At 38.5% G+C, this 72,089-nt stretch overlaps 1 protein-coding gene across 1 annotated transcript; it reads left to right on the top strand.

Moving 5' to 3' along the window:
* The first annotated feature begins 58,952 nt into the window (after positions 1–58,952).
* LOC145131309 (uncharacterized) lies at positions 58,953–66,565 on the top strand. The gene is made up of 4 exons (XM_079066021.1): positions 58,953–59,779; positions 65,735–65,918; positions 66,006–66,472; positions 66,559–66,565. Exons 1-4 carry the CDS (start codon positions 58,953–58,955, stop codon positions 66,563–66,565), a joined length of 1,485 nt encoding a protein of 494 aa, XP_078922147.1.
* The last annotated feature ends 5,524 nt before the right edge of the window (positions 66,566–72,089 follow it).

Here is a 72,089-nt window from a genome sequence, read left to right as displayed (position 1 = left end):
TCTTAATGTGGTCTAGTTTGGGTACTTTACCAGTCCACATCTCATGAGGAGTTTTGGCAACTTTCTTTGTGGGAACTAGATTAAGGATCTGGGCGGCAGTCTCTAAGGCATACCCCCAAAATGAGATTGGTAGCGAAGCTCGACTCATCATGGAACGAACCATATCCAACAAGGTTCGATTACGCCTCTCAGCTACACCATTCAACTGCGGTGTCCTGGGAGGTGTCAATTGTGAGACAATCCCACATTCCCTAAGATAGTCGAGGAACTCTGAACTAAGATACTCACCACCTCGATCGGATCGAAGCATCTTAATGTTCCTGCCCAATTGATTCTCGACTTCTTGTTTAAACTCTTTAAACCTCTCAAAAGTCTCTGACTTATGCTTGATTAAGTAGACATATCCATATCTATTGTAATCATCAGTAAAAGTCAAATAATAACGACTAGCATCCCTTGTGGTATGTTTGAAGGGCCCACACACATCCGTGTGTATAAGATCCAACAAACCTTCACCCCTCTCACAAGAACCTGTGAAGGGTGACTTTGTCATTTTTCCAAGTAAGCATGATTCGCAACTATCATCTGACTTTAGGTCAAATGACTCCAATACTCTATCCTTTTGGAGTTGGCCTATGCGTTTCTTGCTTATATGTCCAAGACGACAATGCCATAATGATGCTTTATCCAAGTTATTATCATTAACAGAATCAATACACAATACATTATTTCCTAAGTTATCAACCACAGATACAGTTTCATACACACCATCACAAGGTAATGCTTTAAAATAAAGAACATTATTAAAGAAAGCATTAATCGAACCAACTTCATTATCAAATGAAAAGGTGAAACCTTGTTTATACAATGCATAAAAGGAAATAATATTTCTTGCCATTTCTGGCGAATAACAACATTTATTCAAATCTAAACTAAACCCACTACTTAGCGACAAAGTATAAACTCCAATCTTGGTGACAGGTAAAGCTTTCCTATTCCCCATGATTAAGTTTATTCTTCCATGCTCCACATTCTCATTTCTTCTTAATCCCTGCAAATCAGTACAGATATGAATACCACAACCGGTATCAAGGACCCAAGAGTTAGAATGGGGTGAGTTATTAGATAAGATAGTGTAAATACCTGCATGGTTGGGTTTAAGTTTCCCATCCTTCATATCTTGCACGTACTTTGGGCATTTCCGCTTCCAATGTGACTTTTCATGGCAATAGAAGCATTCAGCCTCTTTAGGGTCAGAAGAAGGAGTGACAAAACCTTTCTTGGTTCCACTTGAAGAAGAGCCATCAAGGGTCCTAGCCTTGGTACCCTTCGAAGAGCTCTTCCTCTTCTTCCCTCTACCTTTCCCGATTGCCAAAACCGGGGCGGAGTTTGGAGTAGGAGTGTTAACAACCGACTTACCCTTAAGACCTGTTTCTGTGGTCTTGAGGAGTCCCTGAAGTTTGCTGAGTGTGACCTCTTCCTTATTCATGTGATATGTCATGCGGAATTGATCATAGCACGATGGTAAGGAGTGCAAAATGATATCTATTGCAAGCTCCTCAGGCAAGTTCACATTAAGCTTCAGTAACCGATCCACATACCTTTGCATTTTCTGCATGTGGCTCGTGATGGATTCCCCGTCCTTCATCATGGTTGTTATGATAGAGCATGTGATTTCATACCTCTCTTGTCGTGCACTTTGATGGTATCTTTCCATCAGATCTTGGTGCATTTCAAAAGGGTAGAAGTCCTCATAGGACTTTTGGAGTTCCGCTGTCATGGTGGCCAACATGATGCATGCCACTTTTGTAGCATCCCTTTCATGTGCCCGGAAGTCAGCGATCTCCTGGGGAGTTGCAGTGGTCTCATCAATCTCCTTAAGCTCCTTGTCAAGGACATATTCTTTGTCCTTGTAGCGGGTAATCATCCTGATGTTTCTGATCCATTCATTGAAGTTGGATCCATCAAAAGTGACTTTCCCACACAAGTTCATAAGGGTAAAGGAGCCATTAGAATTAGAGCCAGAAGCAGCATTGTTTGAAGACATCTGAAAGAAGAGAGCAAGATTGGTTTAGATATTAAGAGAGTCCTTAATAAAACACCCAAATGTAAAATTAAGGCTAGGATCCAATCACAATATATTATAACTTAGAAGAGGTATACCGTAATCCAAGCTATAACAAATTTGAAAGGTAGGTGAATGACGATTCACCAATTTCCACCATGAAAAACGAAATATAAATATTAGGTTTTTAATTGGTTCTTAGAAATTCCTAGATTCTTTTTAGATTCAATGAACTTTTCAAAGGCATGTTTTAATCTCGAGTGTGCCCTCCAAGTTTTGTGACTGGGATACCGAGGATCACAAAACGAGGTGTGAAGTAACCATGCAAATCACTTGGTACCCTCAAGGTTTATCACTCAATCGATGTGCCGGTAAACCACACACGCTCCACCGATGCTATGGTAAAACTTAAGTCACCCTTTACCTACCTTGTTAAGTCCAAGTTAGTGTGCCGGTTAACCACACACGCTCCACCAACGACTTAAACAAAGTGTAAAGTGTAATTTCATGGATTAGCACCTTATTCACATTTTCCTAAAGTAACTAAGATTGGGAATTTAATAAAAGCATTTAGTTACTTTATAATATTCATCATACTTTTAATCAGAATTTATAAGTCCTTGTCTTACCCGTTCGGCTAACGACCCTCCACCGATCAAGGAAGCGGTGGGTGAGAGTGGACACCCATTAAGTTGCCATTTTATAGGCAACAACCTTATACCCCCCTTATAGACCGGCTTCGTGAATGAGGCGTACTAGCGGTAACACGACTTGACGTTATACATATATATATTAGTAACTTATAATATTATAAAGTATAAGGGTTGAATTTTAACTTTTAAAATCCTAAGGGTTGGAACTAAAGTTTTAATCAAGACGTTACATGTTCCAAAACTTGAGGGCAAGTTTTGTAAACTTCCAAAACTTTTCATTTCTTATAACTTATGAATTAATTGAGTAATAAAAATGAAGACTCTTCATTTTTATAACTCTTGTGTTCTTTTAATGGCTTTAATAAAAGTGAGACTTTTGGTTTTCCATAACTTGAGGACAAGTTATGGACTCCATTAAAACACATTATGATCATGAATTAAACTACCATGAAGGTTACAAACAATTCCTATGATCATCTAATCTTCATAAGTTCAAGAACATGAATATGAACACTTTCAAGAATCAAAAATTACACTTAAAAAAAACTTGTAATTTTAATAATTGCCATAGTAAATGGATTAGCATAAACATTAAACCATCTAAAACAAGCTTTAAAACATCAAAACAGTTTAGGGTAATGTTTCTAGTCCATTTCCAGCAACAAATGTGCAAACTTTCATACGAGCAGAAAACAGAAAAACAATTTTTTTTCAAGCTGTTTGCACACAAAAAAAAAACAACAAACAAACCTAGGCTCTGATACCACTGATGGGTTTTAAGCATTCTAACACTTCCTAAGTGTACATGCAACCCTAATAACCTTGGATCTATGTTTGTCTAATAATCATGCAAAGTTGAATTCCATGGTTATATTCCTATCTAGCATACATGGGGAACATTTTTAACTTGAATGAAAGATAGAATTACTTACCTTGTTGTTGATTATGATCCTTGAAACCTTGTGAGCCTAGCACCCCAAGTGTGATGCCTCAAATGCTTCACACAACACCAAATGCAAAGGAGTAAACTTTGAGAGAATCTTACACTTGCAAAATCGGCTCTAGCCCTCTTGTTTCTTAGTGTCACCTATTTTGGTGGAGAATGGGTTTCTTATATAGTGTTGACACATCTAGGGTTACACCATGTAAACCCTAATGTGTCATGACTCTTCATTTCCACGACCCATGGGTTTGTAACTCCCATGGAGCATCCATGGAGCATCCTATGGGTGGAACCCAACTTGATAATCCATGGAGCCTCTTAGCCCACTATATAAGATATGGAAGATTTACATAATCTACCCATATATTTAATTAGTTATCTTTTGATCACTTAATTAATTCTAAATTAATTCTTGATCAAACTAATTAAATAATATTATTAATATATTAGAACTTATAATATATTAATAAACCATAAGTGTTATTTCTCTCATTTTAGTTTATCCAATTGCATGGTGCCATGCAACCCAAATGGACCATGCCAGGTCGGGTCAAGTACATACCAGAAATAGTTATGGACTTAGACACCTTATCCAACAGAACCTTCAGTTCCTGTTGAACAACGTGAACTAAATGATGATCGATCTGAAGAAGGGAACAACAGCAGATCGGTTGGTCATAGTGAACCGCTTGTGGTTGGGAGGAATAACCACGAGGGTAGAGTGGAGAGAAATGGGTGCAAGTATAAGGACTTTATGACTTGCAAGCCATCGACCTTCACTGGAAAAGAAGATTCTGTCGGAGTTATGGACTGGATCTCAGAAATGGAGTTGGCTTTCATGACTTGTGATTTCCAAGGCAAGTTACAAACTACCTTTGCAATACGTCAGTTCAGGGGTAGTGCTGCTCGTTGGTGGAACACATTCGGGAAAACCCTAAGCACTAATGAGCCATTGCAAATGATTTGGGCAGAGTTCTTGGTGCACTTTAAGCGCAAGTTCTGCTCGGCCCAAAACGTACTTGAGTTAGAAAACCAATTTCTAACGTTGAAGAAGGAGAGTATGACCGTTAACGAGTATACGAATAACTTCACAGACAAAATGGATTTTGCTTTGCGTATTGTCCCAGATGAGCTGGCGAAAATTGACAGGTACGCAAAGGGACTTCCATGGGAGTATGCGATGCCAGTACGTCAGGCACTTAGTTTGGAGGCAGCTATCTGGGCTGCCAAGTCTATTGAAGATATGATCAAGGGGAGAGCCACTAGCAAGGTTGAAGTTAGCGAAAAGAGAAAGTTTGAAGGAACGTTAGGTTCCACTAAAAAGAACAAATTCTCGAAGTCTGGTTCGAGAAAATTTGGAGGAGGATCCGAAGCCAAGTGGTGCGACAAGTGTAAGAAGAAACATGCTGGGAAATGCAGCGTGGGAGTCACTTGTTACAAGTGTGGAAAGCCAGGGCATTATGCCAATGAATGCACCTTCACTAATAACATCTGTCATGGGTGCCATGAAGAAGGGCATATTTTGAGGGATTGCCCGAAGAAGAAAGACGCAGCAAAACCCAATCTTCCACCAAAGCCGAAGGCGAGAGCCTTTCAGATGACACTCGAAGCTGCGAAAGAAGAAGCCGATGTCGCTTCAGGTACCTTTCTCGTAAACGAATTGCCTGCCCAAATTTTGTTTGATTCTGGAGCCAATTACTCCTTTATATCGCATGAATTTGGTAGAAAACTAGCTTTGCCTGTTGATAGACTACTTAATGCTTTGTTAGTCGAAATTGCTAGCGGCAAGTTTGTACCTGTTAGCCATCGTATGAAAAACATCATCATTGACTTGGATGGGAATAAGTTGCACGAGGAATTATTTCCTATCGAGTTAAATGGTTTCGACATAGTTTTAGGAATGGATTCGCTTAGCGCCAATGATGCCGAAATAATGTGTAGGAAGAAGATAGTTAAAGTAAACCCACCAGGGAAAGAGTCGTTTATGGTGTATGGAGACAAACGCAAAGTAAATTCTAGAATCATTTCCTTAATGAAAGCCAGAAAGTGTTTGGCCAAGGGGTGTACATCATATCTAGCGTTCGTGATTGATGCTCAGAAGGAAAAGAAGGAGGTGCAGAATATTCTAGTGGTGTGTGATTATCCGGAAGTCTTTCCCGAAGATCTTCCCGGATTGCCCCCTGATCGACAAGTAGAATTTCGTATCGACCTGTTACCAGGAACGACGCCAATAGCCAAAGCACCATATCGATTAGCACCAACCGAAATGAAAGAACTTATGACACAAATTTAGGAGTTATTGGACAAAGGTTTCATTCGACCTAGTTCATCACCCTGGGGTGCCCCTGTGTTATTTGTAAAGAAGAAAGATGGGAGCATGAGAATGTGCATCGATTATAGAGAGCTGAATAAAGCGACGATAAAGAACAAGTACCCGTTGCCGAGGATCGATGACTTGTTCGATCAGTTGCAAGGATCGAGCTATTTTTCGAAGATCGATCTTAGGTCGGGGTACCATCAACTAAAGGTGAGGGAGCAGGATATCGAGAAGACCGCGTTCAGAACAAGATATGGACACTATGAATTTTTGGTTATGTCGTTTGGATTAACCAATGCCCCATCAACTTTCATGGATTTGATGAACAGGGTTTGTAAACCATACCTTGATAAATCCGTGATAGTATTCATAGACGATATCTTGATCTATTCGAAAAGCAAGCACGAGCATGAGAAGCATCTGCGTGAAGTGCTAGAAGTTCTGAAAAAGGAGAAGTTGTACGCAAAGTTCTCCAAATGTGAATTTTGGATTCAAGAAGTCCAATTTTTGGGTCATGTGGTTAACCAAGAAGGGATAATGGTTGACCCAGCAAAGATTGAAGCTGTGATGAAGTGGGAACAACCAAAAAGTCCCATGGAGATTCGAAGCTTTTTAGGATTAGCTGGATATTATCGCCGATTTATCCAAGGCTTTTCTTCGATCGCTACTGCATTAACAGCTTTGACCCACAAAGGAGCTACTTATGCTTGGAATGAGAAGCATAAGGAAGCCTTTGAGAAGTTAAAGAAGAGATTGTGTGAAGCACCGATTCTTTCGTTACCTGAAGGAGTTGATGACTTCGCAGTCTATAGTGATGCCTCTGGAGTTGGGTTAGGATGTGTTCTGACCCAAAGGGATAAAGTGATAGCGTATGCATCGAGGCAGTTGAAAGAACATGAAAAGAACTACCCCACTCATGATCTGGAGTTCGCAGCAGTAGTATTCGCCTTAAAGATATGGAGGCATTATCTTTATGGTACTAAGTGTAAACTTTTCACTGATCATAAGAGTCTTCAATATCTCTTTAATCAGAAGGAATTGAACATGAGGCAGCGGTGCTGGCTGGAACTACTCAAGGACTACGACTGTGAGATACTTTACCACCCTGGTAAAGCAAATATTGTTGCTGATGCTCTCAGTCGGAAGGTAAATCTTGAAAAGAGAAGGCCAAGAGCGCTGAAGATTGAAGTTGTCTCTACAATTGTGGAAAGTATAAAGAAAGCTCAGGAGGAAGCTTTGGAGAAAAATGACCGGAAGGAGGAACGTTTGGGTAAAACGTTGGTGTTTGATACAAACGGTCAAGGATTGAAGGTATTCAAAGATAGGATTTGGGTACCTAAGACGGGAGGAGTAAGAGGTCTTCTGATGGAAGAAGCTCACAAAACCATGTACTCGATTCATCTCGGCAGTACGAAAATGTATAGGGACCTAAAACCCTATTACTGGTGGCCGACGATGAAGCTCGATGTTGCTAAGTATGTGGCTGAGTGTGTAACTTGTGCTAGGGTTAAGGCACTACATCAGAAACTGTATGGGAGTTTAGAACCTTTACCAGTACCCATGGGTAAATGGGAGGACATTACCATGGATTTTGTGACTAAGCTGCCCAGAACAAGGAACGGTCACGACATGATTTGGGTGGTCGTTGATCGCTTCACTAAGAGTGCGCATTTCATAGCCGCTAACGAGAAATGAACTATGGATAAACTTGCGAATTCTTACGTGAAGGAAATTGTTAGGCTACACGGTGTTCCGTTAACGATTGTATCCGATCGTGACAGCCGTTTTACCTCAAGGTTTTGGAGGAGTCTACAAGAGGAATTGGGTACCAAGTTGTGTTTCAGTACAACTTACCATCCACAAACCGATGGTTAGAGCGAACGAACGATTCAAACATTGGAGGATATGCTGAGAGCATGTACCCTAGAATTCCAAGGTAACTGGGATGAACACTTACCTCTAGTACAATTTTCCTATAATAATTGTTTCCACTCAAGCATTAAGATGGCACCTTATCACGCTTTGTATGGGGAAAAGTGTCGAACGCCATCATGTTGGCTGGAAGCTGGGGAAAAGCAGTTTATGGGACCTGAAATAGTCCATCAGACTGCTGAAAAGTTGAAAGTGATAAGGGAGAGGATGTTAGCTGCTCAAGATCGACAAAAGAGCTATGCTGACAAGAAAAAGACAACCGATATCCTTCGAAGTTGGAGATTCGGTTTTAATTAAAGTCTCACCGTGGAAGGGACTTATAAGATTTGGTAAAAGGGGAAAGTTGAGTCCAAGGTTTATTGGACCATTTAAAGTTCTTCAGAGGATCGGGAATCAAGCTTACAAGCTAGAATTACCGGAAGAACTGGAGGGTATTCATAACACATTTCATGTGTGTTATTTGAGGAAGTTCACGGGAGATGTGCCCGACATAATTCTGATTTCTGAGTTAAGGTTGGATGAAAACAAGAGGTTGATTGAAGAACCTGAGGCAATCGTTGACCGTAAGACTATGAAGTTGCGACGCAAGATGGTTGATTTAGTGCTTGTGCGCTGGAAACATACGAATGGACCAAATCTCACCTGGGAAACGGAGAGTGACATGATGAGTCGCTACCCGCAGTTGTTTGGTGATGTGTGATTCCGGGGACGGAATCATCCTAATGGGGAGAGAATTGTAACACTCGTGTTTCTAGCCTAGGCATTAATATTAAGGTGATAGTCTAGGTTAACCTTTGTAACTCATTTTGAAGAAATGAAAAAGGAATTATGTGAATTCTATGTGTTTTATGTGTTTTATGCTTAATTACTAGGAGTTAATTAATTAAGAATAAAAATGAGCGTCAAAAATTAAATTTTAGATATAGCCGATATCTATTAAGAAAGTTGTAGTGGTCGTGACAAGGATTACGGATATATAAAGAATGCCGAAATCCGAGTTATAACGAAGAAGTTATGACCTGTCGAAGTTTCACGACAAAACCGGCACGGTGTTGAATGTCGTAAAAAGTAAGTTTTCGATAAATTAATTTTTAGCCTTAGTGATCTAAACGAAACTCGTAGTGTTCGTTAAACCAAGAAGTTCGATAAAAAGAACGCCCAAATCTGACTTCGTATCAGGAAGTTATGATTTTTCGAAGTTTCAGCTTAGTAGTAGACAACTAAAAAACTCGAATTTTAGATCGAGTGATTTTTAGCCGACACAACCTAAACGAGAATCGAAGGTCTCGTCATTAGTAGCAAAACGGTAAAAAGTCTGACGAAAACGGACGTCGGATGAAGAAGTTATGAATTTTTAACGGATTTCCTGTCCCGGTCTGTTAAAAATAATAATATAAAAATTAAATTCAAAATTAGCCGACGAAGTCTAAACGAAAGTTGTAGAGCGTAATATTACCTACGCGTGCATATAAAGAACGTCAAAAACGGAGCTCGTATGCGAAAGTTATGGATTTTAGAAGTTTTTGCACAAAAACCGAGAAAATTCGCATAGTCACGATTTGCCACGTCACCCTCGCTTAGAAGGTGCCACGTGTCCGAAATAGTGAGTCAGGCGAGCCACGTGTCCGAGCTGCTGAGTCAGCACCTGATCTGTCTGAAGTGGTCCAATAGCGGTGCGACACGTACTCTCTTCCCTCGTGTCCGAAACCTCGCAAGAATGCCACGGATCCCCTCTACTTCGGACTAGACCTCGGTCCAATCAGGAGAGGACAGTGAGGCCTTCGCACATGCAGCCACCTGCGCACCCTCGCCTGCGGACCCCACCACCAGAACCAACTTCGGACCGAGGCTTCGGTCCAATCACAAGAAGCCAGCAGCCACTTCGCACGTGCAACCCTCGTGCGAGCCGTCACCTGCGAGCTTCGGATCTGCGACGCGTGGCTTCTTCTCAGCGGTTGGATCAGGAGGCTCGCCCCCGAAGCCCCGGTATCAATTATAAGCCCCGGAATACGCCACGAAGTGCCCGTGAAGCCCGAAAAATTTATCTTTTCGGTTTCGAAGCCCGACTTTTGCAGATCCCGGTTTCTCAATAAAACTCCCGGTTTTATTAGAAACGAACGTTTTAGGAAACGAATTGCTGCCCGATTATCATCAAATCAAGTGAGTGTGTAGTTACTTTCAATTTACACATAGATATGAAGTATTTACCTTAAAATACGTGTTATGTGTAAATATGTTAATTGTTTATTTGAGGTGACTGTTGAATTGATGTTTTATACAAGTTTTAAACTGTATATGTATTTTATCTACAAATATGTTGGGTAGAACATGGGTAGACAAAATAGTCGGTGGGTGTTAAAAATGATGAGAGGCCTCGGTGTCGGTGTTGTTGTTGGTGTTATCGTTGTAGTCGTCTAGCGGAGTATAGATGACGATCACGGACCTTTCTAGACAGTCCAGTGGTACACTAGCAAGTTCGCAACTTGTAGGTGTTGATGAACTAAATGTTCATTGGTGTACTCCAATCCCCCTCATGGTTGCCTTTAGGACATGTATGGCTGAGGAGTCCCCTTAGCAGTAGTGTCCAACCCGATGATATTCCTTAGGTTACGTCCCTTGTGTTAGGTGTTTAGGGACGTAAAGTGAGGACAACGGGAATGGGTAATCAGGGTTATTGTTGATTGGTGAACTTAATATGTTATTATTATTGTGGGTTGAAAACCCTATATGCTCACCAGGCTCCCAAACCTGACCCACTCAGTTTTTTTATGATTACAGGCAGTGGACCCCGAGCATAGTCGGAGGACGATGAGAGATTTTTGATTATAGGCCAGTAGTTGTAAATAACTGTTGAAAGGCTTATAATGTCTTGTTTATGCTTGTGATTTGTATCAGAACATGACATCCCGAGGTTTTGATATATATGGAAAATATATACTTTCTTAAAGAAGGGTTTTGATAAACATTATCATGTTTTATATTGGGGACCTATTCCGCAACATCTTTTGAAAAGATTTCTCTGATTTTATTTTAAAAAGCATAAATTAAATCGGTCTTTTCTGGCCGAGAAATTAGGGGATGTCACAGTATCTTTCAACCGATAAACTATTTTACCCCCTACCACTATCACATAATAACATATCATAAGCATACTGATCACTTTATAACATATCATGCATGGGTTCTGTCTACCCCTTCAGTATCTTTCAACCGGTAACTGCCTTCGGTATCTTTCAACCGGTAACCGGGGACTACTTCACCCCCTACCACTATCACATAATAACATATCATAATCATAATGGTAGGCATGCATGGGTACTATCTTCCCCTTTGTTATCTTTCAACCGGTAACTAGGGGTTATATCACCCCTACCACTACTAACACATATATCATAGCATCCTAGCACATAAAGCATATCAGATAGCAACACATCAGATAATTATCATAAAGACAATCATCTAACAAACAATTCCTACTAGTAAGTCGGCATTGTGGCCGTAGAGCCACTCCTACTGGAAGGTAACTCACCTCACACTGCTGAAGTCCCGTAGACACAATCCCACACTGCTGAAGTCCCGTAGACTCAACCCCAGCTACTGGATGACAGATTCCCGAACTGTCAACACCAAAATAACACCCAATTAATAATTGGGTTCCACTACATAACCATGAGTACATACTTTGGATAACTACTACATTACCCCAAGCTTGGATTTATGCAAGCCCCAAGGCCCAATCCAAAGGCCCAAAGTCAACTAGGAAATCAAAGCCCAACATATGGCCCAATTTTCCAAATTGGGCCCAAACCTTTATATGGTCTTATTCAAAGGCCCAACCAAAAAGTCCAGTCCAACATTTAGTAGTCTAATGGCCCAATATCTCATAATCATAAAGGCCCAAACTATGGCCCATCTATGGCCCAATTTTCCAAATTGGGCCCAACTCCTCATATGGGCCTTACCACAAAGCCCATTAATTATTCTAGTCCATTTGCTTGATCTTAGATGGCCCATTAATAACCTAATCATCAAGGCCCAAGAGAAAGGCCCAACAATAAACCCAAGTGAAATTAGGGTTTCTCATAAAATGATGATTAGGGTTAAGTTTCCTACTTAACCCATTAAGAACTTAATCCACTAAGGACTTAATCCATTAAGTCCAATATTGCTTAGATTAATTTTTGCCAATGATTATTATTTAATATTTCAAGTTACCAAATAATTCTCGTATGTCCCGCTAATTCCCCAAATTAGGGTTTCATTGCATTAGGGTTTTCCAAACCCTGATTAGGGTTTCCAACCCAAATACTAGCCCATTTATCAGTGTATTGGGCTTTTAGGTCAATTAGGGATTTATTGGGCCTATTAGGCCCACTAGAATATCATTAAACCCATATGTCACATGATTGGGCTTTTAGGTCCATTAAGCTTCATTGGGTCCATTAGGGCTTACAAGGCCCATTAGGGTTTCAAGTACCCCAAATGAATCAAACTCAACGAGGCAAGCACACCGCTACCCGACATGGTGGCCAGTGGTGGTTTGATTTTTCCTTTCATTATTCCAATTTTCATAATTACAATGAACTCATGAATTAAACACACACACACACACACTATACTAAATAAACATACACCCGCAACCACCCTTGTGGTGGCCGACGGTGGCACGTGGTGGCAGTGGCTATTCTCGACTTCCGTCTAGACAAAACACACACAAAACCCAAATAAAAGCAAAATCACACACCCACACAACTCACAGCCACCTCCCATGGTGGCTGATGGTGACGAGCCAAGGCAGCGACGAAAAGAAGTAGAAGGAAATGGCGGCAGGCGGTGGTTGTCATCGACGAACACAGCAGTGACGACAGTTAGTCGTCGACGAATACGGGCAGCGGCACCAACGGTGTACCAGTGTCTCCGACAGCAGCGACAGAGGGACGAAGCCCGCCGGTAGTCTTCGTCGTCACTCGCAAAGGAACGTTGACGGTGTTGGGTGACGGTTCGGCAGCGTTTGTCGACGAGGCAGCGACGAAACTGGCCTGTCGGACACAGCGCTGCAAGGGTTCCAAAGGCGATGGCAGCAGTCGTAAGTGAAAATGGAGAGGGTGGCGGCCGATGAGGGAGGTATAAGGTGGCGGCTGATGGGAGAGTTAGGGTTAGGGTTTGTGGCCGGTAGTGTTATGCTTATATACCCTGCCCCATAAATCTTGTCCCCATAATGACGCCTTTAGTCCCTGCCTTCCCATTCCCTTCAAAAGAAGTCCAATAGTTACCCTTTGAACCCTGCCTCTTTAAACCTTTACAAATCAAGTCCAACTTTTACCTTTTCTACCCCAGCTTCAGAAAATCCCTTCAAATTCGATACCTGATTTACCAAACAGCCCCTTAGCCTCGAAAATCTCTTCAAATGAACTCCCAGAAATTACCATTTAGTTCCTGCCTCCAATAATATTTATGAAACCAATCCGGAACTTACACTTTTAGCCCCCGGCTTCTAAAAATGTGGCAATTTACTCCTCGAACCCAACACCCTGCATATATAATTATTTATTTTAGGATATCGTTCGTTCATTAATTTATTTATTTAACTAATAAATAAATGGGTGTTACAACTCTCCCCCACTTAAATTAGATTTCGTCCTCGAAATCACTCCTTACTATTTCTTATATGCCAAACCACTTCTAGTAACATGATCACCGTCTTGGGCACACCCTAGCCTTCCCAGGGTAGCTGTGACCAATCTTCGCAAAGCCCTAATATCCTCATATGAACGAATTTCTCGCAATAAGATCACATCTATTCCGTCAAAAATCTGTTGTCTTGAGACGGTCTGAATCCCTGACAGACCGCTCATAAAGGATCATTATTATTGAATCTAGTCTGTTTATCCATCAACTGACTACTTAACTTCTGATAACTCGAGGTTTCCTCTATAGACATGATCACAGACCTAATTATCTCTGCAGATCACTTGTACCTAGCCAAGGCTGAGATACTCATGTTGTGAGTGACTTGTCATTCCCCAATCATCTAGTTATTCCATCCGTACTGGCAACCTGGAGCACAAATGCTAACACTACCCAAACGCTGAAACTGCTCGAACACCGAACTGCCTGAAGCAGTATGCTGCTACATATTTGCTTCCCAAAATCTATCGAGACCTTCCTGGTCTCGATTTATCCATCAGTCCTCTGAAATATCGGGTTCCAATCAGACTACGGAGCCGAAAGACTCATACACAGTCGCTCTACACGACTTCTGAACGAAATCCTTCTATGAAACTAGTTGTCACTAGTTATCATGCCATTGTGGCTCCAACAACCTTCCGATCCAACCGATCGGGTCCATGCGTCGAATCCTGAAGTTACCGATTCCAAGGGTAAAGGTGATTGCTACCTGACCAATGGTTACCCTATCTCACACGTCCTTAAGCAGTCCATTACTTCTCGGATCTCATAACTATAGTGACGTTCCAACGGTCGTATCGTTGGCTCAACCAGATCTAATCCATTTGGGTAATTCCGTAAACCGATACTTGGACTTACCACGTCATCACTGCTACACCCGAACTGGTGGGTACTACTGTTCCTTCCGCGTCCTAACAACGCACTCAAGCTATCTACCAACCTAGTGAATGCTACGGCTACACCCACAGACTTACAACACTCTATCACTATCAGACTGCTAGTGAATGTTACGGCTACCCCCGCAGTCTTACAACACTTTCCAAACTATATGACTGCTAGTGAATGCTACGGCTACCCCCGTAGTCTTATAACACTTTCCAAACTATCTGACTGCTAGTGAATGCTACGGCTACCCCCGTAGTCTTACAACACTTTTGAAACTGGGTCGAAAACGCACTCGACCTAACACACCACTGAACTTAAGTCCTAATCAAAACTCTAACCTGATTCCCGAAACCTGCTATCACATGACCCCACTGTATCAGTACCGCACCCATGCCCGTGATCAAAGCATCACAATAAACCACGAAATCATCTACACCCTCTGGCAGGGTGAGAATCGGTGCCTCGCACAACCGCTGTCTGAGAGGCTCGAAGGCTGCCTGCTGCTCAGGCCCCCAGCGAAGGGCCACCGACTTCTTGGTCAGTCGGGTCAAAGGAACCTCAATCTCGGAGAAGCCCCGTATAAATCTCCGGTAATAATCCGCTAGACCCAGGAAACTTCGAATCTCGGTTGTAGACCTCAGAATCTCCCACTGCATCAAGGCCTCTATCTTGGCCGGATCGACCAGAATATCCTTCTGGTTGACAAGGTGCCCAAAAGATTGCACCTCGCGCAACCAGAACTAACAGTTAGGGAACTTAATAAAAAGTCTCTGCCCCACTTAGATCCGACTAAGTCTTCACGGCACGCGAGAATTGAAGGATTCCCAATCCTTCTCGCTTTCTACTATCCCATTGATGACAACCTGTGCTTACCAATGCTGGTGATCAATCACCAGTTACACCCTAAGATCTCCCATCCTTTGAAATCTTGAAGAGTACTCTTGAAATCAGGTCCAATCTGACACCTCAATCCATGTCCATGGTAACAACTAGAGGCCTTAGCCTTTAATCTAAGTAACGAATCCTCATTCCTAATTCAAATCTTGCAGCACCACGAAACTCTGACCGAACACAACTCATGTGAAAGTGCATTTCTCTTGAACATCCAATGTCCGAACACTTATACCTCTAACACCCGCAACTGTCACTACCCTCTTCATGTTACCAGTCATATCCTAGCAACGGTAGTGCCTTGAACTCCAAAGTTCATTCATAGACAATTGTCGATCATACCTGAACAATGCTAGAACTCCTGAACGCTGACTTCACTGGAGAACTATCACTCCAACCCTGATCGAGTATCCTCTAAATAATACTCCTGCATAGATCCCGACAAAGATCTGGAATGATAACGGTACACACGGAACCCACTCCGCAAGATGCGTCCCTCTGTGGGTTCATCAGGGACGTTTTGGCATGCAGGATGGCATATATGATCCTTGATAACCCAAACATCTAGCAGCAGTAGAAGACGACATACCCACAACATCTGGAGGAATACTGATCACCCTCAACTGTCATGATCAACCCTGCCACACCTGTAGCAGCCTAAACCCTTGGAGTCACAAACTCCCTCGTGCACTTTCTTGTACCCGTTGCACTGACTTCGGCCCTGCTGGCCTTTCACCCGATGATCAGAAGTCATGGGTCTCTTCCCAGGAACCTTTACCATACTCACCTAGCACAAACCTTTCTTCTCAAAGTGCTCCAAATCGATCTCCCATCTGCAACCTCTTGGAAATCACGTCCTTCAGGGTCTGAAACCCTGTCATGCTCACTAGCTCACTTGCCCAAGGCTAAGCTGCAACAAACTGGAACATCCTCTGTCCCCAAACCGGGTCACTAACTCTTCTCAGAAGCTTCTTAGATTCTCCAAGACTCTCACCGATTCGAGTATGGATCCTGTGCTTTCAGTAGTATGGGCCTAATACTACCTTCCACACCTATCCATACTTTCCTCAGCAATCCTCCCGAATGTTGGATTAGATGTCTAAGCCCATAACTATTATTGGTATGTACTTGACCCGAGAGTAGCATGGTCCATTTGGGTTGCATATCATCAGGACAATTTGTTAGGATGGACTTTTGAGAGAAGGTTATTTATGGTTTATTAATATATTATAAGTTATAATATATTAATATGAAATCATATGTTTTAATTAGTATCGACCAAGAATTAATTTGGAATTAATTTAGTGATCAAAAGAGACTAATTAAATCTATGGGGACTAATTATGATAATTAGTTATATTTATATGTGTTGGGCTTATGATCCATGTTGGACCAAGTTTATGCATGGATACATAAAGAGTTGGGCCACATGAACCATGGATCATAAAACCCATGGGTATGGATTATGGGTTATACCCATGACCCTTGGAATCCTACATATAAATAGGTTACTCCATAGCCAAAATCACCACTTCTTTTCTTAGAGAAATATGGAGGTGTTTTGGTGCATGGAATTCTCTCTCAAGAGCCACCTTTGTCCTAGGTGTGTTGTGATTCCATTTGAGGCATTTCATACTATTGGTGCTAAGCTCTTAAGGCCAAATACATCAAGACTTCAAGCCACATAAAAGGTATGTTTCCCTAACTAGTATATTATATGGTTTATGTCAAATGCATGCTAGTTATAGTTTTAATGCCTTGGAAACCATTTGCATGTATAATTAGTGAAAACATAGATCCAAGGTATTTAGGGTTGTATGTGCACCATAGGATGTTGTATTATACCAAAATCCAAGACCGAATCCTCCAAGTCACTTCCTTAAACGGGTACACCCAAGTCTCACTGAGCCTCACTACCAACCTACTGAATCATATCCTAGGTTCCCCTAGGTTCCCGTACCCACCCAGTCCTCAGCTGCTGAAAGATTCCCAATAATGTCAACTAGCTACCTCATGAATATAGCCACATGCAACAGAGATCAGATAATCCTTCGAGTAATAGACCCATCCCTAGAACGGTTGGACTCAGACAAGAGCTGCGTAATAGGGTCAGATCTATCACTCTGAGATTATCCAGCCTATGCCGCATGTGACTTAGCATATTCACTTAATAGCTAACTCACATTACTAAAAGTCCCACAAAGCACAAAGCAAGCAGCATTCAGACAATGGAAACTCTAACCATCATATTCCAATCAAATCATTCTATCTTCTAATCAGGAATCTGTACATGCAATTCAAAGGCTCATACAATCAGGCATAACCTAAACAGGCTACCCTATCACTGACTGATCAGTACTAGCATGCAAGTCTACAAGCACATACAATTGGCATATAAGGCATCCTCCTAGATCCTTAGCCCTAATATAGCATGCAATTCTCATAATCATATCATATCATATCATGTATGGGTATCTTGGGGAAAACTTACTTGAGCTCGGCTGATTACACGCATCACACACCTTGTTCTTTTCAAAGTTTTTTTCTCTTTCAATTTCTTTTCAAACTTCTTTTTATAAAATGATTTTACTTTTGAAAATTTTTCATGCCAAGTCCTTAGTTTGAGTTCCGACACACCCGGGAGTGTGGCCGAATCCCTCAAACCAAGGCTCTGGTACCAACTTGTAACATCCCAATAATCAAGACCAAAAATTCTGTTTTAATTAAGTTATTACGTAAAACCATCAGTATAAAAACATTCAAAATAATATCTCATGTCAAAAACCAAAGTAGAAATAATCAAAACATGTTATAATAAAACAATATCAGAGTGTAATCCCAAAGATCTCATGTGCGGAAAACCATAGTGTGATGCGCTGCGATCAAGCCGACTCCTTTCCTTTGAAAACGAGGTACCTGAAACCAAAACTGAAAACCGTAAGCACGAAGCTTAGTGAGTTCCCCCATCATACCACATACCACATAATGCCTATCCCTCGGTATCTTTCAACCGATATCTGTCTGGCATAACTGGGAGCTGGGCTCCCCTTCAGTATCTTTCAACCGGTAACCGGGAACTAACCTCCCCTTCGGTATCTTTCAACCGGTAACCGGGAGCTAACCTCCCCTTCGGTATCTTTCAACCAGTAACCGGAAGCTAACCTCCCCTTCGGTATCTTTCAACAGGTAACCGGGAACTAACCTCCCCTTCGGTATCTTTCAACCGGTAACCGGGAGCTAACCTCCCATTCGGTATCTTTCAACCAGTAACCGGGAGCTAACCTCCCCTTCGGTATCTTTCAACCGGTAAACAGGGACTATTTCACCCCCTACCACTATCACATAATAACATATCATAAACATATTGATCACTTTATAACATATCATGCATGGGTTCTGTCTACCCCTTCGGTATCTTTCAACCGGTAACTGCCTTCGGTATCTTTCAACCGGTAACCGGGGACTACTTCACCCCCCCTACCACTATCACATACTAACATATCATAATCATACTGCTAGGCATGCATGGGTACTATCTACCCCTTCGGTATCTTTCAACCGGTAACTAGGGGTTATATCACCCCTACCACTACTAACACATATATCATAGCATCCTAGCACATAAAGCATATCAGATAGCATCACATCAAATAATTATCACAAAGACAATCATCTAACAAACAATTCCTACTAGTGGGTCAGCATTGTGGCCGTAGACCCACTCCTACTGGAAGGTAACTCACCTCACACTGCTGAAGTCCCGTAGACACAATCCCACACTGGTGAAGTCCCGCAGACTCAACCCCGGCTGCTGGATGACAGATTCACGAACTGTCAACACCAAAATAATACCCAATTAATAATTGGGTTCCACTACATAACCATGAGTACATACTTTGGATAACTACTACATTACCCCAAGCTTGGCTTTATGCAAGCCCCAAGGCCCAATCCATAGGCCCAAAGTCAACTAGGAAATCAAAGCCTAACATATGGCCCAATTTTCCAAATTGGGCCCAAACCTTTACAAGGTCTTATTCAATGGCCCAACCAAAAAGTCCTGTCCAACATTTGGTATTCTAATGGCCCAATATCTCATAATCATAAAGGCCAAAACTATAGCCCATCTATGGGCCAATTTTCGAAATTGGGCCCAACTCCTCATATGGGCCTTACCACAAAGCCCATTAGTTATTCTAGTCCATTTGTTTGATCTTGGATGGCCCATTAATAACCCAATCATCAAGGCCCAATAGAAAGGCCCAACAATAAACCCAAGTGAAATTAGGGTTTCTCATAAAATGATGATTAGGGTTAAGTTTCCTACTTAACCCATTAAGGATTTAATCCATTAAGTCCAATATTGCTTAGATTAATTTTTTTGCAATGATTATTATTTAATATTTCAAGTTATCAAATAATTCTCGTGTGTCCCGCTAATTCCCCAAATTAGGGTTTCATTGCATTAGGGTTTTCCAAACCCAAATTAGGATTTCCAACCCAAATACTAGCCCATTTATCAGTTTATTGGGCTTTTAGGTCAATTAGGGCTTTATTGGGCCTATTAGGCCCACTAGAATATCATTAAGCCCATAAGTCACATGCTTGGGCTTTTAGGTCCATTAAGCTTCATTGGTTCCATTAGGGCTTACAAGGCCCATTAGGGTTTCAAGAACCCCAAACGAATCAAACTCAACGAGGCAAGCACACCGCCACCCGACACGGCTGCCGGTGGCGGCAGGAGGCGGCAGCCACCACATAACGGTGGTGGTTTGATTTTCCTTTCATTATTCCAATTTTTACAATTACAATGAACTCACGAATTAAACACACACACACACACACACACTATACAAAATAAACATACACCCGTAACCACCCTTGTGGTGCCCAGCGGTGGCACGTGGTGGCAGTGGCTATTCCCGACTTCCGGCTAGACAAAACACATACTACACCCAAATAAAAGCAAAATCACACACCCACACAACTCACAGCCACCTACCACTGTGGCTGATGGTGACGAGCCAAGGCAGCGACGGAAAGAAGTAGAAGGAAATGGCGGCAGGCGGTGGTTGTCGTCGACGAACACAGCAGCGGCGACAGTTATTCATCGACAAACATGGGCAGCGGCTCCAACGGCGCACCAGCGTCTCTGGCAGTAGCGACAGAGGGACAAAGCTCACCGGTGGTCTTCGTCGTCACTAGCAAAGGAACGTCAACGGTGATGGGTGACGGTTCGGCAGTGTTTGTCGACGAGGCAGCGACGGAACCGGGTTGTCGGACACGGCACTGCAAGGGTTCCAAAGGCAATGGCTGCAGTCAGAAGTGAAAATGGAGAGGGTGGCGGTCGGTGAGGGAGGTATAACATGGCAGCTGATGGGAGAGTCAGGGTTAGGGTTTGTGGCCGGTGGTCTTATGCTTATATACCCGACCCCATAAATCTTGTCCCCATAATGACGCCTTTAGTCCCTCCCTTCCCATTCTCTTCAAAACAAGTCCAATAGTTACCCTTTGAACCCTGCCTCTTTAAACCTTTACAAATCAAGTCCAACTTTTACCTTTTCTACCCCAGCTTCGGAAAATCCCTTCAAATTCGATACCTGATTTACCAAACAGCCCCTTAGCCTCCAAAATCTCATCAAATGAAGTCCCAGAAATTACCATTTAGTCCCTGCCTCCAATAATATTTATGAAACCAATCCGGAACTTACACTTTTAGCCCCCGACTTCTAAATATGGGGCAATTAACTCCTCTAACCCAACACCCTGCATATATAATTATTTATTTTAGGATACCATTCGTTCATTAATTTATTTATTTAACTAATAAATAATCGGGTGTTACACTCTGGGGTAACCATCTCGGAGCATAGTATTGTTACATGACTAAGTCTATTAGTGTAGGCTACCATATCTGAACCTGTCATGGTAAGCTCCCACAGTGCTTGCTCCAGTTTTTGTACTTCGCCCCTCGGGCAGTTCTCCTATAGCATCATTGTTTTTAGGCTTTCCCAGACCATTGAGTTTGCCACTGGTAGGGTCAGTGACTTAACATGGCCATAACACCATGTCAGGGCCCTGTCGGAGAAAGTGCTGATGGGTTTTGAGCACTACAACAATCTTATGGTGTACATGCAAAACCCTAAAGCTTTTGGATCTAGTTTGTCTAATGAACACGCAATAATCATCCAAAGCTTATAAACCCTAGATCTAGCATACAATAATCGAATTAACATATGAATTAGGGTTTAAATCTTACCTTTCAATGGTTACAAGAGTTCTTTGATCTTCAAGAAGCTTAGTGTCACAAGTGTCACACCTCTAATGGCTCAGAAAGACCAAGAGCAAGAGAATGATGAAGAGGAGAGGGGATGAGAGGCACCAAAACGTCTAAGAACCCTTAGGGATTCCTTCACCATGTTTTTGGGAGCCTTAGGGGTCTATATATACTTGTGTGGGCTGCTAGGGTTTTAGGAAAAACCCTAATTCTCTGCTTAGGCCTTAAGCAACCCATGGAGTTCCCTTGGAAATCCCTTGGACGAAAATCATATGGGCTTCCCATAGATTTCGTCCAATCCCCTTTCCATTGGGAATACATAGCCCAATTTACAACTATCATATAATTGCAATATCAGTCCCCTTTATTTAATTAATCTCTTTTAGCCACATAATTAATTCTTAATTAATTCTTGTCTAATATTAATTAAACAATATGATTTCTCCTTTAATATATTATTCTTATAATATATTAATAAATCATAATAACCTTTCTCTTCATAATTCATCCTATCAAGTTGCTTTGGTGAAGGCAACCCAAAAGGATCATGCACAACCGGGTCAAGTACATACCAAAATAGTTACAGGCTTAGACACCAATCCAACAGTCTCGCACTTAGATAAGTCTAGTAACTATAGTGCAAGTACAATCCGATTAGCAATCGTAGCTTCTCAAAGACGTTGTCGAACTCTGATCTTATCAGTAACCTGTCCTTTAGATAAGGGATCATATATTCCTCCATTCTAGGTATCGCATGAAGTGAGACATGGATTTAAATCATACTCTCTGTTCATGTGTTGTTTCCCGATTTCCGATTTATAACGACTGACAACATACTACAATTGAACACATCAACTTAGTCCCCGCTTGGCCAAGTGTCACACCCCGCTAAAGCGGAAACGCAAGGTATGACAGCGACAAAGGTTTCATTGCAAAAGATAAAGATACATCACCATAGCAATATTTAAAAGTTTACAACCCATAGTTTAAACAAAACAAAGTACAAGTTTTCCAAAATGACATTGTTCAAAATATAACTTCATAAAATAACTTCCACACGATGCAGCATGCTCTATGATGATGAATCTCTATATCCACTTACTAATTATTTCCTGAAAAAGCATGTAAAATGAGCGTCAACTATGAAAATAGTTGGTGAGTTCACAGGTTTATAAAATCAAGATTTGGTATAAGACTTTTCATAAATACAAGTACATTGCTTTAATGAGAACAAAGTTCATTGCTATAATGAGAAACAAAGTTGATTGCTAAAATTGATAAACGAGTTTATTGCCATAATAGATAACAAGTTTATTACTATAATGTGTAACGAGTTTGTATGTGTATGAGCAAACAATGAGTCTCAACCAAACCTATGACTGAAGCCCTATCAAGATCTATGCTTATCGTTCCATAGATAAATATGGTATCATGCACTCCAGCAATAGGGCGAGTGAGGAGTTGTCAATTCCTAATAGCGCTATCCATAATGACCATTGGCTCAAAGAGTTAATGGTTAGAGATAAGGGAAGGGCCTTAGTAAGATAAGTTCTCATGTTCCGTGTTGCATAGACATACATAGAGAGATATAGCAATAAAATAGCAATCATGTTTGATACAAATCAATTTAAATACAACATTAAAATAATAGTTTTTCGGGACATGCTTTTCCACCCCAAAACATAAAAACTGAAAATAGGGGGAGTGCGTGAATACTCACAACGTTTCGAGTAGTACAAGTGGTACTTCGGAATGCACCAACGTCTTACTACCGGGATCCTACGACATCAAACACACTAGTGAGTTTCCATGTCGAAATCTAATGCTAATATACTAAATTCTACATATAGTGAAATGCCAATTTATGTTTTAGTATTTGATTTTATATTAATTGGTTACACTTTTTCTGAAATAATGAAATTCTATAAATCGTGCGATTAATTACAACATTGGAATATAAATTTTCCAAATTTTTAAGTCCTTATTACAACATAAATTCACGGAAATAGCATTCAAAGGATAAAAATTCTCAAACTTTTTATTTAACTGTTATTACACAATACTAAGCTGGGAAAATTATAAAAATGGATTTCCAAGCTGTTTAATTATATTTTATGATTTTTGAGCATTTATTCCAATAAAAATTGAAATAAATAGAAAACAGTTTCCAAAATTACCTAAACTTTTTATTTAACTGTTATTATACATAAATAGGCTGGGAAAAGTATAAAAGATATTTTTCAGTGGGTATTTCTATTTTCCTTGTTTTATTCCTTTAAATAATCTTTAATTGAAGAAATAATATCAAACAGTTAAAATAAATTACCAAAAATTTTTGTAACGTCACTTACAGTATAAATAACCTGAGAAAAATATCAAAAGTGGTCTTCATATTATATAATCTAGTTTTGGGTATTTATGTGTATTTAAGTGTAATTAACTTTAGAAATTATGAGAAAAATAGTTTACAGTGGAGAAAAATCCTTAAAATTTTTATGTAACCTCCTACTTTAAAACATGATGGTCTAGTAAATTTTCATGAATTTTGGATAATCAGAACTATTTTTCCTATTTTTAAACCATTATAATTACCAAAATTTGGGAAAAATATCAACGCATGATGAAAAATGTTGAAATTATTTTTCTGAGCCATCCATCACAGGTAAGGTATGCGAAAATTATTAGATAAAATTTTCACACTCTCCAAAGTGGTTTTGTGATTCATTATATCCTAACAAAAAGAAAATTGGAAATCATACCAAACAGCAACAAAAATTGATGAAATTTAGTGAGGGGTCATTATTCATCATAAGGGTCATTCATGAATTTGTTCCGGATTTATTGACCTCTGGAAGTATTTTATGTGATTGATGCCCTTGGTTTCTAGCAATAATTTTAATAAATCAAAGAAATAATAAAAGCTTTTGGTATTTTACAGATTATCACATGCATGTGAGGGCTTTCAAAAGGAAAAATGTTCGAAATTTATTCAGAAGGGAAATAGGGGTATTGAACCCAAACAAGATAAGAAATGTTGCATGCAATGGTGCATGAGATGTAAATGTGGCTGAAGTTTATGAATTTATGTAGCCCATTCAGTGGGGTTTTAAGCCACGAAATTTCAACCATCATTCACTGCATATGTTAAGTTTCTAAAGTATTTTTCCCCAGATTTATGGTTGGGTTTAAGGCCATTGATCATGCAAGGCAAAAATGGTGATCATAGAAAAAGAGCTGTTTGCGCAACCATTTTGTAAAAATTGCCAAAAATCGGATATTTAATATTTTACAGTAAGACTAGTTGAGTTTGAAAGTAAACTCATGGAGCTATCCAATGCAAAAAGAATATCATGATTTGGTTAAGTAATGACCGAGATATGGTCGTTCATAACTGAATAAAGTAATCTGGCAGATTGCATGTTTGCTTTGAGTGCATCCTTAGGACATTTTGACAAGAACATCATGCATGCCTTTGATAAGGTCCAATTTCTAGCACATGCATGGAGTGAATGAGCATCCAAGATGTACTAGAAATGGTTTAAATGCTTTTGACCATGCAAGAACACAAAAGAAATGGAGAAGAAGATGTAATACTTGTTTTTGAAGTCACATGAACATATGTGCATCATTTTCACTCCTTGCATGGGTTTGATCCCGGATTTTCACCATTTCAAACACATGCATTGTGTTATGGTGAGAATCTACAAACCACAAGGGAAAAATAAAGATTTCTAGCCATGGAAAGGCATAGAATCCGAAAAGAAGAGAAAACTAAGAAGAAGAGGTAGTAGAATCATGAAATTATGGAAGAAGATGTTGTTGTTTACCTTGGTTTTGATCTTGAGGGAAGTAAGAACACTTCAAGGTCTTCTAAATCTCGAAATTTGGCAGAGGAATGGGGAGAATTTCGTGAGTTAGAGAGAGAGAGGAAGAGAGTTTGTGTGTTAGGAGGGTGGAGTGTGAGAGAGTGAAGAGAGAAGAGGTAGAGTGAGGGAGAAGTTCTAATGATTGAGTTTTGGGAAGAGAGAGTGCATGGGGAGGGGAGAATGGCTGGCTCTATCATGCATTAGGCCTCCTCTCTCCTAATTTCAAATTTTATAAAATTCCCTCGAATAATTTTATAAAAACCCTAATTTTTATAAAAATATTTATTAAGCAATTCTTGATTTATTTGTAAAAATCTTGTTTTTAACTAATAAATTATGATTATTGCATGATAATTTAATTTCTATTTCAATGATTATAATCCATAATTTGATTAATAAAAATTTGATATTAGAAAGTTTATAGTCAAATTTTATAAAGTTTTTAAGCTTTATGATTTATAAATTTGGATTTTTAGCTCTCTTAGGGTTTTTGGAATATTGTTTGATATTCATCATCATAATGAAGTATAATTAGAATATTTTAATTTATTTTTAGGGTTTTATACCCTTTTTCAATTATAACAAAGCTTGAAAGTTTCATTCAAATTATAGCATTGGCATTTCCTATTGTAGTTAAGTAACTTACTAGAATCGTAAGTGTCAAGTATATTAGTCCTAGGTCTTAGATGGATCCTAGTTTATGTAAGATTTTGACCTAATTTATACTACTAGGCCATGGCATGATGTGCATGAATGGTTATTATAAAGATGCATGAGTCCGAGAATGACCTGAATTGACAGTTGTCACAGTATCCCCCACTTAAAAAGAATTTCATCCCGAAATTCATTCTATGTCATCGCTTGTCATCGTATGGGAAAAGTTGTGGATACTTTTCCTTCATGAAGTCCTCACGCTCCCAGGTGTACTCCGATCCGCGTTTTGAGTTCCATCGAACTTTCACAATCGGGATCTTACTCCGCTTAAGTTGTTTTACCTCCCTGCCAAGGATTTCTATCGGTTCCTCAACGAAGTTTAGCTTATCATTGATCTTAATTTCCTCCAGGGGTACTATCAATGCTTCGTCGGCTAAACATTTCTTAAGATTGGAGACGTGGAATGTGTCGTGAATGGCGCTTAACTCCTGGGGAAACTGGAGTTTATAAGCTACCGGACCAATCCTTTCAATGACTTGAAAGGGTCCAACATATCTCGGGCTTAGTTTTCCTTTCTTACCAAAACGCACAAGCCCTTTCCAAGGCGACACTTTTAAAAGTACCTTGTCTCCTACTTGGAATTCTAATGCTTTTCGACGATTATCCGCATAACTTTTCTGGCGATCTCTAGCAGCTTTAAGCCTATCCTTGATGATAGCAATCTTGTCAGATGTTTCCTGGATAAGTTCGACTTTAGTCAACTGTCTATCTCCGATTTATGTCCAGCATAAGGGCGGACGACACTTGCGTCCATACAATGCTTCATATGGAGCACATTGGATACTCGTGTGGTAACTGTTATTGTAGGAAAACTCAATTAGAGGCAAATGAGTATCCCAATTTCCTTTGAACTCAATGACACACGCCCGTAGCATGTCTTCCAATGTTTGTATTGTTCTCTCTGTTTGCCCATCTGTCTGAGGGTGGTAAGCTGTGCTCAAATCTGTCTTGGTTCTTAGTGCCTTATGTAACATCCACCAAAATCGAGATGTAAAACGACTATCTCTATCAGAAATGATAGATAGGGGGTAGACCGGGTAATTCCTTCGGAAACACTTCGGGATAGTTTTGAACCACTGGAATCTCCTTGAGTTGCTTAGCTTCGGGTTCTCTTTCTAGCACGTGGGCCATGAATGCAATACAATTCTTCTTCAGGTACTTGTGAATCTTCATGCTTGATACAATGTTTAAACTTCTTCCTGGCTTCTCACCGTGTATGATAAGGGTTTCTCCATTGGGGAGAGGTACCCTAATGACTTTCTCGTAAGAACCAATGTCCGCTCTATTTTTGGATAACCAATCCATTCCTACTATTACATCAAAACTACCTAGCTCTATAGGAATTAGGTCAATGCTAAAGAGTTTATCAGCTAAATTCAGAGTACAACCAGGAATTATTTCATTAGCCCTAATTTCATACCCATCAGCAAGTTCAATAGTATAAGTATTCCTCATCTTTCTTGATTTCAAGTCAATTAACGGTCTAAATGCTAAAGAAACGAAACTCCTATCTGCTCCCGCATCGAATATTACTGATGCAAAATGATTGTTCAGGAGAAACGTACCTGTTATCACTTTAGGGTTCTGACGAGCTTCTTCTGCACCAATCACAAAGGCTACACCTCTTGGCCGTCCAACTTGATTTCCTTGAAAGTTTTGCCTGGCTTGGCCTTGTCCATTGTTACCAGGTCCATTGTTCAGTTTGGGACATGCTCTACGGAGATGATCAGTACTCCCGCACTCGTAACATGTCCTTTTTCCCTCCTTATTCACCTTACAATACTTCGAGTAGTGGCCTGTTTGCTTACAGTTTTGGCACACTAGGCAAGCTCCCTTGTGATGGAAGTTACACTTATTGCACTTCGGAAGCGGCCCTGAGTACTGCTTTCGTTCCTGCACTTCCCGTTCTTGAGTTTTCATTGATTCTTGCTCCTCGGCTCTTACCATAAAGTTTCTTGAGACTTTCTGCTTCCTCCCTGACTTGCCTCCATACTTCTTCTCTCCCTGATCTGCTGGCTTCCTCTTGCTACTAGAGTTTTCCTTTGTTGATGCTCCCATCCTTATCACATCATTGGTTAGTCGATTTGCTAGGCTTACTGCACTTTGAATAGTAGTTGGGTTTGCTAAGGTAACCATTCCCCGAATCTCTGGTGCCAGAACCCAGATGTAACGATCTATCCGTTTCTCCTCAGGAGTAATCATGTGAGGTACCAGTTTTGCTAGTTCATGAAATCGGACTGTGTACTTCTCTATTTGTGTTCCAACCATAGAATGGTTCCAGAATTCAGATTCAAGCTTCTAAAGTTCATCCTTGGGACAATACTCCTCTATCAGCAGCTTCTTTAGGTCTTCCCAAGTTAGCTGATATGTCGCTGCACGACCTCGGGTTTGCACTAAAGTATTCCACCAGGTCAATGCCCTATCTTGGAGTAGACAAGTTGCATACTCAACTTTGTTGCACTCGAGGCATTTGCTAATGTGAAGGACCGACTCCATGCTGTCAATCCATTTCAGCAACCCGACCGCACCTTCCTTTCTGTGGAACTCCTTAGGTTTACAGGCCATAAAGGACTTGTAGTTGCATTCTCTTTCATTGTTTCCCCGGTTTCCTCCACTACTTCCTTGGTTAGCATTAAGTCCCGCAGTTACTTGAGTAACAATGTTTGGGATTGCTTCCAAGAGCTGTTGTGCTACAATTTGAGCAACATCGGGTGTTTCGTTCTGTGGGCGCCCGCGATTAGGCCTTCCTGACATGGTTCTAAGACACAAGAGAAGAAATACGTATAAATACATAAAATAATATATAATATTTAGTTCACTGCTATTTTGAAAACCGTTTGCATTAATACTAGTCATATAGATTTTAGAAAGGAAAGAAAAGAAAAATCTTTTTATTCGACCATTGACTAAGAAAATTCTAGGGTTTGACCTCATAGTAAAAGTTTTCAAACATAAAATAAACTTCTCATCACCATTTGAAATAGTCTTAAAACCAAAGCAATACATCAATTCCCAAAATAAAGTTTTAAATGTTTTTCCCCAAAAGACACCCAACAGGGGTTTTCGTTTCATGACAAAATAAAATAAAATACTGAAATCAAAACCAAATACTAATCGCTATCCCAACAAGAAACATCAACACCACAATCAGTAACAGCCCTCCAAACACATAACATGCGGTCATCGCACGACCTGCCACTCGTCTAGCCGCACTAGCAGTGTCAGCAGTCTCCATCGAATGCTGAAACAGGATTTCCATCCTTGTCAACACTTCGTCCAAAACTTCACGATGCTCAGCTATCATAGCAAGACTGTGATGTAGGCCCGCTGCCATCGAATGCATCCTCCGGGACTCCTCCGGGGTCATACCTGACTGCCTGACAGGTATCCCTATAACTCGCTAAGGTGGGGGTGCTCTCGGTCCTGCCATGCTGGGTCCTACCTGACTGGTTCCTGCCGTGCCAAGTCCTGCTGTACTGGTTGCTATCCTTCCCGGGATAGGGACACTCTTCCTTGCTGTCCTCCGAATACGAAGCCCATAAAGTGGTGGCTGTGGCAACACTGATGTAGGCGATGCCTCGCGTCGCTGACTCGGGGCGTTGTCATTGCTGATCTCCACCGAGTTCCCTGTATCTTCCGTATCCTCTGATGGGTCTTCTTCCACCGAGGCGGGGGGATTACGTCGAGGGATAATAGTGACGTAGCTGGACTCATCGGCTGAGGCGGTAGCGTGAGAAGATGACGATGTCGACATAGTGGACTGAGACATAGATTCAATGAGATATGAAATAAATGACAATGCATGGCTATAATATGCAATGCTTACACACACCAAAATTAACCTTTTTGAATTTTTGAAATAAAGTTTTCTCAAGAATTTTGTTGAACATATTCCCATTATAATTAGCTCAAGCTTTGTATAAATCTTTCCTTAATTAAACATAGGTGATCAGGCTTTGTTTAATCGAGGTCCAATAATACAACTCCCGACCTAATTATACTAGTAATATGTTTGATGTAAAAAGAATTTCTTTGTAAGTTTTAGTTATAGGTTGTGTTTTCTTAAAAAAACCGATGTTCTCTATAACTTTAGCCCTGATACCATTTCTGTCACACCCCGCTAAAGCGGAAACGCAAGGTATGACAGCGACAAAGGTTTCATTGCAAAAGATAAAGATACATCACCATAGCAATATTTAAAAGTTTACAACCCATAGTTTAAACAAAACAAAGTACAAGTTTTCCAAAATGACATTGTTCAAAATATAACTTCATAAAATAACTTCCACACGATGCAGCATGTTCTATGATGATGAATCTCTATATCCACTTACTAATTATTTCCTGAAAAAGCATGTAAAACGAGCGTCAACTATGAAAATAGTTGGTGAGTTCACAGGTTTATAAAATCAAGATTTGGTATAAGACTTTTCATAAATACAAGTACATTCCTTTAATGAGAACAAAGTTCATTGCTATAATGAGAAACAAAGTTGATTGCTAAAATTGATAAACGAGTTTATTGCCATAATAGATAACAAGTTTATTGCTATAATGTGTAACGAGTTTGTATGTGTATGAGCAAACAATGAGTCTCAACCAAACCTATGACTGAAGCCCTATCAAGATCTATGCTTATCGTTCCATAGATGAATATGGTATCATGCACTCCAGCAATAGGGCGAGTGAGGAGTTGTCAATTCCTAATAGCGCTATCCATAATGACCATTGGCTCAAAGAGTTAATGGTTAGAGATAAGGGAAGGGCCTTAGTACGATAAGTTCTCATGTTCCGTGTTGCATAGACATACATAGAAAGATATAGCAATAAAATAGCAATCATGTTTGATACAAATCAATTTAAATACAACATTAAAATAATAGTTTTTCGGGACATGCTTTTCCACCCCAAAACATAAAAACTGAAAATAGGGGGAGTGCGTGAATACTCACAACGTTTCGAGTTGGTACAAGTGGTACTTCGGAATGCACCAACGTCTTACTACCGGGATCCTACGACATCAAACACACACTAGTGAGTTTCCATGTCGAAATCTAATGCTAATATACTAAATTGTACATATAGTGAAATGCCAATTTATGTTTTAGTATTTGATTTTATATTAATTGGTTACACTTTTTCTGAGATAATGAAATTCTATAAATCGTGCGATTAATTACAACATTGGAATATAAATTTTCCAAATTTTTAAGTCCTTATTACAACATAAATTCACGGAAATAGCATTCAAAGGATAAAAATTCTCAAACTTTTTATTTAACTGTTATTACACAATACTAAGCTGGGAAAATTATAAAAATGGATTTCCAAGCTGTTTAATTATATTTTATGATTTTTGAGCATTTATTCCAATAAAAATTGAAATAAATAGAAAACAGTTTCCAAAATTACCCAAACTTTTTATTTAACTGTTATTATACATAAATAGGCTGGGAAAAATATAAAAGATATTTTTCAGTGGGTATTTCTATTTTTCCTTGTTTTATTCCTTTAAATAATCTTTAATTGAAGAAATAATATCAAACAGTTAAAATAAATTACCAAAAATTTTTGTAACATCACTTACAGTATAAATAACCTGAGAAAAATATCAAAAGTGGTCTTCATATTATATAATCCGGTTTTGGGTATTTATGTGTATTTAAGTGTAATTAACTTTAGAAATTAAGAGAAAAATAGTTTACAGTGGAGAAAAATCCTTAAAATTTTTATGTAACCTCCTACTATAAAACATGATGTTCTGGTAAATTTTCATGAATTTTGGATAATCAGAACTATTTTTCCTATTTTTAAACCATTAAAATTACCAAAAATTGGGAAAAATAGCAAGGCATGATGAAAAATGTTGAAATTATTTTTTTGAGTCATCCATCACAGGTAAGGTATGCGAAAATTGTTAGATAAAATTTTCACACTCTCCAAAGTGGTTTTGTGATTTATTATATCCTAACAAAAAGAAAATTGGAAATCATACCAAACAGCAACAAAAATTGATGAAATTTAGTGAGGGGTCATTATCCATCATAAGGGTCATTCATGAATTTGTTCCGGATTTATTGACCTCTAGAAGTATTTTATGTGATTTATACCCTTGGTTTCTAGCAATAATTTTAATAAATCAAAGAAATAATAAAAGCTTTTGGTATTTTACAGATTATCACATGCATGTGAGGGCTTTCAAAAGGAAAAATGTTCGAAATTTATTCAGAAGGGAAATAGGGGTATTGAACCCAAACAAGATAAGAAATGTTGCATGCAATGGTGCATGAGATGTAAATGTGGCTGAAGTTTATGAATTTATGTAGCCCACTAAGTGGGGTTTTAAGCCACGAAATTTCAACCATCATTCACTGCATATGTTAAGTTTCTAAAGTATTTTTCCCCAGATTTATGGTTGGGTTTAAGGCCATTGATCATGCAAGGCAAAAATGGTGATCATAGAAAAAGTGCTGTTTGCGCAACCATTTTGTAAAAATTGCCAAAAATCGGATATTTAATATTTTACAGTAAGACCAGTTGGGTTTGAAAGTTAACTCATGGAGCTATCCAATGCAAAAAGAATATCATGATTTGGTTAAGGAATGACCGAGATATGGTCGTTCAAAGCTGAATAAAGTAATCTGGCAGATTGCATGTTTGCTTTGAGTGCATCCTTAGGACATTTTGACAAGAACATCATGCATGCCTTTGATAAGGTCCGATTTCTAGCACATGCATGGAGTGAATGAGCATCCAAGATGTACTAGAAATGGTTTAAATGCTTTTGACCATGCAAGAACACAAAAGAAATGGAGAAGAAGATGTAATACTTGTTTTTGAAGTCACATGAACATATGTGCATCATTTTCACTCCTTGCATGGGTTTGATCCCGGATTTTCACCATTTCAAACACATGCATTGTGTTATGGTGAGAATCTACAAACCACAAGGGAAAAATAAAGATTTCTAGCCATGGAAAGGCATAGAATCCGAAAAGAAGAGAAAACTAAGAAGAAGAGGTAGTAGAATCATGAAATTATGGAAGAAGATGTTGTTGTTTACCTTGGTTTTGATCTTGAGGGAAGTAAGAACACTTCAAGGTCTTCTAAATCTCGAAATTTGGCAGAGGAATGGGGAGAATTTCGTGAGTTAGAGAGAGAGAGGAAGAGAGTTTGTGTGTTAGGAGGGTGGAGTGTGAGAGAGTGAAGAGAGAAGAGGTAGAGTGAGGGAGAAGTTCTAATGATTGAGTTTTGGGAAGAGAGAGTGCATGGGGAGGGGAGAATGGCTGGCTCTATCATGCATTAGGCCTCCTCTCTCCTAATTTCAAATTTTATAAAATTCCCTCCAATAATTTTATAAAAAACCCTAATTTTTATAAAAATATTTATTAAGCAATTCTTGATTTATTTGTAAAAATCTTGTTTTTAACTAATAAATTATGATTATTGCATGATAATTTAATTTCTATTTCAATGATTATAATCCATAATTTGATTAATAAAAATTTGATATTAGAAAGTTTATAGCCAAATTTTATAAAGTTTTTAAGCTTTATGATTTATAAATTTGGATTTTTAGCTCTCTTAGGGTTTTTGGAATATTGTTTGATATTTATCATCATAATGAAGTATAATTAGAATATTTTAATTTAGGGTTTTATACCCTTTTTCAATTATAACAAAGCTTGAAAGTTTCATTCAAATTATAGCATTGGCATTTCCTATTGTAGTTAAGCAACTTACTAGAATCGTAAGTGTCAAGTATATTAGTCCTAGGTCTTAGATGGATCCTAGTTTATGTAAGATTTTGACCTAATTTATACTACTAGGCCATGGCATGATGTGCATGAATGGTTATTATAAAGATGCATGAGTCCGAGAATGACCTAAATTGACAGTTGTCACACCAAGCGCTTAGGGTGTCATCACTAAATCATTGAAGGGCCCACAAATATCGCTTTTATCCCACTTTGGGTAAAAGGAACGGATAAACTTCGACTCAAATGCTCGCTTGTACCTACTCATCAAATCACACACAACAATATGTTTTATAACACCAAGTTACTAGTGCGTTTACATATTATCAATGTGCAACCGACTTGCAGAATACAACTCACACATCATAGTTTCAAGAATATAAGATATTATCGTCTCACCAATCACTCGTGATAAAATCCATGAAGCGATCCAAGTGAGCGTGGGTTTAATCCAATGCTCAAATCTTAATTCATAAGCACTCATGAATGTTGTAGTAGACTTTTGCTATGTCTAATACACTTTAGACGATCTACAAGCCAGTTCATGACAGTCTTCTTTCATACCTACTTCCAAAGTATGAGCAACTGTGGATGGTTTGAATAATCTTATTATTCGGGAAGTCAAAACATGCAAAGTGAAACACAATAATAATTGAATCCAATATGGCCCCAAACTTTTGAGTATAAATAAAACCCCTTTTATTTAGTCACCATATTGAGTACACATTATTCATTGTATAATGTTTCGGATAATCAACTTATTACTTGAATTATAACAACAGTTGTCCCATGCACCAAGCATGCACACTCTGTTTACCTATGGTCCATACTTTGTGAAATAGATCAATTGAAAACATTTCCAATGATGCTCATTTCACAACTCCTAATCCTAATCGTTAGTGTAAGAACATAAAATTCTCGCCAATACTAGAATATGTTAGATTCTAACATTTTATGCAATGATCCTTTTGTAATCTTATTGCACAAAAGTCACCAAGACTTTGCCAACGATATGACAAAGTGCTCTATTGGAGATTGTTACAAGACAATTCCATAAAAATGAAGTCTCTCATTCAAAGTACATTCCTTTGAACATCCTTCTTGCATAAAATTTTCGAATCTAGACATAAATTCTTAGCGTCCAACTCCCAATATGGAAACATTTCCATATTTTCCATATGACAACTCATTATTAATAAAATCATATCTAATCATAATAATGTCATTATGGTCCATTCATTACTATACTTCCAACTGCTCACAACCGATCAATCCTTAGCGAACCTTAGATTGTCCTTGACAGTTGTTTAATTATTCTAGTCAAATCCGGTTCTAGTCCTTTTCCCTCTTAATGCGCTAGGCATTTGGAAATTTTAGAACGTTCGAATATTACAACATATGCGATCGATCCTATACCCGAAGCGTATGGGACACGATTCATAATGAAAAACCTGATACTTTACCAGTCTCCTGCTATAATATTTCCATATATAGAATTTCTTTATGTTGAATCTTTTCAACATAACATCCCTGTATGTCCTTTGACTAAATTTGATTAAAAATTCTCGATCCAAGCTCTTAGATTTCGAAATGAAGTTTAATATTCTCTCCCGTAATTATAGCAAAACAACTTTTCAATCCCTACAACTTTGCAAAGTGAAACTGTTGTTTTCTATAATTAACATTGCTAACTTGAAATTGTTAAAATAATAATCATGCTCCCACTAACATGATGATTATATCCTTACCAGCATAACACTTATGCTCCTACTAGCTTCGACATTTATTCAAAAATCTGCTTCCAGAAAACAACTCATACACCTTTCCTTAGATAGCTCACATGTGTGTCTAAACAATTCTAGAACTTATAATAATAAGTCTCGAATGTTCAAACTAATTGCCAAATCTCACAATTCGAACTATGAAGAGGGATGTCGTAGTCATAATCGAATTTGAGAATGCAATTTACATAATCACTATCTCCTTAAAATCTTCCTATTGAAAGCGTTTCCTCACAATCATTTTCATGAAGGAGAGAAACCTTATGACCCTTAGATTTTATGGTGTATGTGTTCCTATCCATGTGCATTTGTCATAACCATAATCATAAGATAATGTTTATGACAAATCCAAACTCTTATGGACAGAACTTGTTCATTCTTTATTTCTTGCCATCAAGGGTCCCACCATTGCTTCAGAGTCTTTGAGAAGCTCACGCCTACCTATCAATGTAGTTTCCATTGATAAAGATGCCTTGCCTCTATGCAATCAATTGAGAATTCATAGAACTCATATGTATAGTTGACTTAAACTGGAATTGCACAGAAACAAAAAAATATGTCAACACGATAGGTTACAAACCTCAAGTCGTGTGCTAGTGTTTAACAATAGTTTTACCCATGATAAGTTCTTGAAACTTTTCAATATCATTTAGACTCCCACTGACCTCTTGACATATAAGACACTCTTGTCAAGAAAAATTTCTTAACAAAACAAATATTCGAGAGTTAGTGTAGGTCCTTATCAAGGCAAATACTACACACAATTGGTCTTAGTTGGTCTTTGTCTTATCCACGATACCACAACTTACTAATTTCAAACGTGCAAGATTAAGAAAAACATTTTCTTCTACTCCAAATTTGATGAGTGTGTTAAAACTTTTTAAGATGTGTCACTCAATTCATAATCTTGGAGTATGACTCTAAGACTTGATTTTGGAACGAAGTATGATTCACCTTTTGATTTAACCATTTCAACAATTTATGATTCCTCTTCTTAGCCATACTAGTGTACTAAGGTGTCCTTAGAGGATCAATATGTGACACGATTATATAATCACTAAGTTAATCGTAAAACAGATACTTAAGTACTCTCCCATTTTTTCAGATTGGAGAAACTTTTATCTTTCAGCTTAATTGATTCTTCTTATTCGTTCTGCTATTCATTGAAACTTTTCCAATGATTCATAATCATACTTAATCTTTTAAGTATAACCACATTTACTAATCTTTTAGCAAATCATGACAAATATTTTATCATTCTTTGTGGTGGACTCGACCAGTGCACAACATTGTATACCAGATCTCCTAGTCCTTCACTTGACGCACATTCTTATGTGAACAAGGAATTAGTCCCAATTTCTCAAATATGAAGGTTCTCATTCATCACACAATACCAGTTGCATGATTCCAACTTTATGTCCAATTGAAACTTGGGCGATGAGAATCTTTCCTTATTTGGTAAATTTCTGACATTACCACAAATAACACAACTAAGAATCAAATCCATTCACAATATTGCTAAAAAAAGAAACATTCAAACACCAATTTTCATAAAATACATCGCAAGGAAACCTAAATAAGACAAAATCAAAATTTATTTTATTGCGGAAAATCTTGTCCTTACAATGCGATTACAAATGAAAACTATGTAAATATTATTTAGCAATATGTCCTAACTCTAAAGTAGCATCTAAAAAATCCGATCTTTGAATCATGCAATCGAATTCCATTTCTTCATGACCAGATTCAGCTCACTTTTTTCTTTTAAGCTTCCTTTTTCTTCGATCCTACAAAACACCAAATGTAATCTTATCACATCATGTATTAAGAATATAAAAGGAACTTAATAGAGTTAGATGGTGGATTTTTTTACCTGAAGTAGAGTCATACGTCTTGACTCTCCCATCTCTTAGAGGTAGTCAGGGCAGCTTCGCAACCAATGCTCCTTCTCTTGGCAGTAAAACACATAGATTCTTTGGGAATGGCACAAGGGACTATCTCAGACTTAGCTTTTCTCTTGCGTAGATAAAACTTTCTGGACTTCCAATGTTGCCATTGTCCATAGAAGGTTCAGACATTGATTTACCAGACAAATTTGCTTGACCAGTCCACCAGATCATTTCTGATTCAGCAGCAACAAGCAAATAACTCAAATCACTGAGGGTCACGTCTCGGTCCATCATATAGTACTCTCTAATGAACTCACTATATGAGTCAGGAAGTGATTGAAAAACCAAGTCAACAACCATCTTCCTAGAGACTTCGACACCTAACATTCCCAATCTGTCAATATGCAACTTCATATCCAAGACATGAGCAAATACAGACTTTCCATCTTCATGTTTGCTTGCCAATAGGGCTTGAATGACCTTGAAAATTTCAAGTCTTCGAACACGTGGGTCAGGGAGAATTATTGGAGGAGGTGGAGGAAGTGAAGCATGATTTCCATTTCCACAATTCAATCGTGGAACATCATCTTCATGTGAAAAATGTTTTCCAAAGGATTCGGGAAGACCATAGTTGTCAGAATTTCACATCTACAAAATTGGAGAAATTCAAGTTAGTTGATTGAGTCCTTAATAAAACACCCAAATGAGATATTAAGGCTAGGACCCAACACAATATTCTACGACTTGGAAGAGGGATGTCGTAATCCAAATTGCAGAACATTTGAAGGTAGGTAAATGACGATTTACCAATTTCCACCATATAAAACGAAAATTGAAAGTTTAAGTTTTAAAAGAATTGAAACTCCTACATCTTTTGAGATTCATTGAACTTTTCAATGGCATGTTTAATCTCGATTATGCCCTTCATTTGTGACTGGGATGCCGAGGATCACAAATAAGGTGTGAATAACCATGTGAATGTACGTGGTGCCCTCAAGGTTAGAGTCACCTAATCGACGTGCCGGTTAACCACACACGCTCCATCGATCTATGAAAAACATTGAGTCACCCTTTTCCACCAATGACAATCCCAACTTAGTGTACCGGTTAACCACACACGCTCCAATAATTGTCTCAGCAAGGGTACAAAGTGTAATTCCATGGAATTGCATGAAATTTACTTTTTCCTAAAGTAACTAAGATTTGGGAATTATAAATACGTTTAGTTACTTCGTATTTCATTATACTTATAATGGAAGGTTGTATCCTATCCTACCCGTTCGGCTAACGACCCTCCACTAGTCAAGAGTGTGGTGGGTAAGAGTGGATACCCATTCAATCGCCATTTTATAGGCAATTTCCTTAAACTCCCCTTAGAGACCAGCTTCATGAATGAGGCCTACTAACAGTAACACTGACTCTTTACTCATACATATATAATATTAGACCTTTAATTTCATATATAGTATAAGGGTGTATTTTACACTTTTAAAATACTAGGTGGTCTAATTTAATAAATTATACTTCTAATTTAATTAAATATAAACCAAATTATTATGGATTTATTAACTCTCTTTTAATTATACACTTAATTAACTTAATAAAACCATAAGGGTGTAATTTGAACTTTTCAAAACTAGGGTTTCAGAATTTACTATTTCAAAATTAAACTTTTATTCAAAATTTTAAATTCCAAAACTTGAGGGAAAGTTTTGAACTTTTCAAAACATTAGGGTTTAGAATTTAAATATTTTGAAATTAAACTTTTTAAGAAAAATTTAAATTCCAAAACTTGAGGGCAAGTTTTGAAACTTTTTAAAACATTATCAAGAACATTCTATATCAAATTAGAAATAATAACAATTAAACAATTAATTGGTGGTTATCTAAATTTGACCTAATCCAATTTCTTGCAAGACAATTCATCAAATAATTCAAATAATTCAAATAATCAAATTTTATCATATAAGGAAATAATAATTCAATTAAATGACAATTATCTTCTATTTTGGCAAGGATAATCACATAATATCAATAAAAGTCAGATTTTATCAATAAAAAACGTTTATGGTAATTATCTATCATCAAAATCAGCCAAAATCCGAAAAAAAACTCGAAATATCCTCTGTCTGACCCCTGGACTCGCCGAGTCAGGGACTGGACTCGCCGAGTCAGGCTGACTCGCCGAGTTCATCCACTGACTCGCCCATTCAGTCAGTCAGGCAGAGGGCACAAAACTTCGATTTTCAGGCAAAGAATGAACAATTAAGCATCAAATACATCAAACAAACAACCTAGGATCTGATACCACTGATGGGTTTTGAGAACCACAACAATCCTATGGTGTACATGAAAAACCCTAAAGCTTTTGGATCTATTTTGTCTAATGAACATGCAATAATCATCCAAAGCTTATAAACCCTAGATCTAGCATACAATAATCAAAGTAACATATGAATTAGGGTTTAGATCTTACCTTTCAATGGTTACAAGAGTTCTTTGATCTTCAAGAAGCTTAGTGTCACAAGTGTCACACCTCTAATGGCTCACAAACACCAAGAGCAAGAGAATGATGAAGAGGAGAGAGGATGAGAGGCACCAAAACGTCTAAGAACCCTTAGGGATTCCTTCACCACGTTTTTGGGAGCCTTAGGGTCTATATATACTTGTGTGGTCTGCTAGGGTTTCAGGAGAAACCCTAATTCCCTGCTTAGGCCTTAAGCAACCCATGAAGTTCCCTTGGAAAGCCCTTGGTCGAAAATCATATGGGCTTCCATAGATTTCGTCCAATCCTTTTTCCATTAGGAATCCATAGCCCAACTTACAACTATCATATAATTGCAATATCAGTCCCGTTTATTTAATTAATCTCTGTTAGCCACAGAATTAAATCTTGTCTAATATTAATTAAACAATATGATTTCTCCTTTAATATATTATTCTTATAATATATTAATAAATCTTAATAACCCTTCTCTTCATAAATCATCCTATCAAGTTGCTTTGGTGAAGGCAACCCAAAAGGACCATGCACAACCGGGTGAAGTACATACCAAAATAGTTACGGGCTTAGACACCAATCCAACAAGTGCAGACAGCAAACTTGATTTTGCTTCTTTCTGGGCACGTGCAAATTTTGAAAACTGATTCTGTTTTCTCGAACCATTACATTAGAGAAATGACTCCTCCATTTCCACTAAAGGATTTGGGTTTGCAATTCATGAAGTCTTTATATGTACACTCCCTAGGGTATCCATGGCTATTTCCGTGGTTAGATGGGTTAGCACCACTTCCCGTCCCATTTGTACTACTTGCTTGGATATGAGACATGGCGGCTGTAACGGCGGCAGTCACGGTAGCCTGGAACATAGCGGGGTCATATTGTGGAGGTGACGGTGGTGGATTTGTTGTCGTGTTGTTATTCCCCCTGATATATCTACAAGGCGACATCTTTCTGTCATAAATTTTAAAGATAAAAGGTTGGTAAGATATCGGGAGTGGTTATAAATCGAATGTCATATGAACTAGGTTATTGTAGTTTGAGTGTATCATGCTCCGAAAGTGTTTTGTAAGCGATTCATAATAGAAGTTTATGTGAAAAATAAACTTATGAATTTTCAATAATGACCACCCTCACTGGAATTTTGTGATTTGATTTGCAGTTATTAGTTGCGATGAAAGACGTGATAAACTTAACACATAGTGTGAGTAGTGTAGTCACTGACTCACTAGGTTATATTAGTTTCTTAGTTATTAGTATGTTGTATAAGGTGCTCTCTAGTTTGTTTCTAATAGGGTAAGGTTTGTTAACGATGTATCTAGTGTCTTTCTCTTCGTCTGATTCTTTCTTAGAATCCTCCTTGTGAACCCTCTTTTGGTTCTGCCTCGACTCTTCTATTGGCTGTTTGTGATGTCTAGGTGTATCGGTTGTGCGAGAATGTAAGTGTCTAAAGAATCTACGAGATTAATAACATATTTTTGTTAAAATAAGTTTTTACAAACATGATCCTTACCGGGTCTTTCTATAATCACGTAGTGTATACTGATTATATATAATCCAGATCAAATAGATCTTCGAATAAGTGATCCTACTCTAAAACCACAACCAGACAAGGAACAGGAAGTAGAGTGAAAATCACCAATTCTAAGTCTATAAAATCTCAATTATATATAACCTTGATGTATACACTCGGTAATTATAGCCTTACCAGTAAAAGTCTTTTAGTTTTCACATAAGTTAGTTATAGTACTTAAAATACTCATATAGTATTTTAACTTTATGTTTTGTTCTATCATTTTTTGTATATAGGGTTGGTGAGTTTTAGACTTGTTGCAACACCACTATCACTCCCAAACACATGTTGGTCGTATCTCAAATAAATATAGTTGATCAGGCTATATTTATTCCATATATGATTACATAACTGTCCAGGTTTGACTGTAGTGTCCAACATCTACATACTTTTATTTTGTTATTTTTGTGATACTTATTCTAGTATATATATATATATATATATATATATATATATATATATATATATATATATGCATGTATGTATACTTTTATAAAAATATTGTCATATTTTAAAGTATAATTCTTGGTCAGAGTGTTTTAGTCCCATTGTGTGTATAGTTGTATATCTTTTATAGGTTGATATACTTAGTTCACTATAAACAATGCTCTGATACCAATCTGTCACACCCCTAAACCGGAACGGCGGAAACGTTCATGGGCGGAGGACGTCATGTTAAGTATCACAACACATGCATCATAGTAATCAAAGTAACAACAACCATTGTATTAATAATATAGAGTTTACATTATGTTGAAAACATTTCATGATTTACATTATAACAAAAGATAAGACGTAACGCTCCGTCTTTGCAACACCTAAGAAGGTTCCTGTCTACTATCGATCCTGAGAATACAAGTGGTTTGAAAAAATGTCAACATTAAAGTTGGTGAGTTCATAAGTATTTTTGTTATAAAAAGTATACTCTTTGTTCTTTGGAAAAGTTTGCATGTTCCTCCAGAAAATCCTATATTTTCTTAATAAGTAATATGAATGTAGTTATTCCTTCTATGATCATCTAGTGAATACAGATTATCTATAATACATATCAATTAGACAGTTGAATGGGTGAATCTACCCTAAGCCCACAACCAAACAAGGAACAGGAAGTAAGGCGGAAATCAGACATTCCACTGTCTACCGGATCTTTATTATATATAATCCTAATGTATTCACCAAGTAATCAAAGAATTAACATTAATGATTCTCTGTCACACCCCAAAACCGAGAATGGCGGAAAACGTTCTGGGGTGGAGGACGTCATGTACAGTATCATAACAATGCATAATAGTAACGACAAGCAACAACATCCATTGCATTAGTATAATAATTATAATACAAGCGTGTTCTGTATAGTTTGTAAGACACCAAAAGTATAATCAAAATAAAAGATGAGTCTTGTATGTGCTCCATCTTCTCAAAAGCTTCATCTGTACCTGTCTACTGATGACCTGAGAATACAAGTTATTTTGAAAGCGAGTATCAGCATAAATCTGGTGAGTTCATAAGTATTTAGTGTCATTGCTTGTATAAAAATGTTAGCAACGATGTAGTGTAGTAATTGGTTTCAAATGTTTTGGAAATAGTATAATCCCTAGAAAACCGTATGTTTTCCTAGTAAAAAGTAGCCTTCTACCAAGAACCGATTTGTTGTATGTTTGTTCTTTTGTAAAGGTAAGGGTTTTTCCCCAGTGAAAACTATTAGTATATAAGAATATAGTTTACTGAAATGAGTATGTGACAAAGTCACAAAGTGATGAAAATACAGACTCCAGGTGGTACTGAGTGAACAATACGCCTCGAAAAGTCTAAGCAGATATATGTAGACTCCAGGCGATACTGAGTGAACAATACGCCTCGAAAAAGTCTAAGCAGATATATGTAGACTCCAGGCGGTACTGAGTGAACAATACACGTCGAAAAGTCTAAGCAGATATATGTAGACTCCAGACGGTATGCCTCGAAAAGTCCAGAGTAGTAAATATGTAGACTCCAGGCGGTACGCCTCAAAAAGTCCACAGTAGTAAATATGTAGACTCCAGGCGGTACGCCTGGCAAAGTCCATTTTTGCCTTAAAATACTTATTTAGTTAATTTAAGGTTTGAATGTGAACTCGTATGTAACCATGCTAATTGACGGCTGAAAAACTGATGACCCTCCAGGTCACACGTAGTATGGTGGCATATTGTCACCCCTGGGCCTAGTCGGCTCGGACTGTAGCTAGCAGTCGGGATGTGGGAACGTCTGTCCCGTATAGATCTAAACCCATAATGCCCACTCTCCCTCCAAGAGACTCTGGTTACATGGTGATAGCACAATGAAGTGTCGTATCGAGATATAGTATGTCACATTCTAATTAGAGAAATCATATGTTGTATAGTATGCCATTGTATAATGATGTTTTCTCTGTAATAGTATATAGAGTTTTCTTTGTATAGTATTCTCTTTCTATAGTATATAGTGTTCTCTTTGTATAGTATATAGTGTTCTCTTTGTATAGTATATAGTGTTCTCTTTGTATAGTATATAGTGTTCTCTTTGTATAGTGTATAACATGTATTGACTCTTAACTGTACCGACCCTGGTAGTGTCATTGGAATAGGAGTAATGAGTAGTAACCCTTAACTATACCGATTATAGTTATATAGTAATGTTTGTTTGCAAGCCTTTGTTGCACAAAGGTACTGAACTGTAGTGAATACTTTTATATCCAACACGAATATATATGATATATAACTAAGAATTCAACGGCAATCGGACAAATAACAGAATACCCTAAGTCCACAGCCAAACAAGGAACAGGAAATCGGGTGAGCTATTAGTCCCAAGTCCTTCAAGTCTTATTTATATAAATATATTAGCATAGATATGGGTTTGAAAATAAGACATGTTAAAAGAGTTTGAAAACATTTTTAGCATTTTAAAGTTTTAATAGAAAGTTTGAAATGCTTGAAAATCCATAAGTTTGATACCCATTTGAAGGTAATAGGAAATCCTTTTGTTTGTTCTAGTTGTAAATCGCATGTGATTAGAGGAATCACTAGAATGGTCCAACTTGTATTCCCCCCCCCCCCCATAAAAGCATTTAAATTCATTTAAAAAGGTTAATTAGGGGTATGAACTCACCTGCAGTGAGCAACTTGAATGAAAGATTGATATAGGATCGTCGGGTGTCAATTGAAGTCTTGAGCACAAACGAGTCCTATTTTCATGTAATAACACTTATATGAATACACTAGTAGATATAACCACTAGTGGTGATAGGGACATGTCCTAAGGACATAAAAACACTTAGGATTAAGTGTTACCAACTCTTATGGTTGCACATAAGGAGTGTATGGCCCTATATTGGAGTGTAAGGCCACAAAAACATGGATTTTGTGTGTATGCGGCCAGAGTGTGCGGCCAAGCCTATGTGCGGCCGCACAATCACTATGGAGTGTGTCAAAAACATGGTTCCAAGCCTTTGGGGTGTTCTAGTGAAGGTGTTTAGACCATTGCATAACCGGATTGGGAGTTTGGGGCCATTTTGGACCCTTAAAAGGGTGTGTGCGGTTGCACATGGCGTGTGCGGTCAGGTGTGTGCGTCCGTAAACACTCCTACAAATGTGTCCAAATCGATTTTCCAAGGCTTTGTGATGATCCTAAGGAAATGTTATGGTCGATGCTAAGCTTTGGGTGAGTGTTTAAGCCCATTATTGGACCAAAAGATGTGTGTGCGGTCACACATGATGTGTGTGTGGCCGTACACACATGAAGATCATCTAAAATGATGATTTCATGGATCAAACTCGAGGCAAAGACTTTCTAACGTGTTGTAGTAAAGATCTAAGGGTGTTTACTTACTTGTTTTGATGATTGGAGAGGAAAACTTGAAGGACTCTTGAGAGAGAAATGTTCCAGCTTCAAGGAGTGTGAAAAGGGTGTGAGGTTGACTTGGGGTCCTTTATATAGGCTAGAGAGTAAGGCTGGGAGGGTGTGCGGTCGGCTGTATGCGGCTGGCTGGCCGCACACTCAGGTGTGCGGCCGCACACACCTTGCAAGGTGTGTTTGGCCCGATTTTGTGATGTTTTACCCATTCTAACCCTTCCCAAGACTTGTATCTCGATTGAATTAAGCCTAAAACACCTATATAGACCCAAAACTTCATAATAAAATAGTAAAACGATGCTATTTTTGATAAAATGAAGGATTTGTACAGGTTGGAAATTTCAGGTTGTCACATCATCCCCCCGTTAGAGGGAATTTCGTCCCGAAATTAGAGTTCAAGAAACTAAGTTAATACAATTAACTAAGTGAAAAGATGAGGGTATTTAAGTTTCATTTGATCCCCGTGCTCCCATGTGAATTCCGGTCCTCGCTTGGCGTTCCAACGAATCTTCACGATTGGGATGTGGCTTTGTTTCGTTCGTTTAACCTCTCGGTCCATGATTTCTACAGGTTCTTCCACGAAGTTGAGGCTCTCGTTGATCTCGATCTCATCGAGTGGGATTACAAGAGTCTCATCGGATAGGCACTTTTTCAAGTTCGAGACGTGGAAGGTAGGATGCACGTTACTGAGCTCGCGGGGTAGGTTGAGTTTGTAAGCTACGGGGCCGATTCTAGCGAGAATCTCGAAAGGCCCTATGTATCTTGGATTCAGATTTCCACGCTTTCCAAAGCGTATTAAGCCCTTCCAGGGTGAGACTTTTAAAAGGACTCGGTCTCCCACCTGGAATTCCAATGGTTTCCATCGTTTGTCTGCGTAGCTTTTCTGTCGGTCTCTAGAGGCTTTCAATCGTTCACGAATCTACACGATCTTCTCTGTTGTTTCCCGAATGATTTCCGAACCTGTGAGAGCGCTGTTAGGAACTCGTCCTTTACCTAACTGAGCGTCACCCACCTCAGCCCAGCACAGAGGAGATCTGCACTTTCGGCCGTAGAGAGCTTCAAATGGAGCAGCCTTGGTGCTCGTGTGATAACTGTTGTTGTATGAGAATTCGACAAGGGGTAAGTGGGTATCCCACGCCTTACCAAAGTCGATCACACAGGCTCGCAGCATATCTTCCAAAGTTTGGATAGTCCTCTCACTTTGTCCGTCGGTCTGTGGATGGTAGGCTGTACTCATGTCCAGCCTCGTTCCTAAGGATCTTTGTAATGACTGCCAGAACCTCGAAGTGAATCTACTATCTCTATCTGAGATAATAGATATAGGAACACCATGCAGCCGTACGATATCCCTAATGTATGTTCTTGTGAGCTTCTCCATCTTGTCGGTTTCTTTGATGGGTAGGAAGTGTGCGGACTTGGTCAATCTGTCGACGATGACCCATATGGTATCAAGTCCACCCGTTGTCTTGGGTAACTTGGTTATGAAGTCCATAGTGATCTGATCCCACTTCCACTTAGGTATCTCCGGTTGTTGGAGTAGACCTGACGGTTTCTGGTATTCGACCTTAACCTTTACGCAAGTAAGGCATTTACTTACGAAGGTAGCAATCTTTGCTTTCATGTTAGGCCACCAGTATGACTTCTTGAGATCCCGATACATCTTATCTGAACCTGGGTGGACGGAATATCGAGTATTGTGCGCTTCCTTCATGACCAAGTCTCCGAAACCACCGTGCTTCGGTGTCCAGATCCGGTCCATGAGATATAAGGCTCCGTCACCCTTGGCTTCCAGGTTTTTATCCATTCCTCGCAGGGATTCTCCCGCTACATTTTTAGGTTTCAAAGCTTCGAGCTGAGCCTCCTTAATTTGTGCAGATAGATGCGAATGGATGGTCATTGTTAGTGACTTGACTCTTCGGCCAGAATATTCCTTCCGACTTAGGGCGTCTGCTACTACGTTGGCTTTACCCGGATGATAACGAATTTCGCATTCGTAGTCGTTGAGTAGCTCGACCCACCGTAGTTGTCTCATATTGAGCTCCTTCTGGTTGAATATGTGCTGCAGGCTTTTGTGGTCTGTAAAGATAGTGCTCTTCGTACCATACAGATAGTGTCTCCAGATTTTTAGGGCGAACACAACCGCTCCTAATTCGAGGTCGTGCGTGGTGTAGTTGACCTCATGTGTCTTCAGCTGTCTTGAGGCGTAGGCGATGACCTTACCCCGTTGCATCAGAACACATCCAAGCCCTTGATTCGACGCATCGCAATTGACTATGAAGTCTTCTGTTCCTTCGGGGAGGGACAGTATCGGCGCGGTGCACAAGGCTTGCTTCAGCGTTCGGAACGCTTTCTCCTGCTTCTCTTCCCAGTCAAAGGCCATGCCCTTCTAGGTCAATGTAGTGAGGGTTTTCGCAATTCGAGAGAAGTTCTGAATGAACCTGCGGTAGTGGCCAGCGAGGCCTAGATATTGACGGATTTCTGTAGGCGTCTTTGGTGCTGACCAGTTCTCAATAGCCTTAATTTTGGATGGGTCCACGTGGATTCCCTCTTCGCTAACCACGTGTCCTAAGAATTCGACTCTTCGGATCCAAAATTCGCATTTAGAGAACTTCGCATATAGCTTCTCCGATCGTAAGGTTCCTAGGACTTGTCGTAAATGATCACTATGCTCCTCCTTACTTCGAGAGTAGATAAGTATATCATCAATGAAGACTATGACGAACTGATCCAAGTAAGGACGGCATACTCTATTCATCAAGTCCATGAATACTGCGGGCGCATTGGTCAATCCGAATGGCATCACTACGAACTCGTAGTATCCGTAACGAGTTCGGAAGGCTGTCTTCGGGACATCTTCCTCCAGCACTCGTAACTGGTGATACCCGGACATCAGATCAATCTTGGAAAAGTAGCTCGCCCCTTGCAGCTGGTCAAATAAATAGTCTATGCGAGGAAGAGGGTAACGATTCTTGACTGTAAGCTTGTTGAGTTCCCTGTAATCGATGCACATACGGAACAATCCGTCTTTCTTCTTCACGAACAAGACTGGTGCTCCCCAGGGTGAGAAGCTTGGTCTTATGAAGCCCTTGCTGAGCAGTTCGTTAAGTTGACCGGACAGTTCTTGCATCTCAGCAGGTGCTAGACGATAGGGCAATTTGGCTACGGGGGTCGTTCCTGGAATTAAGTCGATTCGGAATTCGACTTGACGTTGCGGAGGTAAACCCGGTAGTTCTTCAGGGAATACGTCGGGGAAGTCGCGTACTACGGGAAGGTCTTTTAGGTCTTTCGTTTTCTGGCTCGTATCTACAACATGTGCCAGGAATGCACGATATTCCTTACGCAAGTTCTTCTGGGCTTGAATACACGAGATGATATGAAGACTCGTACTGGATTTGTCTCCGTAGATCAACAAGGTTTCGTTATCGGGTAAGTTTAGACGGATTGCCTTGTCGAAACACATGATATCGGCACGATGGAGACTCAACCAGTCCATGCCTACGATGACATCGAAGCTCTTGATAGCTACTGGTATGAGGTCGATTGGGAACGAATGATTATCTAGCGTGAGGGTACAACCTATGTAAATCTCGTTAGAAGTCTCTGTCTTACCGTCAGCCATTTTTACGACGAAGGTTTCTTTTAGTGTTTGCGGTGATTGTTTAAGTAGGTGTTTGAATTTTTTGTTTACAAAGCTTCTTTCTGCCCCACTATCGAATAGGATACAAGCATAAGAGTCATTGAGAAGGAACGTACCCGTGACTACTGTGGGCTCTGCTACGGCTTCATTGTGGCCAATAGCAAGTAGTCTTCCTGCTCCTCCGGCATTCCCAGCTTTCAGGCAGTTTCTTTTGAAGTGCCCTGTCTCGCCACACCCGTAGCAGGCTTGACTCACTCCGGTACTGGGAATCTGGGTGATGGGTTTGGGTTGAGATCTGCAAAACCGGGCGGTATGGCCCTTCCGGTAGCAGTTAGTGCAGTGCATCTCACGGCACGGGCCGTTATGATGGAAAGAGCACTTGGTGCACTTGGGTAAGTTCCCTGCATATGTTTTGGTGGGTACAAGGACAGCAGGAGTAGTGGCAGCACAGAAAGCCACCGTTTGTTGTTTCTTGGAAGGGTGTTGATTTGACTTGCCCTTCTTTCGGTCCCAACGCCTCTTCTTGTTGTCAGCCGCGTGGGTTGGTGTTGCGGTAGTGGTTGCAGTTGTTGATGGAGTAGAAGGAACTTCATGATCGATGAGCCTTTGGGCCAATTCCTTGGCACTGTCAAAGGTCGTAGGGTGTGATGCTAGAACATTCCCTCGATACGGGGGCACTAAACCCCAGATGTATCTTTCAATTTTCTTGCCTTCGGTGGGGACCATGTTAGGACATAGAGTCACCAGGTCGCAGAACCTGGCTGTATAAGCCACTATGTCGGTCCCCTTCATCTTGAGGCCCCACAGTTCCTCCTCCAGCTTCTGAATTTTGCCCCTCGGGCAGTACTCCCTTGTCAACAGGTCCTTTAGTGTATCCCAGCCCATGTCGTTGGCTGTCACCAAGTATAGTGATTTGACATGGCCATTCCACCACGTCAAGGCCCTTTCGGTGAAGGTGCAAGATGCAAACTTTATCTTGCTTTCTTCGGGCAAAAGCACATCTCGAAGATTGCCTCAGTTCTTTTGGCCCATTGGGACAGTGCAATTATCCCTCCGGTCCCATTGAAGTATGTTGGCTTGCAGCTCATGAAATCCTTATAGGTACACCCCTGTGTACGTGGGTGGATTTCACCATGTCTAGAGTTGGTGCCCATTCTGGCTCCACTAGCATCACCATAATTTATTTGGGCCATAGCTGCGGTCACAGCTGCGGTTACAGCTGCCTGAAACATCACTGCATCGAACTGCGGAGGAGGTGGTGGTGGTGGAGTTTGAGTTGCAGGTCTGCCCCTGGTCGGACGCGGACGAGGCGACATCTTATACTGAAAGTTGATGTGGATGGTGATAATAGTGAGAATCAATTGTGAGAATGTCTCATGGACTGAATTGCCACAGTCCAAAAATTAGATAGGGTAATAACAATAGAGTAGTAAAACACATGTGTAAGAGCTTCCCTTAGATTAGATAACTGCCAATATTACTGGTATTACTGATGTAAAAAGAGTTCGGGAAAAACGACCCAACAAAAGGTCTTACATCAAACCATAACAGGAAAATGTTGGCATCTTAGAAGTCTAGTTAGAGTACTTTTTAAAAGCTAGGAATATTTTACAGACAAGTGCTCCCTAGGGCACAGAAAGAAAGGCTATTCCTTAATTCAAAAGAAAGATGAGTCAACAACTTCTAACGACGACGGTTATTCCTCGGACGGATCCTTAGATCTGCCAGTTGGCGATCGATGTTGAGTAGGCGCTGCTCGTACATACGCTGGCGTACGCGATGCTCTATGACTTCTGCCCTAGTCTCAGCTAATGCCTGAAGTAGAGACTCGCGGTCATTCTGAGTCCTCTCGTTAGCATCTTGCAGACGGCGAATGTGGATGTCACTCAACCTGGTATGGGTGACTATCTCAGGAATTCGGTTAATGACAGTTCTCCCCTGAATCTCGTTTCGAGCAACCCTGCAGACTAGAATAGGCAGGACCTTGTCTGCAGTGCTTCCTTCGTTCACGTTGTAGAACCTTTGGTCTCCGTTGTAGGGGATGGGTTGGTCTAGCTCTTGACTCCAAGCCTCCAAACTCTCCACCCACAGAGGTGTTGGGCCTCTGAATACTGGGCGTTGGTTAGGGTTTGGAGCTACTGGGGGTATGTTGTTGACTTCGGGTTCGGAGTCAGAGCTATCCGAAGAGCCTCCTGCACAGTGATTATCCAGGAGAATTGGGTGATCGACTTCAGGCTCATTACCGAGCCACCCACCGTTTCCTTGGTTTGGATAGTACGGATCGCCAGGGAGATGAAAGCCAGCCATGCTATCTACGCGTGAAAGGGGAAAGAATAGTTAATAGACATACTAATCTAAGATACTTATAAGATGATCGTTATTAGTTGATTCAATACTTGCATAGTGCATACCAATTACATGCAACTGAAACAGGATAGACCTTCGAATAAGTGACCCTAACTCTAAATCCACAACCAAACAAGGAACATGAAGTAAAGCAAGGATCACAAATTCTAAGTCTATAGCACTTTAGTCACATGTAACTGCAAAGTATCCACTTAGCAACTATTGTCCTACTAGTAACGACCTTTTTTTTGTTCTCACATGTGTAACCTATAGTAATGCAGAATACCCCTATGGTATTCCGTTCTAATGTTCTTGTTGTGGTAGTGTTGGTAAGTTTTTAGACTTGTTGCAACTCCACGACCATTCTTAGGCACATGCTAGTCACTCCTCGGGAAATGTAGTTGATCAGGCTACATCCCCCCAGATTTGACTATATGTCTCTAAACCTAATCGTGTCGTCCAACAATCTTAATACTTTTGTTCTGTTCTAGTATGACACTGACCTTGGTATGAATAGATGGATATATATATACTTAGTTAAATATTTTATTATTTAGAAGTATATATTCTTGGTCAGAGTGTTTTTAATCCCGATGTGTTTATAGTTCGTATATCCTTTATGGGTTGATATACTTGATTCACTATAAACAGAGCTCTGATACCAATCTGTTACACCCCGAAATCGAGAATGACGGAAAACGTTATGGGGTGGAGGACGTCATGTACAGTATCATAACAATGCATAATAGTAAGACAAGCAACAACATCCATTGCATTAGTATAATAATTGTAAAACAAGCATGTTCTGTATAGTTTGTAAGACACCAAAAGTATAATCAAAATAAAAGATGAGTCTTGTATGTGCTCCATCTTCTCAAAAGCTTCATATGTACCTGTCTACTGATGACCTGAGAATACAAGTTATTTTGAAAGCGAGGATCAGCATAAAGCTGGTGAGTTCATAAGTATTTAGTGTCATTGCTTGTATAAAAATGTTAGCAACGATGTAGTGTAGTAATTGGTTTCAAATGTTTTGGAAATAGTATAATCCCTAGAAAACCCTATGTTTTCCTAGTAAAAAGTAGCCTTCTACCAAGAACCGATTTGTTGTATGTTTGTTCTTTTGTAAAGGTAAGGGTTTTTCCCCAGTGAAAACTATTAGTATATAAGAATATAGTTTACTGAAATGAGTATGTGAAAAAGTGACAAAGTGATGAAAATACAGACTCCAGGTGGTACTGAGTGAACAATACGCCTCGAAGAGTCTAAGCAGATATATGTAGACTCCAGGCGGTACTGAGTGAACAATACGCCTCGAAAAGTCTAACCAGATATATGTAGACTCCAGACGGTACGCCTGGAAAGTCCAGAGTAGTAAATATGTAGACTCCAGGCGGTACGCCTCGAAAAGTCCAGAGTAGTAAATATGTAGACTCCAGGCGGTACGCCTCGCAAAGTCTATTTTTGCCTTAAAATACTTATTTAGTTAATTTAAGGTTTGAATGTGAACTCGTATGTAACCATGCTAATTGACGGCTGAAAAACTGATGACCCTCCAGGTCACACGTAGTATGGTGGCATATTGTCACCCCTGGGCATAGTTGACTCGGATTGTAGCTAGCAGTCGGGATATGGGAACGTCTGTCCGGTATAGATCTATACCCATAATGCCCGCTCTCCCTCCAGGAGACTCTGGTTACACGGTGATAGCACAATGAAGTGTCGTATCGAGAGATAGTATGTCACATTCTAATTAGAGAAATCATATGTTGTATAGTATTCCATTGTATAATGATGTTTTCTCTATAATAGTATATAGAGTTTTCTTTGTATAGTATTCTCTTTGTATAGTGTATAGTGTTCTCTTTGTATAGTATATAGTGTTCTCTTTGTATAGTATATATAGTGTTCTCTTTGTATAGTGTATAGCATGTATTGACTCTTAACTGTACCGACCCTGGTAGTGTCATTGGAATAGGAGTAATGAGTAGTAACCCTTAACTATACCGATTATAGTTATATAGTAATGTTTGTTTGCAAGCCTTTGTTAAACAAAGGTACTGAACTGCAGTGAAGACGTTTATATCCAACACGAATATATATGATATATAACTAAGAATTCAACGACAGTCGGACAAATAACAGAATACCCTAAGTCCACAACCAAACAAGGAACAAGAAATCGGGTGAGCTACTAGTCCTGACTCCTTCAAGTCTTATTTATATAAATATATTTGCATAGATATGGGTTTGAAAATAAGACATGTTAAAAGAGTTTGAAAACATTTTTAGCATTTTAAAGTTTTAATAGAAAGATTGAAATGCTTGAAAATCCATAAGTTTGATACCAATTTGAAGGTAATAGGAAATCCTTTTGTTTGTTCTAGTTGTAAATCGCATGTGATTAGAGCAATCACTAGAATGGTCCAACTTGTATTCCCCCCCCCCAATAAAAGCATTTAAATTCATTTAAAAAGGTTAATTAGGGGTATGAACTCACCTGCAGTGAGCAACTTGAATGAAAGATCGATATAGGATCGCCGGGTGTCAATTGAAGTCTTGAGCACAAACGAGTCCTATTTTCATGTAATAACACTTATATGAATACACTAGTAGATATAACCACTAGTGGTGATAGGGACATGTCCTAAGGACATAAAAACACTTAGGATTAAGTGTTACCAACTCTTATGGTTGCACATAAGGAGTGTATGGCCCTATATTGGAGTATAAGGCCACAAAAACATGGATTTTGTGTGTGTGCGGCCAGAGTGTTCGGCCAAGCCTGTGTGCGGCCGCACACTCACTATGGAGTGTCTCAAAAACGTGGTTCCAAGCCTTTGGGGTGTTCTAGTGAAGGTGTTTAGACCATTGCATAACCGGATTGGGAGTTTGGGGCCATTTTGGACCCTTAAAAGGGTGTGTGCGGTTGCACATGGCGTGTGCGGTCAGGTGTTTGCGGCCGTACACACTCCTACAAATGTGTCCAAATCGATTTTCCAAGGCTTTGTGATGTTCCTAAGGAGGTGTTTTGGTCGATGCTAAGCTTTGGGGGAGTGTTTAAGCCCATTATAGGACCAAAAGATGTGTGTGCGGTCACACATGATGTGTGTGTGGCCGTACACCCATGAAGATCATCTAAAATGATGATTTCATGGATCAAACTCGAGGCAAAGACTTTCTAACGTGTTGTAGTAAAGATCTAAGTGTGTTTACTTACTTGTTTTGATGATTGGAGAGGAAAACTTGAAGGACTCTTGAGAGAGAAATGTTCCAGCTTCAAGGAGTGTGAAAAGGGTGTGAGGTTGACTTGGGGTCCTTTATATAGGCTAGAGAGTGAGGCTGGGAGGGTGTGCGGTCGGCTGTGTGCGGCTGGCTGGCCGCACACTCAGGTGTGCGGCCGCACATACCTTGCAAGGTGTGTTTGGCCCGATTTTGTGATGTTTTACCCATTCTAACCCTTCACAAGACTTGTATTTCGATTGAATTAAGCCTAAAACACTTATATAGACCCAAAACTTCATAATAAAATAGTAAAACGATGCTATTTTTGATAAAAATGAAGGATTTGTACAGGTTGGAAATTTCAGGTTGTCACATTCTCTAGTAGAATGATAACCACAATAGTTCCTTCTATAATCACTTAGTTTATACTAACTATATATAACCTAATATCGGACGGACAGTTTAATGTGTGAATCTTCCCTAAGCCCACAACCAAACAAGGAACAGGAAATGAGGCGGAAGTCACACATTTCACTGCCTATCGGATATTATTTATATATAACTATGATGTATAAACTAAGGAATTATAGAATTAACCATTTAAGGTCCATTATGTTATACTAGTTTGTAAATAAGTGTTGAACCTTTTGTAAATATGTTCCTAGTTCCACTTACTCTATTGTAAAACATTGTTTTCAGTAATAATTGTTATAGTTTTCAGAAAGTTAAATTGAAACTGTTTACCTTCAAAATAACGATATTTATCATAGAAAATATTATATTTTCTATAAAACCGATTTGTAGTCTTAATTTTTCTATGACCGAAAAGCACAAATATAATTAATATACTTACTTTAATGATATCTAGTTTTGTTTATAAGTTAACTAGTTAAAGATTTGTTTGCCATGAAAACTTGATGCGACAATACTACCCTCCTATGATCACTTAATACATACAAGTTGTATATAACCGATATCGAACAGACAGTTGAATGGGTGAATCTTCCATAAGCCCACAACCAAACAAGGAACAGGAAGTAAGGCGGAAATCAAACATTCCACTGTCTACCAGACTTCAATTTTATCTAACCCTATTATATATACTGAGTAATCACATAGTTAATATCCCTTTAGATTCTTTAAGAAAAAGTATATTACTACGTAAATATATCGTTGTTTTCTCCTTCTGAGTTCTTATAACCATACTAATATGATGGATAACCTGATATGACATGAATCGTTTGTTAATATCAAAAATAACGTTTGTCACCCGCAAACCTGTTGGTCAAACTGTAGCTAACAGTCAGGGTGCGGCATTGTCAATCCCTACAGGAGACTCTGGTTAATAAGGTTAGACTTCCTTTGGTACTTAGGTAAGTACACGAACACGTGTCTCACAAATAGCTTCAACGAATTTACAAGTAATAATGCGATAACCTTTTTTATAAATAACAAGTAATTTGTAAAACAATCCATTTGTTCCATAAACTATACTTATTATAATTTAAAAGTTTATTTCCTTGTTTTAACCTGGACTTTGTAAAATAGCTCATATGATCCATAAACTATACCTATTATAGTTATAAGTTTATTTCCATGTTTTAACAAGTTTCGCGTTTTAAATACAGATTGATGATAAGAAAAACATAATAAGTAAATTATATTTTAAAACATACAATTTCTTGTGTTTTACTTGTATTCCCCCCCCCCCCCTAAAAAAATTCAAAAAAGCTTGAAAAAAATATGGGGGTATGAACTCACTTGACGAGTGGTGATTCGGGAAGCGTTTCGTTTCTACGAAAGACTTTATTGCTGAAAATTGGGCGTTACACGGGCATATTTTCGACTATAAAGATTCTTTTCTTCAAGATTTCAGGCGCTTCGGGACGTTCTTCAGGTGTTGGGTAGGTTCCCTGGACTTCGTGGTAGTTCAGAGTGGCTAGAGGCAGTATAAGAGATGAAAGAGGTTGAGAATTAGCAACCAAATCCGGAATGCTTCGTATTCTATTTATAGTGAGAGATTTTGACTCTCACGTCGTGAGCATGCATGGCTCACGTCGTGAGTTTGGTCCTGATCATCCCGTAGCTTTGCCACGTGCGTTTCTAGCTCCGAAAGGTGTCCGGATGACTCCTCACGTCGTGAGAATTGAGGCTCACGCCGTGAGCCTTTTACGTAGACTTTCCATGTGTCTTATAGGCTTGAAAAGTGGCGTTTTGACTCGTCACATCATGAGAAATGATGTTTACGTCGTGAGTTCAGTTAAATTAGGGTTTCTGACACGCGTCATGCTCTCAGACAGCTGTATCTTCGGAAGGTCATAACTTTTGCATAGGAGTTCCTTTTTGACGTTCTTTATATCCACGCGTAGATGGAGCCGTACTCTACAACTTTCATTTAGATCATTAAGGCTAAAAAGTAATCTATCGTAAACTTACTTTTTACGATTCCCGGTGTCGTGCACATTTTGTCGTGAAACTTCGACAGGTCATAACTTCTTCTTTATAACTCGGATTTCGGCGTTCTTAAAATGTACGGAAACCTTGTGAAATATACTAAAACTTAGATAAGATTATTTATTCTAAATAATCCTCTATCAAAAAGTCATGTTTGACGCTTATTGTCTCTAAATTGACTAGCCCGAATCTGCGGGCGTTACATTTATCTCCCCCTTAAGACGATTACATTATGAATTCACTGGCACATGATTGAAGTTTAGACCTAACTTGGTATAGATTTTTCCAGTTGTCATAAATGGTTATCTAGTGTAACCAGGTTACAATGTGATTTTACCTATCCAACATATCTTTTGACTCTCCTCATTTCCAACTTGCCAATTGTCACAGAAACATCCCCTCTCCGGCCAACGGTGCTGTTGATGCTGTTGATTTCCTTCTCCAAGGTTTGTTTTTCCTTCCTCATCTCCACCTTTCTTTCTATTTTAATGTCGATTTCTGTAAGAATTTGTGATTAATTGCATTTTTGTTTTCAAAAAGGTTTTTTCCTCTCTGGTCACCGCCACTATCGCCGACTGTTGCTGTCACCGGCATCAACAACCACCACCACTACACCAACTACTGATTCTTGGCCACCACAGGTTCTATTTACTGATTTTGGATATTAATTGCAAAAATATGGTTATTTGGTGTAAATGTAGTATATGTGTGTAGTTGCGAATTGCAAAAATATGTGTATTTGATGTATATACGGTATATATATGTGTATTTGTTATATGTATATGTGAATTTGGTGTATGTGTGTAAAAATTTATGTATTTTGTATAAGTAATATGTTATTTTGTATGTATATGAAAATCTATTTTTTGTATAAGTAGGATGTGATTGTGTATTTGATGTATGCATTGAGAATATGTGTGTAGTTTGTGTATATGTGGTATGTATATGTGAAAGTATGTGTCTTTGATGTTATTATATATGTATGTATGTGAAAACATGTGTTTTTTGTATAAGTATGATGGTATTGTGTATTTGACATATGTATTGAGAATTTTATTATTGTTGGATCCTATTATTGAAGAAAAAACATATAAAGTAAGATGCTAGTATGGAGAATGTAAAAAAAAAAAAGAATCTGGATTGTAAAAACGAAAAATAAAAGAAAACAAATAAAGTAGGTTGCAAGAAATAGCAATGTACTTTGGTTTTTTTTCCATAGTTGAAAAATAGCAGTAGACTTTGGTATCAATAAATGCATGTTGATTTGGTAATTGTGTTTCTAATTATGTTTATGTTTTAAGTGCAATAAATAACAATGTACTATGGTTTGTTAATCTGATAGTTTGTTGATATAGGGAAATCTACGAAAAAGTCCCAAAATTTTGGCCCAGTTTATGATTTAGTCCTAAATTAAATTTCACTTATGAAAAAGGCCAGATTACCGGCTATTACACTCAGTTTATCCCTAGGAACCGGTAATCCATATAATAGCCGGTTACCCCAGCTGGCTCATCCTTATCACCCTTCAGTAACCTCCCCGTCATCTACTCCTCCTCTGTAAAAACCCTTTCTTACCCTCCATTGAAGCAAAACGTTACCTGAGAAGAATCAAAGGTAAGAAAATCCACGTGGTCCTCCAATATCATGTTTCCCTTATAATATTTGATTAATTTTTGTTTTGTAGTGATAATGGAGACAGTAGATGACTTCGATACCATTGACGTGGAATTGGTTGAGTTTTTCAAAAACAAACAAAGAAGTCGATGCAAAGATGAGTTCCTAAATACTCTCACAGACGAAGCACTTGACGAATGCACCTTACCTGAGATAAACCTAAATGATTTTGAAGGAATGTCAGAAGATGAAGCACCGCATGAGAAGCAGAGTGATAGTGAAGGTGACGATGAAGACAAATTGAAGTTTCAATACTCAACCCATGATCCGAAGGTGAAATGGAACAATATGAAGCCAGTTCTTGGAGAGACGTATGAATCACCACACCAACTAAAGCTTTTTTTGACAAATTACTCTATAAGTAGGGGTTATCCAATTAGGTTCAAGAAATGTGATAGTGTAAGGCTCGTGGCTGTATGTGCAAGTGACCCTGAGAAATTTCAATGTCCCTTTGTTGTAAGGGCCTCATGGATGAGCACTGAAAGATCATTCCAAATCAAAAAAATGGTTGAGCAACATACCTGTGTTAGGAATTTCCGTAGTGCTAATCTTATGGATCCCACATGGATAGCTAGGCAGTTTCTGAAGGAGATGATTAGGAAACCAAATCTGAAATGTAAGGAAATGCAAGCTATTATTCAAAGCAGGTTCCATTGCAAGGTTTCATGGTCAAAATGTTATAGAGCAAAGTGTAGGGCAATTTCTTTAATAGATGGAAAGTTGAGTGATCACTATGCAAAAGTTTGGGATTATGGACATGAACTGATGAGGTCCAATCTAGGGAGTACAATTCAAATATCTGTCACTGTAAACCCTGATAACACTACTACTTTCCATAGAATGTATACATGTTTTAAGGCTATCAAAGAAGGATGGAAAGTTGGTTGTCGAAGAGTTATAGGGCTTGATGGGAGTTTTTTGAAAGGACAATGTAAAGGTGAGCTGCTAACTGCCTGTCGCACCCCAAGACCGGAACGGCGGAAACGTTCGGGGGTGGAGGACGTCATGTTCAGTATCACAACAATGCAAAGTAGTAAACAAGCAACAACATCATCCATTGCATTAATAATATAATTTCATACAAGTGTGTTCTGTCAAGTTATATAAACACCAAAAATATACATCAAAAATAAAAGATGAGTCTTGAACAAGCTCCATCTTCTCAGAACCTGGCACCGGTACCTGTCTACTGGTGACCTAAGAATACAAGTTATTTTGAAAGAGTTTATCAGCTTTAAAGCTGGTGAGATCATAAGTATATTAGTGTCTGTATTTGTATGAAAGTGTTTGTAAGTCTGTAATGTAATAGTTTTGTAAAAGTTTGTAATTGTTTGAACTCTCCTACAAAACCCTATGTTTCCTACTAAAAGTAGCCTTCTACCAAGGCATCTAGTATATGTGTGTGTGTCTCTTGTAAGAGTGTGTATTTTCCCAAATCTGACTATTATTAACCAAAAATATAGTTTTTACATTATTGTTTATTGTGTGAATGTCACAAAGTAAATGTAAACGGAAAATGAAATAGTACTGTAGTGTTGTATTAAGTAACTACTGCTGTACTAATTACTTTAAACTATTTGTTAATTAAAGTACCATGTGATCGGCCTGTATCCTGCTACCGACTCTATAGTAAATCGACGATGTAAGACGTCGTAAGAAATGGCGTTTGGCACCCGTAGACTTGCAAGTCCCACTGTAGCGAGTAGCAAGGTGTAGGATAGTCAATCCAGTATATATCTATACACAAACTCATACGCTCCCCAATTAAGGAGATTTTGGATACAAAACGGGTCATGACAGGTAGTGCCATGCCCCCGTTAAGTGGCTCACATAACTGTAAGTAATGTATATGTATGTGCTAGCTGTATTGTGTGTTCTTTCTTTGTTTAGCTTGTATGTTTTGTTTCTCATCACTGTATATTATGTTTGTTTCTCATCACTATGTATTATGTTTGTTTCTCATCACTATGTATTATGTTTGTTTCTCATCACTATGTATTACTCATGAATGAACTGACTCATTGTATGTTTCATTGTTCTAGTAATAGTATCTTCCTAAACTATACCTATTATAGTTTACTAGTAATGTTGTTTGTTTATATGAACATGTTTGTATACCTTTCCTACCCAAAGGCATTGAACTGAATGAAAGAAGTAACCTTTTATATCTATACACATATACATGATATATACCTAGGATTCAAACGACCTTCGGACAATAATCCGAATACCCTAAGTCCACAACCGAACAAGGAACAGGAAGTAAGGTGAGCTATCAGTCCTAAGTCCTTTCAATCCTACTTATATAATTATATCCATATAGACACACAGAATATAAGTTAAAAGAGTTTAATAAAAGTATTTGATAAGTAAAAGAGTTTGTAAAATAGTTTGAAGTAAAACAGTTTGATAACACAGTTTGAAAAGTACGAAATCCACTTGTTTGGTAGTTATTAATCACATGTGTTTGATATAATAACTATAATAGTTCAACTTGTATCCCCCCCCCATAAAAGCATTTAAAAGGTTAATTAAGGGGTATGAACTCACCTGTAGTGAGTGGTTTGGATGAACGGAATGTATAGGATGCTAGGTGTCAAGTGAAGACTTGTACACACACGATGATCCTAGTTAACATATAATATCACATATATGTATCCAATTAGTCTTTAAACAACTAATTAACAAAGTTAAGACATCATAGGACATATAAAACACCTTATTGACTTTAACATCCTTAGGTAAATTTGACAGCTTTGCAATCAACGCCCCTTCCTTTGGCAAAATAAACATATGGACCCTTTGGTAATGGGACTATCTCAGACTTAGCCTTTCTCTTTACCATTTGGTCAACCGGGTTGACTATGGCCAATCCCTTTCCATTGGGAAGAGAATGCTTTTTCTGGATTTCTAGTGTCACCATTGTCACTGTCCATAAAGTTTTTGGGATGTTGATCTTCTAATCAAATTTGCTTTACTATCGTTCCAAATCATTGCTGATTCAGCAGCACGAAGCAAATAGATATGATCATTAAGGTTCATGTCATAGTCTGTTTCATAGTAGTCCCAAAGGAACTCACTATATGACTTAGAAAGTGATTGAACATCCAACTTTCTCAAGACTTTGACACCCAACTCTCCCGGCTTGTCAATATGTGACTTCATCTCTAAGATGTGATCACATATAGACCTTGCTTGTCATTAGGGCTTGAGTGACCTTGAACTTGTGGGTTAGGGAGAATGATTGGAGGAGGTGGAGGAAGAGAAGTATGACTTCCATGAGCCAAACTCGGGAAGTCATATTCATTAGGAAAGCTTGGTTTGGGAAGATCATTGTTGTCTAAACCAGACATCAACAATGGGAGAAATTCACGCAAAGTTGATTTAAGTCCTTAATATAACACCCAATATGATATATTAAGGCTAGGACCCAACAAACTATTTTATAACTTGGAAGAGGGATGCCGTAATCCAAGCTATAAAATATTTGAAGGTAGGCGAATGACGATTCACCAATTTCCACCAAGATAAACGAAATGTATTATTAGGTTTTAATTGGTTTTGAAACTCCTAGATTCTTTTGAGATTCATTGAACTTTTCAATGGCATGTTTCAATCTCGAGTGTGCCCTTCAGGTTTTGTGACTGGGATGCCGAGGATCACAAAACAAGGTGTGAAGTTACCATGCAAATATACTTGGTACCCTTAATATTTACCCCTCAATCGATGTGTCGGTTAACCACACATGCTCCAACGATACTATGATAAACATTAAGTTACCCTTTGCCTACCTTGTTAAGTCCAGGTTAGTGTGACGGTTAACCACACACGCTCCACTAACAGCTTAAAAAAAGTGCAAAGTGTAATTTCATGGATTAGCACCTTATTCACATTTTCCTAAGTAACTAAGATTGGGAATTTATAAGTGTTTAGTTACTTAGTATTTATCATTATACTTATAATGAAGGGAGAATTATAGTCCTTGTCCTACCTGTTCGGCTAACGACCCTCCACCGGTCAAGGAAGCGGTGAGTGAGAGTGGACACCCATTAAACTACCATTTCATAGGCAGTAACCTTATACCCCCCTTATAGACCGACTTCGTGAATGAGGCCTACTAATGGTAAGACGACTTGCTCTTATACATATAATATATTAAACTTTTAATATTATAATAGTATAAGGGTGTATTTTAGACATTTAAAATACTTGGTGGTTTAATCTATTAATTAAACTAGACATTTAATTTAATTAAACTCAAACCATATATTTATGGATTAATAATACTCTTTTAATTAAACGCTTTAATTAACTATTAATAAAGTCCATAAGAGTTAATTTGAACTATTCAACAAAACATCATAATTCCAATTATTAAACTCAAAATTAAAACCATTTAATTAATTGTTTAAGTTATGAACCCAAGAGTTTTAGAATTCAATTCTTTTTTTCATAAAAAACTTTTCTCAAATTCCAAAACTTGAGGGCAAGTTTTGTAATTCTTGAAAACCTTTGGATTCCATAACATATGGAATTAATGGTGTTTTATGATGAAACTTTCCATGTTCCATAACTTAAGAACAAGTTATGGAATTCTTTAAAACATTAACACCAAATTTTGTAACTCCATAAAAACTTTGAATCAATTTTTTTTTTAAAAAAAAACTTTCATATCCATAACTTATGGAAGTTTTAAAAACCCTTAAGATCACAACTTTAAAAAAAAAAACTTTTAAGCTCCAAAATTTTATAACAAAATATGTAACTCCTTAAAACATGTAGATCAAACTTTTAAAACTAATAAAATAATCATATCATTTTATCTTTTACTAAATTTGACCTAATTCAACTCATATAACAAATGATTCAAATTTTACAAATAATTCGTTTTTCACAAAACAAGTAATTATCTTAAAATTTGACAAACGTCATGTTTTTTTTTTCCTTTTTTTTTCCTTCAACTTGAAAAAAAAATACATTTGCATCAAATATAATAAAAAACAACCCATGGCTCTGATACCACTATTGGGTTTTGAGCATTCTAACACACCTATGGTGTACATGCAACCCTAAATACCTTGGATCTATGTTTTCTCTATTATACATGCAAATATCAATTTTTCATGGTATTGTTCTAACTAGCATAATATAAAGTACATGTAATATAAAATCTAGTAGAAATACATACCTCTTTGTTGGTGCTTGATTTCTTCAAGCTTTAAGAGCTTAGCCCCAATTGTGTGGAAGCCTCAAATGGAATCACAAATCACCAAAACACCTTGGAAGAACTTGAGAGAATATGTATGCACACTAAAATCGGCCCACTCTTATTTTCACACACTTGTGCCAATTTTGTGAGCCAAGGACCCCTTTATATATTATGGAGGATTAGGGTTACATCCATGTAAACCCTAATACCCATGACCTTTCATTTACATAGGATCCATGGGTTAAAAGCTCCATGGACCATCCATGAAAGCTTAGCCCAACCTAAATGAACTTGGCCCATTCCATATATATAAGAGTCTATATTTAATTAGTTCTTTTTGATCACTTAATTAATTCTAAATTAATTCTTGATCAATACTAATTAAATAATATGATTCCATATTAATATATTAGAACTTATAATATATTAATATAAATCATAAATATACTATTCTCAAAAGACTATCCATATAAATTGTGTCGGTGAAGTGCAACCCAAATGGACCATGCCGGGTCGGGTCAAGTACATACCAAATATAGTTATGGACTTAGACATTAATCCAACATATAAGTCCTAAGGATTGCATCTAAGTGTTGTAGGACATTGCTATTGAGTTTAGGGTTCAAGGGAACCCTTTTAATTGAGTTTACGGTTTTGTGACCATAACTCATTGAGTTTACGGTCGTAAACCCATGAGTTTACGGCCGTAAACTCATGTTTCTTGACCATTTTGCGTTTTGAAGCCTTAAAGATCACAAGAAGCATTCCTACTTCATGTTTAAGCCTCAGGAAGAGAGTAGGGCACCATTTCACTCCTTTTTAGGAGTTTACGGTCCTTGGACCATTTCCCTTTGGGTTTACGGCCGTAAACCCAAATGGTTTATGGTATTTTGATGTTTTCAAGTCCTAAACACATTAAGGAAGGGATCTAGGCTAGTTTCCAAGGCTTAGAAGGAACTAGGGCACACTTTGGCACCCTTAATAGGGTTGACGGTCCAAGAACACCTTGGACCGTAAACACCTTGATCTTGTGTTTCTTGGGTGTTTTCTTGATGTTTAAAAGTGTAACAAGCTCTATAATACTCTAGGATAGAAGTACTTACTAGGTAGAAGCTTGAAAAGGTGCTAAAAGTCCAAGAACACTAGTGTGTGTTCTTGGTGAAATTTGAAGATCTACACTTTTGGAATGATTTCACGGATGGAATCATGTTAGATCACTAGATTAAGTAAGATATCAACTTTTTAGGGCTAGAAACACTTACAATGTTGAAGATCAAGAAGAAAAGTCGATGATACTTGAGAGAGAATTGAGATTTTGGATCTTGAAAATGTGAAAATTGATAAATAATGACGAAGTGTCATATTTATACCCTCTTTTAGGGTTTACGGTCATAAACACCTTTGTTTAGGCCGTAAACTTCAAACTCTTGGAGTTTTGGAATAATATTGTTGCACAATAAACCCTAGGGCATCCTCTCTCCTGTTATCTCCTAAAGTACTAATCTTAAAATACTCAAACTTATTCCAAAAAAAGCTTGAAAATTAGCAGAAACAATTTTGACTCCTATTGAAGTGAATGGTTGTACAGAATAGAAATGTTGGGTTGTCACACTGCCGTAGGGAGGGATGCAAGTAACCATGTGTATCCCATTGCTTCGGCAGTAGTTAAAATTGAGAACAAGCCCAACTGGCAATGGTTCTTGGAACTATTACATGATGACCTGGAATTACAAGGAGGCTTGGATTTGTGTGTTATTTCTGATCAAGACAAGGTAATGTTTTCAAATATCTCCTTTTTTTCATTTCATTTATACATGGATCAAGCAGTTAGTAATGAATTTTTTTAATGTAATTGATAGGGTCTTTTGGAAGCTGTAAAGGTTGTATTGCCACATGTGGAGCAAAGAGAATATGCAAGACATGTGTATGCAAATTTCAGAAAGGTCTTCAGTGGTATAGAGTTCAATAATATGTTTTGGACAGTTGCCAAGTCAACTGTTGAAGGAGACTTCAAATTGAATATGGAGAAGATCAGAGAAGTCAATCCTGCTGCTTATGATCATTTGATGGCAAGGGAGCCTAAATCTTGGTGCAGGGAATTTTTTAAAGGTGGAATGGCATGTGAGGCTGTTGAAAATGGAATGGCAGAGTGTTTTAATGCCATTATACTTGATGCCAGAAAGAAGCCTTTGTTGGCCATGCTTGAGGAGATTAGACTATATATGTGGGAAAGGTTATTTAACTTGAAGCAAGAAGCACGTAAATGGGTGAATAATGTGTTTCCAGGACCTATTAAGAAAATGGATGAGTTTGCTTTTGATATCAAGTAAGTATTATAAAATTAAGACAATGTATGAGTTTAGTATTGAGACTCAATATGTATACTAATTAAAATTGTTAGTGTGTTTGCAGGAGTTAGTATGTTCATCCTAGTGGTTTGAATGCTTTTGAAGTGAGAAATGGCTTCCACTCATATGGAGTGAACTTAGAGGGGATGTACTGTACATGCAGACTTTGGGAGTTATCTGGGATCCCCTGTGTCTATGCCCAAGCAACCATAATTTACACACAATAGGATCCAGCTAGATTCATCAGCACATGGTTTGGTAAGGACAAGTTCTTAGCTACTTATGAGTCTAACATCCTTCCTGTTAATGGCAGTAATATGTGGGAACCAACACCTTACACCAAACCACTACCACCTATTGAAAGAAGGATGCCAGGAAGGCCTTGTATGAAAAGGAAAAGGCATGTCTCTGAGCATAAAGACAGGTTTTCCCAAGTCTCCTCTAAGGGTAGAATTGTCCAATGTCAGAATTGTATGCAAATGGGGCACAACAAAGTGTCTTGTAAGAATCCCTCAGTCAAACCAATACCAAAGCCTAAGAAGAAAATAGGAAGGCCAAGGTTGAATCCAGAATTGACCAATTGCACTAGACTTGGGAGAGATGGTGGAAGAGGTGGTAGAAGAGGTGGAAGAGGTGGTGGAAGAGGTGGTGGAAGAGGGGGTAGAAGTGGTGGAAGAGGGTCTACCAGTGTTTATGAAGAAGGTGAAAGTTCTGGGAAAAAAGAACCTGGGATTGAGACTCAATTTGTCACCCAAACAACACCTAATGTTGAGAGTCAATTTGTCACCCAAACAGCACCTACTGTTGACAGTGAACATGTATCTGAAACACAGGAAGCAGATGTTAACATTGATGATGAAGGTGATGGTCTTGATATGGCTGATCTGGATCAAATACTGAGTGATTTGAGTTACCTTAGAGAGTCAAAATATAGTGAAGCAGAGATCCTTTTATGTCTTAATATCACCCAATCACAAATAAAAGGATTTGATGCTTTGCTTCACCAATCCAAACAAGCTGCAAAGGTATATATTATAACATTGACAATGAATTTTATTTTTCAATAACATAACTAACTTGTATTCTTTCCCATGCAAGGATGTGCCTTTTGTGAGTGAACATGTACCAGAAACACAGGAGGACAATGGTGAAAACAAGGAGGAGAGTGACTATGAAGATGGAGTTGAAGAATCACAGGAGGACAATGATGAAGATGGAGCTGAGGATGATGAAGAGGGAGTTAATGATACTCAAGTTAGGGTTAGAACTCAAGTCAGGGTTAGAACAAGAAAAACTTCTGAAAGGATCACTGAAAACATGTTGAAGAAAATTGTGATTGACAAGAAAGGAATAGGAATGGCTCCAGAAAAACCTCTTACTTTGGATTAGATTGGTTAGGATTTAAGCAATTATATGGGCTACTTGGGCAAATTTGTTAGGAAGCCCTTTTTGGTAAATTTGTTAATATGCCCTTTCTTTTGTAAACAATATACAATATGGCTGCATTGTTAACACTTTGGGACTTTAGATTGGTTAGGATTTAAGCAGTTATATGGGCTATTTGGGCAAATTTGTTAGGAAGCCCTTTTTGGTAAATTTGTTAATAGGGATATGCCCTTTCTTTTGTAAACACTTTGGCTGATTTTGGTATGTTTTATTGATGTATAACTTACATCCATTTTGTTCATTATGTTATATTGAAAAACATCCTTCATTTGCTCACATCATACACTTACAATTGTACATTGCTCAAACAGTAGGTATCCATAAAACCATTTTTCATTCAACAACATACAACTTACATCCAACTGTCATTTAAAAGTTTTACAACAACTTAAAACTACTTCAACATAATCCACACAATCACCAACAAACACAAAAAAAAAACCCAATCTTCCATTTTTCACCTTCAACTTGTACAGGAACCTCTTGAATGCCATTGTTGTGAAAATCCACAGCTTCTTCCACAAATTCTTCGGCAAACTCATTGTGTACTTGAATGTCATTGTTGTGAAACTCCATCAACAAGTTTCTGTACTAGTTGTTTGGTAATGGGGGATCGACCCAAGCAAAATACTTGCAATCTTTTTCCTCATCCTGTTATATAGGAAATAAAACCTAATTGGAAGAGATTTGAGATGTAATTAAAGAGGTTTAAGGGATACTTACCCGGAAATTAGGGCAGCCGATGAACCTCCTGTCAGGGTTTGTTGGCCTCCATGATGTCCACTTACCAGCGAGGTCTTCACAAAAGCATGTTGCCCTTAATGCTTGCCTTCGTGATCGGATATTGCTCCTACTTCCCACTGAGCTTGAAGATGCCATTTTGGTAGAGTTTTGTTTCGATGGAGGGTAAGAAAGGGTTTTTACAGAGGAGGAGTGGATGACGGGGAGGTTAATGGAGGGTGATAAGGACAGTGAGCTGGGATAACCGGCTATTATAAGGGTTACCGGTTCTTAGGGCTAAACTGAGTGTAATAGCCGGTAATCTGTCCTTTTTCAGAAGTGAAATTTAATTTGGGACTAAATCATAAACTGGGGCAAAACTTTGGGACTTTTTCGCAGATTTCCCGTTGATATATAGATAAATTGGTAATTGGAAGTTTTCTTATCATTTGGTAATTTTTAGTTTGGTTTATGTTAATAGTTTATATGTTGTTATTTATTATGTAGTTAGAGAATCTTTGATCAGTGTCCAACAATCCGGAGTCTACTGTGGAACTTATAGGAGGGAACGAGGGTGGTGGGGACGATGACATGTCGTATTAGTTTTATATTTTATTAGAGATTGTAGTATGACAAAAATTTATAAGAATTTTGTTATTTACATTGGTGTATGTACGGTATTATAAAGCGTGGATGTGATGTAGTCGTTTTTCTATATTTAACGTTATTATGTATCGTTTTTTGGACACCCGAAAATGGATGCTTTTAAAAAAAAATAAAAAAGGCAATAGCGGCGACAAAGGGCATTACCGGCGACTAGAGCATTAGTGGCGACTCGTAACATTAGCGGCGACAGGGCAGTAGCGGCGACTCAATAGCGGCGACGTGTCGCCGTGAAAGGTATTAGTGACGACTTTGATGAGCAATAGAAGCGATTTTTGTCGCCGCTAACACCCTTTTTTCTTGTAGTGAATAGGGACTTTTCTTGTAAGAGTGGGTCCCATGGAGGGGGTTTCTTAGTAAAAGAAAAATTGTTTAAGGGTATATCTGGTAATATAATGGATGTAAACCTATTTGGGGGGCTTGGACCCCACTTCTTACTAGTTGGCTCTGCCACTTTATATATGTATGTAAATATGATGTAAAAGGTTGTTGGTTTATATCAATAAAAGCTCATTCTTTGTGTACAAAGCCATCCTCTGATTGATTCCCTTTCTCTTATCTTTCTTGCATGTTTGTGTTAATTTATGCTTATTTTTTCTCATGATATAACATTCCAAAAATACTGATAAAAACTTCCAAATCATAGATAATGTGTCTCTACCAATCATAGTAAAAATGTATCATAATCGTAAGGGTAAAAATAACAATCATCGGTGCGGAAAAATCTCGAGGGAATACGGTGTAGTCAAGTCGGGCCATTCCCTTTGGAACTGGAAGTACCTGAAAAATTTTAAAACCACAAACCATAAGCACAAAGCTTAGTGAGGTCCCCAAAATACCACATACCATACAAATGGTCCCAGCCCAACGTACATACAAATAGGCCCAGCCACAATCTTGCAAATGGGTACAACCCAACATACATATAAATAGACCCAACCCAATCATGCTAATGGGCCCAACCCAACATAATGGGTTTTACGTGCAATAACGCGGATAAATCATTAACACTTAAGGGTACATGCAACCTATTAGATCTATGTTATAACATTATTTTAGTAACATTCTATTGAAAAAGAAGAAACCTATGAACCCTAGGTATTTTCGAAATTAACAAACAAAATAAAAATTACATACCTTTTTTATTGTTGTAGTAAAAAATCAAAAATCCTTTCTTCTTTTATTGGGAAGCTAGCACCACAAGTGTTGTGCCTCTAATGGTTCACAACCAAACCCTACCAAACAAGGTCACTTGAAGAGAGAGGATAGAGATTAGAATTTCGGCTATCCTTAGATCTAGAATACATGGCCGAAATTGCTAGATATAAGGATCCTTATATAGTGCAACTTGGAAACCCTAGATAATCCTAAAAGGAATAAAATAATATTATTTCCTTCTAGTAGTTACCCAACTTCGTAACTATCATCCAAGGATAATTGTAACGTCCAAAAAACTCATGAAAAATTTAAACTTTTAAAACAACCCATAGATCATCATTGTTTACAAAAGAGTTTTCAAAACATGTTTAATATCAGAGTCTTCCCAAAATCATAAAACAAAACATGAGGAGGTGCACGATCATGCCTTCGCCTTCCCGCGATCCTCTGAGGTACCTGAAACATAGTCCAAAACTGTAAGCCCAAAGCCTGGTGAGTTCCCCCAAAGTACCAATATACAACCAATAGCACATCTACAATAATAGCATGTAATGGGTCCACAACTAAATGATTATATTACCCCTGAGCCCACAGCATAAGTCTGGCTTGCCCTCGGCCCACAACTTATGTCTGGCTTGCTCCCCGACCAGATGAGTCCTCAGACTAAATACTACTAAGCCCTTAGAACGAGTCTGGCATGCCCTTCCCCGCCATCAGCTCGTATCTGGAATTATCATGAGCACTCAGTATGAGTCTGGCATGCCCTCCCTGACCCTCAGCTAATATATAGCTACCTCCAGGGTTTGTTGGCTACCGCATGGAGCAGTACAACCTCAACGCAACCCACATAATATGTCGACATATAACAAATAATAACATACACAGGTAAACAGACAATATCACAGGTAGTCCTACAGATCTACCAGAATAGCATATCAAAACTAGCATGCATATATATTCCATACTCAACATATCAACGAATATCATGTTATCAAACCAATGGGCCGGCCTTGGTGCCTTCGACCTGAAAGTATAGTGATGAAAACTCACCTCACAAACTGCACAAAACTGATAAGGTCCGACTCTGAATCTCAGCTCTCTACTCAATACTGTTGGATTAGGTGTCTAAGCCCATAACTATAATTGGTATGTACTTTACTCGATAGTAGCATGGTCCTTTTGGGTTGCCTTCTCCATAGCGATTTGATAGGATGGATATTTGAGAAAGAGGTTATTTATGATTTTTTAATATATTATAAGAATAATATATTAAGTAAGAAATCATATTATTTAATTGGTATTGATCAAGAATTAATTTGGAATTAATTTAGTGATCAAAAGAGACTGATTAAATTAACGGGGACTGATTAGGTAAATCAGTAATACTTATAGTTTGGGCTAATGATCCATATTGATTAGGGATGGACGAAATCTATGTGTGGGTCCATGAAGATTTCGTCCAAGGGCCTATCATATGGGTTATTGGATTGCTTAAGGCCTAAGCAAGTGGATTAGGGTTTCCAATTCAAAACCCTAAGGATCCCACACTATAAATAGAACCCCTAGCACACCCAAATCAGCCTATGCTTCTAAGAAGAAACCCTAGCC

Source organism: Lactuca virosa, chromosome 1 (genome assembly GCF_052849685.1).
Source record: "Lactuca virosa cultivar CGN04683 chromosome 1, Lactuca_virosa_CGN04683_v6, whole genome shotgun sequence".
NCBI lineage: Eukaryota > Viridiplantae > Streptophyta > Magnoliopsida > Asterales > Asteraceae > Lactuca > Lactuca virosa.
This window is presented reverse-complemented; position numbering and strand designations above follow the sequence as displayed.

Excerpts from the sequence above, each read along its gene's own strand:
- LOC145131309 (XM_079066021.1), top strand. The coding sequence starts at position 58,953 with ATGGAGACAGTAGATGACTTCGATACCATTGACGTGGAATTGGTTGAG. Across the intron at positions 59,780-65,734 it reads ACTACTACTTTCCATAGAAT|AATAGAAATGTTGGGTTGTC; the intron begins GTATACATGTTT and ends ATGGTTGTACAG. Across the intron at positions 65,919-66,005 it reads TTATTTCTGATCAAGACAAG|GGTCTTTTGGAAGCTGTAAA; the intron begins GTAATGTTTTCA and ends TGTAATTGATAG.